This window comes from Silene latifolia, chromosome 11 (assembly GCF_048544455.1).
Source record: "Silene latifolia isolate original U9 population chromosome 11, ASM4854445v1, whole genome shotgun sequence".
Lineage (NCBI taxonomy): Eukaryota > Viridiplantae > Streptophyta > Magnoliopsida > Caryophyllales > Caryophyllaceae > Silene > Silene latifolia.
In genome coordinates this window covers 167,425,114-167,497,202 of record NC_133536.1, presented here as the reverse complement: position 1 = coordinate 167,497,202, position 72,089 = coordinate 167,425,114, and the positions used below count along the sequence as shown (strand labels likewise).

Below are 72,089 nucleotides of genomic sequence, written 5' to 3'. Positions count from 1 at the left end.
CTTTACGAGTATCAAAGTCTGCAGATGTACATTCTTGGTCATTACTCTCTGTGCATTAGTATCACGTGTTATGCTTCACAATATCACATTGAGTCCTTTACAAAGATTATCATAGGCTTTAGAACATGACTCGCAACTACTTTTTTTGCATTAGTATCACATGTTATGCTTTAGAATATCACATTGAACTCTTTACAGTATCAAAGGCTGCAGTACATTACTGGTCATTACTCTCTGTGCATTAGTATCACGTGTTATGCTTCACAATATCAGATTGAGTCCGTTACAATATCATATCTTTGCAAAGTACATGACTTGTAATCGGTTTATGTGCATTTGTATCACATGTTATGCTCCAGAATATCATATGTATTCCTTCAAAGTATCATAGGCTGCAATACGGTTGCGTATTTGTTTTATATTCATCAGTATCACATTTTATGTTGCACAATATCACATGCATTCCTTCACAATATCATAGTTTGTTATGATCTAGTTATATTTGTTATATTTGTATCACATGTTATGCTCCAGAATATCACATGTATTCCGTCACAGTATCATAGGCTGCAATACGGTTGCGTATTTATTTTATATTCATCAGTATCACGTTTTATGTTGCACAATATCACATGCATTCCTTCACAATATCATAGTCACAGTTATAATCTAGTTATATTTGTTATAATTTGTTTACTCAACTTCTCTTCTTTGTAGAAAATACTCTTGTTGTCCCTGTAGTACATGTTCCTTCTCCACAATGCATAGACGTTGATGAGGTGCATGTTGGGAATCGTCTTTCTTTGATGGTGACGCCTGGAGGTTCTGAAGAGTGGGTCAGAAATATTGCAACTGAATTTACACCTAAAATAGGACAAACTTTTGCTACGTTAGACGAGGGTATACAGTTTTATGAGACTTATGCAATAGCATGTGGTTTTGAACCAAGGAAATCTTCAACGAAAAGGTTTCGTAGTAGTGGAGATATTAGGACAAAATTGATTGTGTGTCACCGGGAAGGATTTAGGGATTCTAAGCCGACAAAGATTACCCATTCTTGGTGAGGAGGAGGAGCCAATGGTCAAGGCGTCTAATCCGAAGAAGACTAAGGTTACTAGGATTGGTTGTAAAGCTAGGATTTTCTTTAGATTTGTTATTAAAGAAATTGACCAAGTTCAAGTGCCATTCTTTGTTGTTGATCAGTTTCATGCTGCCCATAACCACCGTCTCTCTCCACTCAAGTATAGAGAATTTCAGAAAAAATGTAGGAACCTTGCTTTGCAACATAAACAAACCATCGTTGATAATTGCAAGGTCAATATTGGCCCAACCTCTACTTTGAGGTCCGTCAAGGAATATGTTGATGGCTATGAAAATATTGGAGCTTCTTTGACTGAGTTTAAGAATTTTGGAAGGGAAATCAAGTGTTTTATAGGTCTTAAGGATGCTCAAATGTTTGTAGACCAGTTGGAACACCTTCAAGAAACCCAGGAAGGTTTTTATTTTGCCTATGATATTGATCAGAATAAGTGTTTGTTTCGTGTATTTTGGGCTGATGCAGCAGCACGTCGTAATTACGCTCTATACGGTGAGGCGGTGACTTTTGACCCAACCTATTCAACTAATAAGTACGACATGATCTTTGCTCCCTTTACTGGTGTTGATCATCACAAGAAGTCCGTCACTTTTGGCGCTTCGCTTATGTCTAGGGAGAATGACCAGAATTTTAAATGGATTTTCACAAAATTTTTAGATTGTATGGGTGGGAAGGAACCCCATTGCTTTTTTACCGATCAATGTCCTGCTATGAAAATTGCAGTCCCTCGCTTTTACAATCGCTGCCCATCGCTATTGCATGTGGCATATTATGAAGAAATTACCTGAAAAGGTAGGCACGACATTGACCAAAGAGACTGACTTCGTCACTCGTCTGAGTTCTGTTGTTTGGGATTCAGAGTTAGAGCCTTTTGACATCGAAGAGAGGTGGTGTTCGTTGATTAGTGAGTTTCAATTGGAAGATAATACATGGTTGCAATATCTGTTTTCCAGACGGCAACGTTGGATTCCGGCGTATTATCGTGATATTCCTCTTGGTTGTCTTTTAAGAACAACGCAACGCTCTGAGAGCGCAAACAGCTTCTTTAAGCGGTTTGAGAATCCTCATGGCACACTTGTTGAGTTTTGGATGCGCTTTCAAAGGGCTATGGATCAGCAACGCTACACCCAAAAATCTCTTGACAGAGATAGTGATCACTCCCTACCTCAAAACAAAACCCTTCTTAGCCTTGAGGTTCATGCATCGACTGTTTATACGCACGTTCTCTTTTATGAATTCCAACAGCAGTGCGTTGATTCTCTAAACTCATGTAGTGCTTGTGATACTTCAAGGGAGGGCAGTACAAGGTTCCTAGAAGTTGAAGATTCTATCTTCAATAAGAGTTACACTGTCGCATTTAATCCTTCAACATTTGATGCAACATGTTCTGCAAATTTGTTTGAGAGGAAGGGCTACATATGTAAACACATCATCTGGATTTTATCAGGTAAAGGGATCAAAAAGATACCTGATAAGTATGTTCTCGATGTAGGTGGACAAAGAACACTAAAAAAATGCCCTTGTATGATGCTCACGGTCAATTGTTGGATGATTTTACTTCGTCGGATGTCACTAAACTTGATTTCGATTGTCTGGTCAGTGAATTCTACTCAACATTAACACTGCTCAAATCTCGCCTGAAAATCACATAAATGAACCGACTTCATTATCAAGACATTTCGACAAAATTTCAAGTCTCGATCTTTGAAAAATTGACTAAACACCAAGAGTTGGAGATGCTCCTTGGGGTTAAGTCTTCATCTGAGGTCCGTATACTACCTCCTGTTCAATCAAAAAACAAGGGTACTGGCAAGAGGTTGATGTCCAAGAAAGATCAGTCTGTTGCAAAGGCACAAAAGCCGAAAAGATTTTGCAATAATTGTAAACAAATGGCACATCATGATAAGCGGAATTGCCCTAATCCAGCTGTTGATACATCACAACACTCGTTTGATCATTAATCCGACGTAAGTAATTTGTCTTACACCTTTTATTATACCAGTTTTACGTTTGCTATACCACAGTTGCTGAAGTGTGACCCTGATAAACAATATCAGAGTCCACGCTAAAAAATATCACATTCCATGGTAAATAATATCAGTACCTTGTTAACCAATATAATCCCAATATTAACAGGTGTCTACTTTGAAACAATATCACAATAATTTAATAACAATATCACTTGTCACTGGCAACATTTATCAATTTTAAATCCTTATCTATTTTCAGAATCAACCAAACAATATCAACACGTGTATTCAAAAATATCACAGTATGTACCCCAACAATATCAAACAACAAAAGGTTTTTTATATCCTTAGCCACTGTTGTTGTTCCTGAGTATTAATATCACAACAACTAAAACATAATATCATTCAACCCTTGAAACAATATCACAGCTATTACAGAAGTTGATAAAAAGAAGTTATACTTTGTCAAACTTCTTACTAACGTTATGTCACTGTTTTTGTCCGTTTGTTTTGCAGATTTCTTCACTTGTTGATAGTGATTAAGGGCTTCTTCATGCTGAGGAAGTTTATTTAACATCATCAACTTTCAGAATCGAATTTTCATTGTTTATACTATTCAATTTTTACTTGTATGTCATTCCAAATGGCAACAATTTTGTATTCATTCCATTTTGGGTATCAACGTTATAAAAACCGCATAATTACTAATGTCGTTTTGTTTCCATTATTAAATACTATCCCACCTCATTTGAAGGTTTATCAGTTGATACAAAAACAATATCATCATAATAGTTAAACAATATCACAACATTACACTTGCTTGTATACGTATTTTATTATATTGTATTATATTGTACAATACTTCTAAGGAATATCACATTTCAAGTGAAACAATATCACCACTACAATTGGATGTTTTTAGGAAACAATATTACAAAAATATGATTGAAATATCACAGTACATACTAGACAATATCAACCCCTGAGTGCAATAATATCACAATTTTCAAACAATGTCAACACGTGTACTAAAAAATATGACAATATGTACCCCAACAATATCAAACAACAAAAGGATTTTTATATCCTTAGCCACTGTTGTTGTTCCTGAGGATTAATATCACAAGAACTAAAACATAATATCATACAACCCTTGAAAGAATATCACAGTTTTCCAGAAGTTGAACAAAAAGAAGTTATACTTTGTCAAACCCTTGAAATATCACAGTACATACTAGACAATATCAACCAGTGAGTGCAATAATATCAACCAGTGAGTGCAATAATATCACAACTTATCCAACTAAACAGGAATTTTCAAACCCTACCCCCTGATTTATTTTAGAGAATAAATACAACAATATCAACATGTTTGCTGAACAATATCACACTGGGTACCAAAACAATATCAAAGAGAAAAAGATTTTAAGAACCTTGACTGCTTTTATTATTACTGAGAACTAATATCACAACAACTTAAGCAAAGTATCACCCAACTCCTGAAACAATATCACAGTTTACTAAGAGTTGATCAAAAAAAAGTTCTATTTCCTACCATTGTACCTACAACAATATCACACAACTCCTGGAACAATATCACATGTCTGTCCTACCAGCAATACATTCCTAGCCCTACTTTTGTCCTCTTCCTCTACCTCTACCTCTCCCTCTTCCTCTATTATTAGGGTTTGCAGTTGTCTTCAGTCGTTTGTACTGGATTGGGGGTTTTTCTGCATCATCTTCACCATCTTGTTTGGATTCAGGTAGCCTGTAAAAACAGAAATGCCATGTTATGGTTCTATGTGAAATTTTTACCTTTGTGTCTGTTTCAAATAAAAGCGGAAACGTAATGCTATGATTGTATATCAGAAATGTACAAGTCGGGTTTTTGGTTTTTACCTTTTGATTGGAGATTTGCGAAGAAAGGGTATTTCTGTGTTAATTGTTGGCATTCTAGTAGCATCCTCCTTGTCTTTTGTTTGAACATTGGGCTTCTCTTTTGGCGGACCTTCTGCCTTTGTTATTTCTTGTTCCACAGTATTGTCCTTCTCAACAACATTATCCTTGGCTTTTATCTTATTGCCCTTGCCTTTTGCATCTTCGTTATTCTTCCTCATTTCCTTCAATCTATTTAAAAGCTCTCCCTTCCCCGCTGTAAATTCTTTAACTTTCCCAATCAGTTATTTGTCCTCATGTTATTTATGTCAGCTAAAAGTAATGCCGCTGCTATTTCTAACCAGTAGTAGCGCCTCTGCACTTTCGACTGCAAATCAGCTTCAAACAACTGCCCCTCATAGCGAATCATGTGCATCATTAAGAAGTTTCCCGATTTAGTATTGTTTGCTTCTTTCTTTTGCCAATTGAAACTCGTGTTGACAACATCAAAATCTATTACGTTATGCGCTCTGTCAACATTTTTCCCTGCTAGGAAATCACTCATGTGATAGGCCTACAATAATTAGTTATACTATTAGGCATTATTTTGTCAAAGAATCATATTCATTTACTCTATACACTCAACCTATCCTAGCCACAATATCAGACAATTGTATGACATGTCACTAGCAAGAATATCAATAAACCATACCACCGAATCATGACCTTGTATATTTGATCTGCTCCCGGTTGTCGTACTCTGTATTGTCTAACACTTCAATCGTCTCGGTTTTGAAATTTACACAAACACAGAAGTAGTGTTCTTGCAACACCATCGGAATAAAAACCAAATCTGCTTCCATGTTACATGGAACTGTGTTTCTTCTTATGAATTTGTCCCATTCTTCGAATATCTTTTCCCTCTTCGCTTCTTTGCCTTTAGTAACATCTACTATTGATTCCTGTAGTGTATATATATGTATATATATAAGTTAAGAAATCATTTACATTTAAGATTTACTACATTCTAATCAAAACGTGAATATGTATAAACAATATCACTTTTTACGTTTGCTATATCACGTTCTGAAGTGTGACCCGATAAACAATATCACAAAGTGCATACTAAAAAATATCACAGTCCATGGTAAATAATATCAGTAAGGATGTGAAGAAATATCAGAACATTATACTTGATTGTAGACAATATCATCCTAATACTAAAAAATATCACTTATTTAAAAGGTGTGTACTTTGATACAATATCACAATCATTTAAAAACAATATCACTTGTCGCTGGCAACATTTATCAATTTTAAATCTCTATCTAATTTCAGCATCAATTAAACAATATCAATTTGTGTATGCAATAATATCACACTATGTACCCCAACAATATCACATTCTAAATAACTGATATTTTTAATCAAAGCGTGAATATTTATAAATCAAAACAGAATGTCAGCTTACCATGTGTCGAATTCCAAAAAACAATAAACTTGTTTCACAGGGTTCTGTGTGCTCAATGTGATTCAGAATTAGTGACCAACATTCAATCACATTGTTGTTGACATGTACTGATTGGAAGCAACGACAATATATCTGTTTTGCAAGGTATTGATCATCATCGAACTTGGCAACAACCTCACCGCTCAAAACATTAACACCAATGTTCAAAAATTGTCGGATGAACTGTGACATTGATAACCAATATCAAAATTAAACAATATCACATATTTAAAAGGTGATCCAGATAAAAAATATCACAAATCCGGACTAAAAAATATCACAGTCCACGCTAAATAATATCGGTGCCCTTCGAACCACTATCGAAGATCATACTTGATTGTAGACAATATCACCCCAATACTAGAAAATATCACTTATTTAAAAGGTGTCTAATTTGAAACAATATCACAATCATTTAAAAAAAATATCACATGTCACTGGCAACATTTATAAATTTAAAAGCCCTACTTATTTTTCAGAATCAATTTAACAATATCATACTGTGTATGTAACAATATCACAGTATGTACCACAACAATATCAAAAAAAAGTGTACAAAATCAGAACAACATCTTTCTTTTATGTGACACTTGATTATATACAATATCATGCTTTTATACCAGTTTCTACTCTAAAACAATATCAAACCCATTAACGTACAATATCACATGACACTAGCAACAATATCACCTTTTGTAATTCTTTTTGTCAAACTTAGATATCATTGCAAATATTATCAGACCATTAATAAAAAAAGTTGCAGAAAAATATATGTTTTAAAGTACCTTTTATTTTTGATATCGGGGTCCTCCAATAGGCAGTAGTCAATCACTTCTTTCCTCGTAGTCAACATGTTTGCACACAGCGACTTGTTTAACTTCATAAATCTTGAGACGAACTCAAATTTAGGATCAGCCACACCACAGTTCAACGTGCATCCAAGGCCATCGGATTTCCCCCTTTTACCGCTACCAACGACCTTTGGCAGAACCATCTTCTCCAAAAGTAGCTAGAAACGTTTAATATTACAAGTATTTAATATATATTTTGTATTTATAATAATAAAAAAAAATTTCAATGTAGAAGTCAGTGTTTAAAAATATAACCTTTTATCTTTGATAGCGGGTCCGAACCTTGTTTTTCCCACCTTTTTCTCTCTTGCTTTGTTTTTTCCCTCTTTGTCTTTTTGCCAAAGAACTTAGTTAACAGTATACCTTTTGTGGCGTAAAGGTCGTAACTCTCTTCCGGACGACTCCTATCTTTATTCAAATCACTCAATACGAGCGTTGCACGCCACCTCTCCCCGTATAACTGTCTCATGTTTGCATCGCTTAGTTCACAATCGAAAGGCTCCCAACAAAGAACATCATGTGAAACATCATGAATAGTCCACAGTCCAGGTTCAACTCTTTCGATTGCCAATGAAACTTCACATTATTCATTTGGTAGTCCTTCACCTTTAGCCCACTTTCAATACCTTTCGTGTTGAGGTAGTCACCATAAAGAGTCGCTTTGTATATGATTAATGTAAACAACTTTTCAATTTCAAGCATATCGAACAAAACCATTATACCATTAGTTCTTTGTTTTCAATATTGTACTTACAGCCATATGAGCCATGTGTACGTGCTCCTCGTCTTGGAATTCATCATACTCTCTGTTGTCCAAATAGAACATTTTTTGCCTCTTCAAATCAACACAGATATGGACGTAGTGCTCTTCGTAGACCAAAGGTATGAACACCTTTAGATGAAAATAATATTAGGAAACAATTTAACAAAAATCTGAATAAAAATATCATCAAGTACATACTAGACAATATCATTCTTAATAATATTTTTTGTCCCTCGAAGTTTTTTTTTGTATGTTGTAAAATAATATCAACCAGTGTATCCAACAATATCAGAGTCTGTACTAAAACAATATCAATGTTAACAGACTTTTAAATCCCTATCGATTGTTGTTATTTTTAAGAAGCTATAAAACAATGTCAACCATTGTACATAATAATATCACACTGTCAAATATTAGGGAAAAAAAAAGTGATTCATTTTCATTTTTTGGGAGACAATATCACAATTAAGAAGTAACAATATCACACAATAGTATGCACAATATCACAGTTCAATTTAAGAATTGTTTTTAAGAACAATATCATTAGTAACTGCTAACAATATCATACATAAAACATAACAATATCACTGATAAGAGTAGAAAGTCTCACCATATCTGAATTCAAATTCAATGACTCCTTAAAAAGAGTGACCACGTGTCCCATGTATCATATCTTGTTTGCTTAAGTTTTGCCAATTCATCAATATTATCTTCATCAAATTTTAAGATTTTTTCTATATCACCCTGTTGTTCATAAGGGCATCTTATTAGTCTCCATAAAACACATTCTACAATACCTAATTTAAAAGATGATAAATGTGTGTGTGTTTCCATACCGAGTGGACAATGCCATAGAAAATTCTTGTCAATTTGTCGTTTCCCTTTTGAGCAATTTGGAACTCATTGAGCAATATTGCCCATGCTTCAATTACCACTGCTTCTATCTTCGTGTTAGGCAACAAGGACTCAATATCTTCCCTTTGTATACAATGGAAAGTTCCAAAGTTGCAGACAATTTCTCTATTCCATTTTGCAAAAATATTAGCATATTAGTTATTTTTTTAAAGTACCAATATGGTGCAAATTAAGTCATGTCTTACATTTAAAAAATTGTTTAAAGAGTGACTTACAAATTGCTGAATGTATGGTCCGTAAGGAAGCAATAATCCATGACGTCCTTCCGATTCTTCAAGACAGGTTCAAATAAATTTGCTTCGAACATCGATTACGATACAAGGATATCATCTTTGACTGGCAAACCACACTGAAAAGTACACCCCAAATTGTGAGGTACCATATCGTTTGGCGGTACTGTCGAGTGCAACAAATATTCAATGATACTTCCTTCCCTTTGCATCTAAACCAAAGATTTGTTCCATTTCCTTTAATTTAGTCACCACATTACTATCCTCATTCATTTTATCAACCACAACAACTGTTTTACCAGGCTCCTTATCAATCACAACATCTTTTTCAACTCCCTTCCCTGAATTGAATCGATTAATGACCTCGTGCAATTGAGTCGTCACTTCTTCAACCTCATTGGCTTTCTCTTTCTCGGCCTCTTTTTCAACACAATGCTGATATATTGTATCATGATGAACGTCTTCATTTGTTTTGTCTTCAACAGGCTGTGTTACTCCAAAATCAACATTTGGAAGAACCTCCTCCAATTGAGTCACAACATTTGTAACCTGTTTGTCCTTCTCCTTCTCTGCTTTTTCCCCTGTAGCAATATCTACCTCCTTATTGATAACCTCATCTTCAACATTCTCGTTATTTTTTCCAGCCTCTCTTTCAATGTCCTCCTGATTTGTTGAACCATTATTACCCACCTCATTGTGTGCCTCTTGGACTGTCTTCATAACTCCCAAACCTTCATTTGTTTCCAAATTAACGTTTTCATTCAACTGAGTCAACACATTTGTCTCTTCATTAATGGTTTCATTATCTGTTTCGGTGCTGGCTCTAGGAGTTGTAACACGATTCATATCCTCTCTAGCTCGTCCTCCTCCAAAAACAATATTGTCTACTATGTCATTCAAATTTGAATACATATCATAATCCTCATCATCTTTTTTCCATCATCAGCAGTATCCAAGTTTGTAATATCAATAATTTCTTCACCTTCTTCCTCGTGATCACTGCTGATTTGAAGATCTTGATCTGTACATCCTCCATATTTTTTGTTCAATTCCGCGTACTGAATTTTTAACATGTCAGTGAGTACATCAAACGAGGGAAGCCCTTCTCTTGCTTTCGCCCTTTCATAAGACCTTGCTACCAACCCATCCATAAAGGCATGATATCCAATATCTTTCATGAAAGGCAAAGTTTGTGTATTGGGAGTATCTTGTTCTTGCTTTCTCGATGTATCACAAGTATCGGTGTTGTCTTCAGACTTCTTTTTCGGTTTCAACATCTTCACTACGAGTCTTTTGTGGCGAGTTTGGGTAGAAGTAGTTCTTTCATCTATTGAATTCTTTGGGTTTCGTTTTGATGAACTTCTTCATGTTATGTACAAATCTTGAAAAGAACAACTCGTTGTCCCTCTTTATACGCAGATAAGCTTCATGAGCACTCTGCCAAATGACATAATAAAAATATTAAACAAGAGTATTAAATATTTAATCACAAAGAATATCATAATTTATTGAAAAAATATCACCATTATTCTTTAATAATATCACAACATTACACTTGCTTGTAGATGTTAGGGAAAAAAAGTGATTCATTTTCATTTTTTGGGAGACAATATCACAATTAAGAAGTAACAATATCAGACAATAGTATGCACAATATCACAGTTGAATTTAAGAATTGTTTTTAAGAACAATATCAATAGTAAATGCTAACAATATCATACATAACACATAACAATATCAATGATAAAAGTAGAAATGTCTCACCATATCGAATTCAAATTCGGTGGCTCCTTAAAACAATATCACGTGTCCCATGTGATATTGTTTTACAATATCACACTTTATGTGTCACAATATCACTCTATTTGTCTTCTTTGTGAATCAATATAATAAGCATTACAATTGGTTGCTATTATGAAAAAATATCACAATTAAGAAGTAACAATATCAGACAATAGTATGCACAATATCGCAGTTGAATTTAAGAAGTTTTTAAGAACAATATCAATACTAAGCGCTAACAATATCATACATAACACATAACAATATCAATGATAAAAGTAGAAATGTCTCACCATATCGAATTCAAATTGGTGGCTCCTTAAAACAATATCACGTGTCCCATGTGATATTGTTTTACAATATCACACTTTATGTGTCACAATATCACTCTATTTGTCTTACTGTGAATCAATATCATAAGCATTACAATTGTTTGCTATTATGAAAAAATATCACAAATAGCCACCATAAATATCACAGTTCGAAATGAACAATATCACAGTTTGATAAAATATCATTATCATTAACAAAATTTAGTCTCCCTGGCAGTTTTTAGATTATGGTAAAACAATATCAACTAGGGTAAACAAAAGTATCACAATGTGTTCAAAACAATATCAAAGTAAGAAGAAAAGGAATAGATGTAACAGTAAGGACAACAAAAAGACATTAGTACTTACATCCATTGCTCTTGCTTTGATTTCTTTATCAGTTTCAACTCCTTTAGGCAGCTTAATCATGATGTAGCCCTCTTTTGCTTCAGGTTCAGCTTCACCATCATCTTTCTCAGAGGTTTGAGTAAGTCTCATTTCCGGTTCTTCTGAAAAATTAATCATCTCTTGTTAGCAACTGAAATTTTATCTTCATCAAAGACTCAAAGAAACATACTGTAACAGCTTGAGTACTTAATCATAAATATACATAGAAATGTTGTATTGTCTCCTGACCTTGATGTGATAAACAGATTGGGTACTCAATTTTCGAAATTGGTGCATTCCCCAATATTCTTTGTTTGTCTCTCATCTTCAACTCTTGATGCCGAGTCGATCATCCCAATGTTGGATTAGCGGTAGAGTGTATTTCATAGCATTGCCCTTAAAATTGAACCTATGGAAGTAGGCTAGCATAATCACTAGTAGGCAACCGGTGATATTCGACTTCTTTTTTCTTTCCATCCCTTAATACTAGCAGTCATCTCTTCAAAGACATAGTCACACCAATCATAGTCTCTAATTTTATTCACATCCCAATGTGAGACTTAACAAGTTTTAAATCTAGGGTTTTATTTGTATTTGGCGCTAGGAAAATGGACATGCTATAGAGAACAAACATTCTCTTAAACTCATCACCAGCCTCAGTACACGCCATCAATCTATCATGCACATCCTTCACATTAATTGGAGCAGAAGTACCTTTCACACCAAACTTCATCCTCCAATCATTTTTCATTTTGGTGTCAATCAGAGTAGTGGCATTCCCCCTTTTTGTGGTGGTTACTTTATCACCTGTCCTAGGTAGTAGAAACATGTCATGGACATCATGCTTTGAAAGCAGAAAATCCAACTTTTTTGTTCTAAACATATTGCTAGAACAGTCATAAGCTTTCAAGACCCGATTCAGGATTCCATGTGGTAGTTGAGTTACCTTTAACATTAACAAACCTCCAAATCCAATATCCCTTACAGCGTTCTGTTGTTCTTCATTTAAGTTCTTAATCAACTCAACCAATTTTTTTGGCCTACACTTAGTCTGAAATTCTGTTCCCTTCTTTTTGTGTAGTTTAGTCTTCTCAACTTCTTGAATTGCGACCTCTTTGTTCGTTTTTTGTTCTACCAGCTCTATAGTATTGTTTTCCTTGTTATTCTTTGTTTTCCTACGTTTATACTGCTTTAATGTTGTTTCTTCAACATTCTGAATTGCTGCTATTGGCCTCTTTTCGCTAATGGTTATGTTAGGTTCATCTGTAACTGCCAGTTCCATTTTCTTGCTAGTAACAATCTGCATTTAAAATTTTATTAGTATCACATTCTGTGCTTAATACTATAAGATCATATAAACAACAGTATCAAGTTACAGTATAGTATCACTACCAATTCTTAACAGTGTCACACCTCATGTCACATGCAAAGATATCCTTTGGTTAAAGAAATGTTTCTCAGTTGACCTAAACTATCAAAATTAAATAGTATCACTACCTACTCTTAATAGTATCACACTTAATAGTATCAACAGAGAATGAGACTTTCCTCATTAACAAGTCCAAATTTACTGGTCAACACTAGATTTCACATTGAACAATAGTATCACTACCTACTCTTAATAGTATCACTACCTACTCTTAATAGTATCAACAGAAAATGAGACATTCCTATTTTTCGCAATTGAAACAAACAAAACAACTAATAATCATCTACAACTATCCAATTTAAATAGTATCACTATCTACTCTTAATAGTATCAACAGAAAACGAGACATTCCTCATTAACAAGTCCTAATTTACTGGTTAACACTAAATTTCACATTGAACAATAGCTAACCCTATTTTTCGCGATTGAAACAAACAAAACAACTAATAATCCTCTACAACTACAATCGATCATAGTTTTTTGTTCAATGCATCCATGTTATCGACGGAATACTGTTTAAACTCATTAACAACTAAGACATTGTATAAATATACAACAACAACTTGAAAGTAAGCATTTAAACTCATTAACAAGTCGAAAATTTGTGCTTAAATGCTATTTTTATCATATAATTGAACTCAATTTGCAGTAATTAAGAACAAAATCAATATGTATAATCAAATTAAAACTGCAAAAGATGAACAAAAATCGCAAAAATGTAATAGAAACTGATTAGAGCGTACCTCGACGATTTTTCAACCTAATTTTGAAATTCAACTGATATTATGCAAAGGATTGACAGACTGAATCTATATTATTGATATCAAGTTGATATCGTCTTTGAATTTTTAGATTTTTGCGGATTTTTAGTGAGATTTTTGAGGGAGTATTTGTTTTGGTGTGATTTTTAGAGAGAGAAACAGTTTTAAAAAAAGTGAACGGTTTTGTTTTGGTTTTAGAAGTTTAAGCGCCATTTTTCTGTCAATATTCAGCGTGATATTCTTTTGCCTTACGCGTGATATTGTGGATGGACTCATGGACTCAAATATTTAGGTGGACTCACCGGATCCCGCCTATATATATATATATATATATATATATATATATATATATATATATATATATATATATATATATATATATATATATATATATATATATATATATAAATGAGATCTAATGGGTCCACCAAAATTTATTGAGTCCATAAGTCCTCTTTAGGGCCATTGAAAAGATGAGATGAAGGGTTGAGATTGAAGAGGAAAAACAAGGGATTAGTGCAAAAAGTAGGGGATAAATGCTAATTAAACACTTTCCCTCACTACCTTCACTAATAAACCACTAATTTTACTATATATCATTTATTTTTCATCCACTTCTCTCTCATATCACACAATTATCATTCCTCTCATCTCTCTAAAAACCAAAAAAATTAAAAAGCCAAAAAATCACTCCTCTCTTCCTCACTCACCCACCATCTACCGTCACCTTCTTCTATCACCCACAACCACCCTCCACCCCCACTTCCACTTCCACTTCACCGCCACCCAACACCACCACCACCACCCAACCACTATCTTTTCTTTTCCTCCACTATTGTGCCGCCGCCACCACCACGACCCACCCTCCACTATCCAACCTCGCCCGTTCCTCCTTCTCCGTCCACTACCTTTCTCACTTGCTACTAGGACATCACCCTCGCACTAACCCTAATAACCGCAGCCCCACCACCATGTCAACCACCCCGACACTCTTCTTCTCCCTCACTCTCCACCCCTTCACCATACAAACTACATAAAAGAAACAAAAACAACCAAAAGCCAGATTTACAACCACGAACACCACCAACAACAACCACCACAACCTCCTCTCGCCTCTACCACCCACCACCAACAACCAGTAAACCACCACCACCACCTAAACAAATAAAAAAACCGAGATCTGTCGGAAAAACTAGATCTGGTGGCGACATGGTGTTTTGTCGGCGGCATGGCGTGGTTAATGTGGTATCGGCCTGTTTGTTAGGAGTTGTTATTGCAGTCGTGCGGTAGGGTGGCGTGGTGGTGGTGGCGTTGAGGTGGAGGTGGTTGTCTATTTTGTATTTTGTTTTTTTTTAAAACCCCTATTTTGTTTTGTGTATGTTGAAAACGAGTTTTCTGTGTTTCTGATTTTGATTGTTTTGTTTTTTCTATGTTGTAGATCTGACCTCAACGATTTCAGGTTAAATTTACAAAATTTCGGTACAAAAAAACAAGATTTGAGTTATCGGTGTGTCGTTTTTTCAGATACGAGTTTTGCAAATCTCGTATTATTTTACAGTTACACTCGTTTTAGATATGGGTTTTTTTGTGTCCTTTTTAGATTTTTTTTTTTGGGGTTTTTGAGTTCTTTTTCGAGGTCTTTTTTTTTTAGATTTACACTTGTATTTTTTTTGTTAGTCTCGTCTTGTTATATATTGTTTTTTTTAAGATTTACACTTGTATTTTCTCAGATTTACACTCGTATTTCCTCAGATTTACACTCGTATTTCCTCAGATTTACACTCATATTTCTTTACATTTACACTCATTTTTCAGATTTACACTCGTATTTTATTAAAGTTAATCTCGTTTTTCATTACATTTACATTTATCAAATATCTCATTTCTTTACATTTACACGCATTTTTCAGATTTACACTCATATTTATTTACAGTTACACTCGTATTTATTTACATTTACACACATATATTTATTCACATTTACACTCGTAAAAATTATATAAATTTGCACTCATATTTCTTTAAATTTACACTCATATTTCTTTAGAGTTACACTCGTATTTCTTTATAGTTACACTCGTCAAATATCTCATTTTTTTTTGTTTTTTTTTTCAGATCTACTATAGATCTTTTTGTGGATATGAGTTGGTGGTGGAGGACGACGGTGGTGGTGTATGTTGGTAGTCGGACTAAAGGTTTACTCGTAAATGACCAAAGTTACACTCGTAAAGGACCAAAATTACACTTGTAATGCTTCAAATTTACACTCTTAAACCTTCAGATTTACACTCGTAGACCTTTAAATTTATACTTAAAATACTACATTTACACTCGTAAACCATCAAATTTACAGTCGTGACATTTTTAAGTCTATATAAATTCAAATTTTTATATAGAAATTGCCTAAAAAAATTAAATTTACACTCCTAAATCATCAAAGTTACATTCGTAAAATGTTAAATTATATAAATTCAAAATTTTCGTCACAAAAAAAATCAAATTTACACTCTTAAAATATTACATTTACACTCGTAAAATGTTAAAATTATATAAATTCAAAATTTCCGCCACAAAAAATCAAATTTACACTCTTAAAATATTACATTTACACTCATAAAACATCAAATTTACACTCATAAAATTTTAAAATTATATAAATTCAAAATTTCCGTTACAAAAAGTCAAATTTACACTCTTAAAATATTACATTTACACTCGTAAAACATCAAAGCTACACTCGTAAAATGTTAAAATTATATTTCCATCACAAAAAATTCAAATTTACACTCTTAAAATATTACATTTGCACTCGTAAAACATAAAATTTACATTCGTAAAATGTTAAAATTACATAAATTCAAAATTTCCATTACAAAAAATCAAATTTACACTCTTAAAAAATTACATTCACACTCGTAAAACATCATAGCTACACTCGCAAAATGTTAAAATTATATAAATTCAATTTTTCCGTCACAAAAAATTCAAATTTAGACTTTTAAAATATTACATTTACACTGGTAAAATGTTAGAGTTACACTTGTAAAACTCATACAACATTACATTTACACTCATGAAATCTGAAACTCAAAACTGATTAATTAGGGGCTAGAGAGAGAAAGAAAATTTAATTAGTGTATAGAAATTTGATTAGTGATAATTTTTTTTTTTCGTTATTTTCAATTTCAACCATCCACATTTTTTTCCATTTCTTTTTAATAGCCCTTAATCAATTTCATCTCAACCATCCATTGAGTCCATCCAATGGCCCTTAGAGGAACTTAGGGACTCAATGGCATATGGTGGACTCATTAGAACTCCTAATAATATAAGAATTAAGTACTTACAAGCTTCTTCTTAGGCCCTGTTCTTTTGGATTTGAAATTGTCCGAATCGAATCAATTGAATGAACTTAATGGAGGAATGAATCGAATCGAACTTAATGGAACCGAATGAACTTAATCGAATCGAATCGATTCAATCGAATCGAATCGAATCAATCGAATCGAAATAATAATAAAAAGATTATATTAATAATAATAATAATAATAATAATAATAAATATTATAATAAAAATAATACCAATAATAATAATATATATATATATATATATATATATATATATATATATATATATATATATATATATGTAACATCAGTATAAATCACCTAATAATATAAGAATTAAGTACTTACAAGCTTCTTCTTAGGCCCTGTTCTTTTGAACTGAAATTGTCTCAATGAATCAATGAACTTAATGGAGTGAATCGAATCGAATCGAACTTAATGGAATGAATCGAATCGAATCGAATCGTCTGAATCGAATCGAATCGAATCGAATCGAATCGAATCGAATCTGAAATAACAATGATGATGGCACCATTGTGGGGGATACTTTGGAAGTGGGGATAGTCTTGGATTTGATTATGGCGGATGGCCCCCGTTTTGGACTACACCTTAATGTCTCCAAGACGGAGGTCTTTTGGCCTGTTAAGGATCCTCAGAGTCGGCTCCCTGGGGTTTTCCCCCCCTCCATTTCTCGGCCCGCGAGGGGTGTTACAATTTTGGGTGGACCTGTCAGTACTTGCCCTGGTTTTAGCAGTGAGGTTGTGGCGAGGAGAGTAACTAAGACCATTGATCTAATGGACTTGGTTGCGAGGATTGAGGACCCGCAGTGTGAGTTGCTTCTACTTCGAGCTTGTACTGGTATTTCTAAGCTCTATTTCTCCCTTCGTACTTGCTCCCCTAGTGTTTTTGGGTCCGTTCATCTTCCCTTTGATCTTGCTCTTCGTTCCGACTTGAACGTATCGTCACCGTGTCCGCCCGGGTTTTGGGGATTAGCGGTGGCGCCTTGCTACTTTCCCTTTTCATCTTGGTGGTCTTGGTGTCTATGCGGCGGGGGATGTTTTACATTATGCTTTTGTTGCGTCCCGTTTGCAGTCTGCTGATTTGCAGGCTAAGCTCCTCGGACCCTCTGGTATTGTAGCTGCTGGCCCTGCTTTTGATGATGCCGCGAGAGGGTTTAATCCGACTACAGGCTCTGGTATCTTAGGTAACCCTAGTGAAATTGCTGCCCCCAAACTTATGAAGAAATTGGCAGACATTTATTTCGCGACGGTTGCTGCTGCCTCAGGGTCTGTTTTCTCTTTGACACCTCGCTTGACTTGCTTTGTGGCGTCTCGGCGGGGTTCCCACTCCTCGATTGGTTGCGTGCGGTTCTATCTCAGGGTTGGGTCAGACTATGAATGGGAGGACGTACCGTAGTGTGCTTGGGTATCGTCTGGGTGTTCCGTTATTCACGGTCTCTAGGCCCTGTCCAGCTTGCTCTCGGGATTTTGCTGATGATGTTTTTGGGGACCACGTTGTTTCTTGTACTGGTACTGTGGGCGTTAAACATCGGTATAACCTCGTCCGTGACACTCTTTTCGACATCTGCTATAGATCTGGTATTTCTGCGGGAAAGGAGGTTGATGTTGGATTTGTTGACGGGCATAGGGGTTCTCTTCGTCCTGCGGATTTGCTGCTTTATTCTTGGGACAGGGGCGTGATGTGTGCGTTGACTTGACCGGGTCTTCTCCTTTGACTCAGACTGGGATGACGAATTTTGTACCTGGCCGGGTTGTTGCTGATGCTGCTCAGCGGAAGTGTGCTAAGTATGAGGATTTGTGCCCGGCAGCGGGTTATGGTTTCCTTCGATTCTCTTTCTCATCACTTGGGGAGTTGGGTTCGGATGCTGTTGCCTTGCTCAAACGGATCCAGAAATTCTCGGTATCTCAGGATGCGGGGGCTCGGGTGGCCGCTTACATTTTTACTAAACTTAGCTTTGCTGTTGCTAAGGGTGTGGGAGCCCAGCTTGTTTCTCGGCTCCCCACCAATTTCATGTAAACTGTTGTTTTCATTTAATGAAAGCTACGCGCATAAGAATAATAATAATAATAATAATAATAATAATAATAATAATAATAATAATAATAATAATAATAATAATAATAATAATAATAATAATAATAATAATAATAATAATAATAATAATAATAATAATAATAATAATAATAAAAATATTTAAGTTAATAATAATAATAATAATAATAATAATAATAATATTTAAGTTAATAATAATAATAATAATAATAATAATAAAAATAATACCAATAATAATAATAAATATTATTATAATATTATTCATTAATAATAATAATATATTAATATAATCTAATAATAATCTAATAAGATATATAAAAAATAAAAAATAAAATATTAATATAATAATAAATATAGTAATAATAATAATAATAATATATTAGTAATATAAATGATAACATTATTAATAATAATATAATATATTAATAATAATAACTAATAAATAAATAATAATAATAATAAAATAATAATAATAATAGGTCTAATATAATAACTTAATAACATAATAATATTAAATAAAATAATAATAATAATAATAATAAATATGTGATTAATAATATTAATAATAATGAGTATATTAATAAAATAATAAATATTAAATAATAACTTATTAATATAATAATATTAAATATAATAATAATAAATATGTTATGAATAATATTAATAATAATAAATATATTAATAAAATAATAAATATAATATAATAATAATAATAATAATAATAATAATAATAATAATAATAATAATAATAATAATAATAATAATAATAATAAATGTATTAACTGCAGAAATGCTACCAAGCTGCTCAATACAAGTGTTCCTGACTTTAATGTTAGCCGTGCAACAAAAGCTTACAACCGTGGACCAACTGAATGTTAGAGGTCTTCATCTGGTAAACAGATGCTACCTTTGTAAGTCTGATGCAGAGAGTGCAGATCATTTGGTCTTCAAATGTCATTATACAAAAGAGTTACTGGGCCATATCATGAAGTGGTTGAGCATATCAACTTCTTTCACTGATTTGTCCTCTCTCCTTGTGTATGTTGCTGATATGAATCAGAGAAAGGCTTGGAGATACAGTCTGAATAGTTGCAGTATTGGTGCGCTGGTTTACTCTATCTGGTAGGAACGAAATGCTCGAGCTTTTGAAGGAAAAGAGCTGCCAATAACAACCCTGATTCGCAGGATTCAGTTCACTGTTAGTGCAGTATTTCTAAACTCTGCTCCTGAAACCATATATGATGAAGTCTTGGCTGCTCTAAACTCAGCTCAATGTTAATACACAATGTATAGTAAAAAGTTGTATAGGAGATCTAGCTATACTAGCCAAATTATATAGGGGATATAGCTTTGTAAGAAATCTCATGTAATCCTTCTTTTTGGAATATATGAGACATACCATTCTTGCAAAAAAAAATAATAATAAATGTATTAAATATAAATATAATAATATAAACAATACGAATTAATTATTAATAAATATAATAGTAATATAATAAATAAATAAATAATAATAAAAATAATAATAATAATAATAATAATAATAATAATAATGGTTGGTTAGGAGAGGGATTCTCTCTGCGAAAAAAAGGCGATCTGACGGCGATGCTCTTTGCCTGATCTTTCCTTCTTTCTCCGACCATGGGTCGTCGTAAGAAGCTACATATTGTTGTCCAGAACCCGCGAAGGGGTAGATCGGCGGAGGAGGAAGCTCTTTCAACTCCACAAGGTAACTCAAATTCTGTGAATGTCCTGATTAATAAAGCACTTGATAAATCTATTCGTAGTTCTCGTAGCCTGGTGACTAGGAGTGGAAAGGTTGTGTCTAAAAAGGGTTCTGCTGGGAGTTCTAAGGAGGTAGTTGTGCCGACTGTTGTAGTTACACCGGTAGCGGGGGATACGACGACTGGTGGTCCTGGACCTAATGAAGGGGGTAGTAAGGTAACAACGACTGTTACGGATGTTCCGAGGCCATCTGCGTCTCAAACAGTTCCTATGACGGACACGGGGAAGAAGACGACCTGGGTAGATAGGGTTAACAAATCTGCTGTAGGAATGGAATTGAGTGGGTCTTTTGACCCGACTCCTACTAGGGTGGTTATTGAAGAGAAAGATATTGAGAGTGAATTGCTCTTCTGGAAGCATACTTTGGTTGGTCAATTTTTGGGAGGAAAACCTATTGTTGCTTAGGTTAAAGTGTTTGTGGATAAACAATGGAATCATGTGGTTAAACCTGCTGTCTTGTACTATAAGAAGGGGTGGTTCTATTTTAGATTTTCAAAAGTTGAGGATATGAACGCCATTCTAAGGGGAACTGCTTGGAGTCTGAATGGGCATTCACTCCTGTTGAAGCAATGGTCCCCACAGTTTTCTACCCAGTTGGATAATATTACTAAGGTGCCAGTCTGGGTGCTCTTACACAACTTGGATCCTCATCTTTGGTCTGCTTCTGCTTTGAGTAAGATTGCAAGCAAAATTGGTACTCCTCTCTATGCTGACCCTGTCACCACAAACAAGGAGAGGTTATCTTTTGCTCGTCTAATGGTTGAGGTTGATCTTGCTGAACCCTTACCTAGCTATGTGGTTATTGACTCTCCTTTCCTGGGCCAAATCACTCAGGATGTGGAGTATGAATGGCTCCCGTTTTATTGCACCCATTGCAAGAAACTGGGACATGAACGTAAGTCTTGTAAACTTTTGAAGCCTAAGGCTCTTGCAAAGGAGGCAAAGAATCATACTAATAGGACAGATCTTATTGATAAACCTATTGAGAGTACTCAGGCCACTGAAACTGTTATGCAGGCCTCTGAGGATTCTACTGGTGTTGTGGAGGACAAGACCCTTGGGAATGAGGTAGGGATCACTGACACAGGTGGGGGTATTCAGCCTGGTCCAGTGATCACTTCACCTGCTCCCTTGGTGACTAGTGGTAGGGCTTCCTTGGATCAACATGAGACTGGTGGTAGTCTAGCTCATGCTCTGCCCAATAGCTCTAGGACCACTAGTCACGTTCTGGATCTTAATATTCAGGGGGAATATGGGCAGCAGTCCCAGATTCCAATACCTGTCTCATTAAACCAGTTTGGTCTTCTGGATTGTGATGATGTAGGGGATGCTTCAACTCCTAGTCAAGTTATGGGATATCATAAGTTGAAACCAGGGGTTCTGAATGTTCAGCTCTCAAAGGGTCCAACTTGGGCTGAACAGGTGGTTAGTGAGGAAGAGGATCCACCCCCAATTATTTCTCCATGAAGATTGGGATGTGGAATATTAGGGGTATGAATAAGCTGATAAAGCAACTAGAGGTTATTTCTTTGTTTAATAAATGTGCGTTAGATATTTTATGTGTTGTGGAAACTCGAGTGAAGGTTAATAAATGTGCTCCTATTCAAAGAAAGAATTTCAAGCAGTTTCTCATTCAGGATAACTACTCTTCCCACTACAATGGGAGGATTTGGGTGCTCTGGAGGAATTCTGCTTTCTCAATTCAATGTCTTAATAGTAGCAGTCAGTGGATTCACTTACTGGTTAGTCATGGGAGGGTGCAACTGGAGGTAACTTTTGTTTATGGGTTTAATAATCCTGCTCAAAGACTGCCTCTCTGGGATTTTATGGCTAGTAATGTTCATTGTTCTAGACCTTGGCTGGTCATTGGGGATATCAATTGTGTTCGTAATAGCGAGGAAAGGGTCAGTTCTGATCCCCCTCAGATTCTGGCTATGGAAGAGTTTAACCAGGCCATTGCAGATTCTGGTTTGGAAGAAATTCGAACTCAGGGGGTGTAGGTTTACCTGGACTAATAAGCAGGAACAGGCAGATACTAAATGGATGAGGTTGGATAGAGCCTTAGCTAATGCCCTCTTTTTTAGGGAGTATCCTGACTCCTTAGTTGATGTTTTAACTGCGAGGATCTCTGACCACTCTCCCCTTGTTCTCTCTCTGGGCCTTTCAGAGCCTCCAAGGAGACATTCTTTCAAATATCTTAATTGTTGGAGTGAGGACATGGGTTTTCAGGCCTTGGTTCAAAGGGAATGGGGGACTTCTATCAAGGGATGTGGTATGTATTAGCTGGTTTAGTATCTTCGTAGGTTGAAAGGGAAATTTAGATCTCTGCACAAAAGCCAGTATGTTGGGGTTTCTGAAAAAGTCAAATTATTACAGCAGCAGCTCCATCAATGCCAAGAGAAGTTACAGCATGCTCCTACTAACTCTGACCTCTGCCTTGAGGAAGAGGAGCTCAGGCAGCAGTACTGTAAGTTCAGGAAGGTTGAACTAAGTATTGGTTATCAAAGAGCAAAAGCTTTTGAGGTTAAAATGGGGGATGCCAGCACTGCCTATTTTTTCTCTAAGATTGCTGGGAGAAGGAATCAATCTAATATTAGTAAATTTCTTGATACTCGGGGAGCTGCTCACACTGATCAGCAAGGGATTGCTACTGCTTTCTTGGATTATTATATTGGCCTGCTTGGGACTGATGTTGCAGTACAGGAGTTTGATGATACTATTATGAGGAATGGACATTGTCTGAATACTGATGATAGCCTTTCGTTGGTTGCCCCTGTTACCACTGCAGAGATTGAAGCTGCTTTGTTTTCAATAAATCCAAATAAGAGCCCAGGCCCTGATGGCTATTCATCTGGGTTTTTCAGGGATGCCTGGCCAGTCATTCAGGGTAGTTTCACCTCTTCTATTCAGGATTTTTTCACTACTGGCAAGCTGTTAAAGGAGATTAATTCAACTCTTATATCTCTTATCCCAAAGGGTAACTCTCCCTCTACTGTTCTGGATTATAGGCCAATTTCATGTTGTTCTACCATTTACAAGACTGTAAGCAAGATTTTGACTAATAGGCTTCAAAAAGTAATGCCTCTCATTGTTGGGGCAGAACAAGCTGCTTTTGTCACTAACAGATCCATATTTGACAACACGATGTTAGCAACTGAGTTGGTGAGGGGTTACAGTAGGAAGCTTAAATCTCTTAGGTGTGTGGTAAAAGTGGACATTTGGAAAGCTTTTGACACTGTTAGTTGGCATTTTCTGAAGACTATTCTCCCTCTGTATGGTTTACCTCCCCAATTTTGCAATTGGATCATTACTTTGGTTACAAGCTCCAGGTTTTCTCTAAGAATTAATGGGTGTGCTGAAGGTTTCTTTGAGGGTAAAGAGAGGACTAAGACAAGGTGATCCCATATCACCTCTTCTTTTTGTCCTTTGTATGGAGGTGCTTACCAGAATGTTTCAGACTTTGAAAGATGCTCCTCAATTTAGCTATCATCCCAAGTGTGTTAAACTTCATTTGACTCACCTTATTTTTGCGGATGACCTGCTTGTATTTGTCAGAGGTGACCTCCCATCAGTGGTTGCAGTTAAGAACTGCTTAAGCCTTTTTTCTAGGTACTATGGTCTTACTCCTAATGTAAGTAAGACTAATATCTACTTTGCTGGAATCAGGAGTGATGTTCAAGCCATGATCCTATCTGAAACTGGGTTTGTTGTAGGGTCATTCCCGTTCAAATATCTTGGTACCCCCCTTCATTCCTCCCGGTTGACTGCTGATCTTTTCCTACCTCTTATGGCAAAGATCAAGGGCAGGCTGGGAGATTGGGCTAGTCTTCAGTTGTCATATGCTGGGAGAATTCAACTCATCAATACTGCTATCTTTGGGGTTGAAGCTTTTTGGTGTGCCTGTTTATTGCTGCCCAGAGGAGTAGTTAGGAATTTGGAGAAAACTTGTAGGCAATTTTTCTGGGGTACTGAATCCAAGAGAAGAATGATATTTTATAGTTGGGATAAAGTGTGTAGGAGTAGAGATCAAGGCGGGTTTGATATAAGGGAGATACTGAGTTGGAATAAAACGCTAATGCTGAAGGTTTTCTGGTCTTTCTCTTATCATTGTACTTCCATTTGGATGAACTGGTCCAAGGAGTTCGTTTTCAAGCGTCTTTCCTGTTGGGAGCTTGCTGCTTCCTTCTGTGTCTCACCCATTTGGCAAAAGATTTTGTATATCAGAGATGAATTTCTTGACAAGGTGGGGTCTAGGGGGAAGGTTCAGGCTTTATTTCAGGACTGGAATGCTGCTGGGAGGCTGCCTTTGAAGGATATTTATCAGATTTTTCGTGGCTCCCATAATGTGCTTAAATGGCTAACACCTCTCACTGATAGCATTGTTATACCTAAACATGTTGTGGTGGCCACCCTTGTATCTCAGCAGGCTCTTGCCACGGTTGATAATATCTGCAAGAGGGGTATTTTGTTTGCCAATAGGTGTGTGTTGTGTTGTTCTGCTGCTGAATCTTCTCAGCATCTTTTTTTCCAATGCCCTTTCTCTAAGCACCTGATGCAGCAGGTCTTAGCTTGGATGGGTGTTACTAGAGGCGTTCTTAGTCTCAAACATGAGCTTTATAAAATTGCTCTATGTCGTGGGACCAGATGGCGAAGGAAGGCTGCCTGCTGCTCCCTTGCTGCAGTAGTTTATTATATTTGGCAGGAGAGAAATAGGAGGGTCTTTGATGGTGGATGTCTAAGGGCTGACCAGCTTATGCGTAAACTCATATGATGTTTGTGTTAGAATGTATGCTTGGAGCAAGGGGGTTGACAACTCTCCCATGCTATCCATGCTCCTCGGTTAAGCTATTGTTTATTACGTCGTTCTGGTTTTCTTTGTGTATTTGGCTTAGTTGGTCTTTGTTTGTAAGATCCGATTTTTCTCTTTTCTAATGAGAATTTCTGACTTCTTGCAAAAAAAAAAAAAAAAAAAAAAAAAAAAAAAAAAAAAAAAAATAATAATAATAATAATAATAATAATAATAATAATAACAATAGTAAATACATTAATATAAAAATAAAAATAATAATGATATCAATAAGAATAATAGTAATGTTGAAATAAACTAAACTGAACTGAACTAAAATGATCTTAACTAAACTGAACTGAACTGAACTAAACTGAACTGAATTGAGCTGAACTGAACGGAACTGAATGGAGCTGAACTGAATTGAACTTATTAGAACTGAAATTAAGTCCAAAAGAACAAAGCCTTAATCAATCTATAACCACCTCTGGAGCAATGAAAGACGCTCTCTTTCTTTGAAATGTTCTCTAGATTCTGCTTACTAATAGTCTTCATAAAATGTTTTGTATCGAGTAAAGTAAGCATATTTCTTTACTTATTAAGTGATTACTAATACAGTGATCCCAATGAGTCGCAGATAAATTACCTTAAACTTGTGAAACTGCCCATAAGCGATAATGTTATACTAATCTTGCTGGCTGACATACCTATACTTCTTCGTTGGTGGTTTCTTGTTCATCTCCCCGGTCTTCTTGTTGAACAAGTGGTTCCGAGCAACCTTTAACTTGCATGCTCTGAAGGATTCCCCTATCCTTTGTTGTAGGTAACCATCAAGTTCTTGGGAGACAGTGTAAGCTGCCACTATGCCAAATAAGAGATCCAATAATAGTCAAATAATGCAAATTACCATTTTTAAATAGAAACACGGGTCCGTAATTGGAACGACGGTTGTTAAATATATACCACGGTTGTACAAATAACACGCGACCGTTATATAACATCAAGAACTGTTATAAAATCTTTTAAGAAACCGTTGTTAAATCTTAAGAACGGTTTCGAATCCGTTGTCGTAGTTTACTATTGACAACACCTTATCGTTCCAAAACCGTTGTTAAATATTATATATGATAACGGTTCATTTCGTTATCTTATTTAATTGAATGTCAAAATTTAACAACGGCTTTATTGCGTGCAAAACCGTTGTTATATTCATCTGTTGATAACGGTATGTAACCATTATCTATTTATATTGATGAAATTTTGTCAACGGTTCTGCTTAAATAAACCGTTGTAAAAGTTTTGAACTAGACAACGGTTATCGTTCGTTATCTTATATTTTTGGCGGTTTGAATGGGAGGGAAAATATGTCAACGGTTATTTATCTAAATAAAACCGTTGTCAAATAATTGTTTGCAACGGGTTGTTTTTAACCGTTATGGTTTTTATTTTATTTTTTTAAAAAAATGATTTTAGCCTGTTCTAGCAGCTGCTGAAATGCTTTTTTTTTTCAGCAGCGTTTGTAGCAACTGCTGAAATGCTATTTTTTCAGTTGTTGCTGAAAAATAGCACTCCAGCAGCTATGCAGTGCAAAAATTCAATCATGTATCAAAATATTACACCCCGCAATCAATTAAACCCAATTTAAAAACAGTACAAACAGGATGATCAACAGCCAAAACACAACTGCTATTGAGAAAACAAAAGAAACCAATACACAATGGATCTATATATACACACTCATACATAAAGTATGAGAAAACTATTGAGACCTCGCTAATGAAACAACATAACTGGCCCACATAATTCTCATCTGGTTGATGTCCTCTGGCGAATATTCCGAGGCTTTGTTGAGTATTTATGGAAACTACAATTCAAAATATACATAATCAAAATAGATATAATACATGGAAGTATACAGAATTGAACTCAATTTACGTCTGAAATAGTTTTTAAATCACACTAACCCATATTGGAATGGTAGATAGTGTTCTGTTGATAACCTCCCACATGGACTGGCAAACGTAAAAGCCGTATTGTTTGTCGTCTGTTGCTTTAGGAGACTATTATATAAATCACACACAAATCAGCTGAATTAGATAATCAACCTCTCGCATAAACATTAATTAAATGATACGAGTAATTATTAAGAATACACTTACTAGTGGCGTGATAAAATTGGGAACAACGTCGCTTTCATATTTCCCAAGTGAACATAATATTTTTTTTGCTTCAAAAACACTAAATCATAAATATACACACATGCCATTATTTGCATATATATGTCTCAAGTCATACAATAACAAATGACATTATTAAAGGTTGTAAACTTACTCAATTATCATCCTTACACAACTGTCAGAGGGTTTGCCTTCGCGAGAGTCAATCCAGTACACTGTTTTTATTCCACTTGGATTGCCAGTAGCACCCAATGCTTCCTATTCAATTTGGGACATTGAACTGTTAGTTCATTTACACGCATTTAAGCATGTTAATAATAAATTTATAGAATCGTGATTCATTACAATAATCACGTACTATACATACATATTCTCATTGTAGGGGGCAAGCCATAGTTTTTTGGATGACATCAACCGACGAGCGATACTATTGATTTGTTCTTCGTATGAAATTATGTGCACAGAGAACGCCTTAGGAATCAAGAATCCGTAGGCCTGAAATGGGAACTTCTACTCAGCGATCTGATTATTCAGGTACCTATTACACCACATGGAATGAAAAATGTTATTGTAATTGATAATTTTAACAAACATCATTATTCGTAAATGGAAATGACTAAATAGTTTTATTAATAAAGCTTACTTCATCCAAGTCAAAATGTGATCAGCATCTAAATTGTCAAGGTCGACAAATTCCATCAGTTGCTTCGGGTCCAGTACGGCTATATCAGCTACGCCCATAATTTCCTGTTCAAGGTTAATCATGACTACATCCTCTCTAGGTGACTTCTTTAAAGCTAGGTTGTGCAAAGCCATCCGTGAAGCTTTTTTCATTTTTTTCTTATATTCACACGATTCATAATAAGAATCATAAGCAGGCTTGACTGCAACAACTTCCGTTGACGTAGTAGTAATTCCTTTAGTTGCTGCCATGGCTTTGCTTAACTTCCGCAAATGAAAAGATTAAAGTACTTACGATGTGTTAGTATTCATACCCTAATATATTTAAAGAACAAGTAATAATTAACGTCTGCGTATAGGTACCTCGGGGATGACTACATTGATGAGGTTGTTAGGCCATTGCACATAAGAGCTTAGGGCTTCTTTCAAATAAGTGATCTCCTCATTAGGAAATGGTACTTTTACTTCCCCATACTCCTATTTATATAATTGGGACACTTCCACTTTACTGCAATTGTGATGAAGGGTTATACCATGGACCTTCACTTGTTGAAGCCGGTTGTAAGCGAATATGTATCCCCTGGCAACAGCAACTTTCTGTTTCCTCTGTAAATAGATCATATGACAAGCCACCTTGCAATTGCCCTTTATGACAACTTTAATCAATTAGTACACATACATTCAATACCTTTAATAAATTTCATAAGTAAAAAACGTGTACTGAGATGAATAATTATAAACTAGCAGCTATTACCTTTTTCGGTGTAGAGAAGAATGTCTGATCATCAACTACCTGAATCTTTTCCTATGTCACGGGTTTCCTGGCATCCTCTTCCTCTTCAACTGCCTGATATCGATCCTCGGCTCATTACTACAGATACAGGCTATAACAACGGTTAAAAACCGTTGTTATATAAAAAAGCGGACGTTGTTAAAGCGTCCGTTGTAAAAGGTTTTAAAAACGGTTGGTTTTCTTAAGGAACTCGTTGTTAAAACTATTAACAACGGTTTTAAGTATAAAAACCTGTTGTGAAAAATGTGACTTAATTTTGGGGGGAAAGTTATAACAACGGGTTGTAATATACGAAACCGTTGTTATAACTAAAGACAACGGGTTGTTTATAAATAACCGTTGTTGTTTCTTCTTAAAAAAAAAAATTAAATTAAATATTACTAGATGCATGCATAATTACGGCCCGTTATAATTCCAATGAATACATTATTACTGCCATCCCTGTGCATATGAACGGACAATATGGAATGAGAAGGGTTAGTAATAAGATTAGAAGCAGCAGAGAGAGATATGATGATGATTATGACACAACTTCCTAACATATATATTAATTAAAAAACAACTCAAACCACACATTGCTTAGTATGAATACATGCATTATCTCAACTAACATCCCATTATCTCACTATACATCTCCAAACCCTAACTGCTAAAACAAACTCCAAATAAACCCTACTTAATCTTTCAAACAAACTCCAAACTCCAACAAAATGAATGATATCATCCTTAAGACTCTTACTATGATCGAGAACAACAACAGTTTCATCCGCCGGTTGCTCCACATTGAGGAAAGTTTTAGGAGCTACCTTGCGGATGCTCGATCCATACTGAAGGACGCCAAAGAAGATGGCTTGACAGAGCAGCAACAGTTGCAGCTATATGTCGATATAGCAACTGCTGAACGGAACCTCCAAATAGCCAAGGAGGAGAGGACGGATATCATAGAGGAGAATAAGACCCTCTATGAAAATATAAGAATTGCATATTTATTAATGTAATTTTTTTAAAATTTATGTATTTATTATATATATATATATATATATATATATATATATATATATATATATATATATATATATATATATATATATATATATATATATATATATATATATATATTATGTTTATCATGCATTCCTCTCTATCATCTTGCTTCTTCTTTGTTTTAGTTTATTTAATTTGTTTTAGTAGCTAATTAAGCGAATAATACTTAAAGAAATAACATAATGGTCGATAAAAACACATACACATGCAAATGAAATAATTAGAAAAAGAAAATAATGATAATGAAAGACAATGAAACCAACAGTGACGGCGAGATTTACCTGATAATTAGAGAAAGTAAGAGACGATGAAATCAACAGTGACGGTGAGAAGATAAAGCGACGATGAGAAAGAGACGATGAGAAAGAGAGAAAGAGACGATGAGAAAGTGTGTTTTTTGTGTTTGTGTTTGTGTATATATGCAGACTTGTGTTTTGTGGCTGTAGCAGACTTGTTTTTCTGTGGTTTATAGTATGGAAGGTATTGACAACGGGTATTAAACAAAAACCGTTGTTAAAATTTTTTAACAACGGTTGTAAAACAACAACCGTTGTCAAATAAGTTTTAACAACGGGTTTCAAAAGTAACCGTTGTGATTAATTTTCACTAACTTTGCGTCAATTTTGCGCCAAATTATTAACAACGGTTGTGCACGTGTGACCCGTTGTTAAAACTTATAACAACGGTTATATAACCATACCCGTTGTAATTAATTTTAGTAAAATTTGCGCCATCCATTCTACAACGTCTATTGTGATTTTCGTGAATAATCGTTGTTAATGGGGCGTTGTAGTTGCCTGGATTTGTAGTAGTGGCTCTCACCTGAGTCTCCTTTGCCATTTCCTTCTCCCTTGTCATGTCCTTCTCAGCTTCCTTCTGTACATTAACACTTGTCCATATAACACGTACTGATTTTCCAAATCATATAACACATTGTATATATATATAAGACATAAATATTATTACATCTTTTTCCTCCTCCTCATCCTCCTCCTTCTCCTTCTCCTCCTTTTCCTCCTCACCTGCTTCCTTTATGACTTCTTGAACCATATCCAACTCTTTTTCTGATGGCTTTTCCCCAGTTTCCAACATTCTCATCATCAACCTGACTATTTTATGTAGCTGTGTAGTAGAAATTAATGTCAGCATATATAGTTATAAATTACGTTGGTTCAAATACAGTATTTATAGATTACCTTGTTGGAACCATCACCACTTCGAGTAGTTTTCCCAAAATACTTACTGATACCAACATGCGTCGATACCCCTCTCACATGACCTGGATGCTCTGCTTTGCCGATTGCCCTAACAAGAATGTCATCATGTCCTTCAGGCTTCCATTTTCCTTCCTGTACCTCCTTCTCACATATCCTCTATATACACATAAAACCATTAAGCAACACACATATATATAACTCCGACTACTAGTGGTAAGAGTGACATATTTATTCAAAGTTACAATTTTCTCTTTGCTGTCGTTGTCATATTTAGTTTTCGTCTTTCCATTCTTAGGAGTGTGACCTTCCATCCAAGCGTCGTGACGACTGAATTTTCCAAGCTTTGCCTACAATTCATTCATCTCATTGATATCCTCTCAAAATATGTATGATTACGATGAACATATATAACATCCGACTAAAACACCTAATAATATAATACGATAAGAATTATGTACTTACAAGTTTCTTCTTAATCAATCTATAACCACCTCGGGAGCCGTAAAAGACGGTCTTTTTCTTTGAAATGTTTGCCTTGTTCCTCTCACTCATAGCCTTCATCAAATAAATTGTATCAAGAAACGTAAACATGACCAAACACTAAACTAAGTATACTTCTTTACTTATTATTATTAAGTTACCTTAAACTTGCCAGACTGCCTATAAGCGATATAGCTATCCCAATGGTCTTGACTGACATACGGATACTTCTTTGCTGGTGAGTTCTTGTTCATCTCCCCGGTTTCCTTGTTGAAGAAGTGCTTCTCAGCAATCTTTAACTTCCAAGAACTGAGGGCTTCCCCTGTCTTTGTTTTTAGGTACTTATCATACTTTTAAAGGACAACGTAAGCTAACTGCATATATGATGAGCATAGTTGGTACAAGTGTTTCGGCTAATACACATATGAACTTATGAAGTAGTAACTTAATTTCAGCAAAAACATTTATTATTGTATATACATACCTTTATTCTGTTTATTAGCATGGTATTCCGTATTTTACTCAGTTCACTTATATGCGGCGTACCGAGAGGCACATATTGTCTTACACAACAACCAATCCAACTCGCAATACCCGGCATACTCACCATATGGCAGCCCCGTATCTTTATCCCATTGTAAAGGATTAGGTATCTTTGAATTTATTGCTTCTAGGAAAACCTTGTGCATGGCGCATTCGACCCACAGTGTGTTGCAAATTATTCTCATCACCTGAGTCGTCGCCTGACGCATTTCCATCATTTATTTTCCGCTTTTGGACCATATCTAAAGCAGAAATTAATAAACAAGTAATAACAATGCATAGTTATAAAAACAAACAAATCTACCGAGAGGAGGGTTTATTACTTCTTTAAAGAGGAGAATCCGGATTGATCTGGTGACGACAATGGCGATGATGACGATGACTGCGATGGCGATGGGGTAGGCTGCTGGTTGATGGGAAGCTCAATGTTTGAGAATATTATGTGAGGGAGGGGAAGCTCAGAGTATATATGTGTGAATAATACAACACTTGCAAGACCTTGTTTATTGGAAAGTAATAAACACGGTATAAGAAAAAACGTTATATTTTGTTTCCAAACAGACTACGGTTTTGTTTGAAACCGTAATTGATTCGTACTATCTACAACGGGTTAGAAATAACCGTTGTCTGTAATATTTTCATGTTGTTTGATTTTCCCGCCAAGATATAAAGCAATTTTTTTTATATACATAACAACGGCCTGAACCGTTATAACTGTATACGTCCTTAACAACGGTTTGGGTATAACCGTTTTATTTTATATTTCATTGTGTTTGATTTTACCTCAAAGAAATAAAGCATCATTTGGTATATGCCAGCTAATTACAATATGTTTCTTAGAAAAACTTGTTTATTTCCATTTATTTAAAGATTACAAGTTTACATATAAAGAGTACAAACTACCACCATACATAATAAACTAGGTAAATAACAATTAGAAGAACAAATTTGACGGTTAACTTAAGCCATGCCTCCTTATTTTTGAGTTCAACGATATCCATGGTTAACTTCTTGCATTCTTCTTTTGTCTTCAATATTTCACTGTCATTTCCTCGCTTTGATTCTTCAAATTGATATAGTATACTTCTCACTTGAGTAATCTCGATATCCATGCTCTTTTTCTCATTCACTAACTTGTTTATAACCTTCCTCTGCCACTCAATTATTGGTTCATCAACCCACTTGAAGTAATTGCATCCACTTATTTTAGTCTCGGGATTATAGAATTTGCAAGTAAGAAACTTTCTTCCCGGATTTTGCAAAGTCCAAGAAGTCCGCAATGCTGTTGGAACTGAGCAATTACATGTCCATGTTGAAATAGAGGAAGAAGAAGAGCTACCACTTGACATAATTTGAGTAATAAGAGAGAGAGAGAGAGAGAGAGAGAGAGAGAGGGGAATAAAGAAATAAAGAAAGAAGGTTATTTAAAATAATGTTATTCAGCAATTGCATAATTTAACACGGTTCTTATAAGAACTGTTGTAATTATCTTATTAATATCTTCCAATTTCCATTTACTTTTAGAGGTGTTTGTGATCTAACACGGTTTTTATGCAATACCGTTGTCATTTTTAGAGGTGTTTATATTCAAGTTGCATGTAATAAAGAGTAGAACTATATATTAAAAAGAGCATATATTAAAAAGAGCATATATTAAAACGAGCATATTATACAATGGCCAAAAAAAAAACAGTACACTAAGGGAAAATAAGAAACACAATAAAAAATAAAAACCACAAAAATAAACAGCTAACTAATTAGTAAATTAATTAAACACCCTAACAGGAGTTTGAGGAGGAGGTGGGTAATGAGGATAAACTTGATTATAAATCAAGCTTACTACATCGGCATCACGACGGTGATCAAAATGAGGCACTTCTTCATTTTCCCATGATTTCGGTACATTAATAAACCTGTACGGTATGAACCTTCTCATCAAATGAGCGTCCTCAGCGGTGGTAACCCATAAGTAAGGCCCTGCGTGTACATAACGATCCTTAGGGTCACTGTCATAATATTCACTTTTGTCCTTTGATGGTGGCTTGGATTTCTGGTCGTGGGTTTCTTGGATATACTCTGATCGTGTTTTGAGGGGATGGTCTTGACGATTTTTGCCAAGCAAAATAACTCGCTTCCCAGTAGCATCGCGTATGACTGAGAGATTGTGAATTATGCACGTAATCGGGTTGATATAGCGGGTTACCGATTGTTGAGAAGGTGCGACTGCAGATGATGAAGACGACGACATTCTTTTAATTATTATATGTATGTTTATGTAGATTATTTAAAAAGTGAACACTACAACAAATCCCTTGCGTTCCCCACGCTTTATGGTCGACGCTTTTAAAGGCGTCGACCCATTTTCCCCCTCATAGACCATTTTAGTAATTTAATAATAATTTTTAATAAAAGAACCGCTAAAACTAAAAAAAAAAAAATTCATTCTCGCGCTTCTGCCTGCACATTCACCTGCAGCTTCCCCGTTTTCCCCCAAAAATATGAACCGCCTAAATAATCCCTAATCCATCTCCACAATTTCTCCCCCAAATTTTCAGTTCAAAGACTAATTCAATTGCAGACGTACTATTCTCCCCCAATTCTCGTAATCAATTAATTAGATTCAGGTACTATTCGGTTGTCGTATATTCATCATCTCTCGCAATTGCTTATCATACTGAATCGCGATTCTCATTGATGATCATCGTCATCAGCTAAATAGGTATGTAATTAATCAATTTGTTATTGCTTTCAATTATTTTTAGTGAATAACTTAATTTTTTATAATGAGTAATTTTATTGTTATATCTTGATACTAAATTAGGGAGATTTTTTTTTCTTCTTTTTGCCCCAAATTATGTCCCGTTTTGATGATTGTTGATGATTTGGATATTATCATGAATTTGTTTTGAGAACTCTAATGCGGAGGATCGAAAGGCTGTAGTAATGACATGCTGAAGGATTTGGGTAATGCGCAACTCCCGTATTTTAGAGGAATCTGCCCCACCCTTCAGAGGTTATGATTGGACTGGCGAAAATGATCTGAAAGAATTTTAACCCATCAAGTATGCCTAGACTGGGTCACCTAGTTTGTAGTACAAGCCGGAAATCGGGTAGATAAAAGTAAATATGGAGGTTGTCATCTATGGGAACGATGATATGAGGCTTGGGTTGGTGGTGAGGGATGACGAAGGGCGAATAACTAGTGTGGCATCCCAAAGAGTTGCTATAAGATGGTCCTTGGTATAACGGAATTCGTGGCTGTCATGTTCGGGTTTGAAATCATAAGTACACTCGGGTTTGTATTCTCGTGTAAGGAGGGAAGGAAATTGTGTTGCTCACTATGCCGCAAGGTCGAGGATAGGGATTGAACTTTGCTTTGTATCGGATTTTCCGCAAGCCCATTTTGCCCATTGCGGATCTTAACTAATACTTTGTTTTGCTTTTTTATCAGATTTTCAGCAAGTTTATCTTTCTTCTCAAGAAAAAAAAAGACCACTAAAACAAGATTAGCATTTTTTTGAATAAAGAGATTAGCATTTTAGGGGAAAGATTACCATTTTTAATCCTACTTAAACAATGTAGTAACAAAAAAAAGAGGGTGGGCCATGATAGCTAGTTAGCCAGAACACGTGCAAATCTTGGGGAGGTCATCAAAGGGTAAAATAGGCAGGTTGTGTATAAACTCCAGTGGATTATCCATACTTATCGTGGCATTATGCCAACCCTTGTTTTATTATCTTCCATTTACAAAGCACACCCCCAATTCATGCTAATAATGGAAGACTTTATTTAGCTGTCTACTGATATGTTTTGTGTTTCTTTCCAAAATTATAGTACATGAGATGGTTGTTAATTGTAGTTTAAGTTTTAATTTCTCATAAGAAGATAGTAGTCTACTTCTCTGTCGTAAACCGGTGATGTGAATAAGTTGTTGGGTGTATAAAAATTATAATGCTGTCAATTGTATCTCGTGGTTGAAATAATAGCTGAAGTTAAAACCCTTACGCTGTATATTTAACTGAAAAAGAGCCTTAAAGCAACGAAAAGGTTTACGTTAATATAATTTTCTTGCGATTTCAAAGTGAGTTTGATTAAATTCTTGCTTTCGTTGTTTTCTTATTAGAATTTGTGCCACTGAAACAGAATAGTTATGAATATTTTATAGCATGTCTTAATATCATCTTTATTAGATTACATTTGTGTGTAATATTGACCGAAAACTAGACTGAAAGTAAGAGAACGGATAGAAATTAAGGTTCCATTGTTGATGTTCTTTTACTGAAAGTTCTTTAATTAAAGCGTATCTTGGAATAGTTGTGTAGAGGGACAACTTAATTAGAAGATGAAGATTGCTAGACAGTGGCTTTTACCAATTGGATTGAATTGCTTCTTTTGCTTTGAATTTTTTCAGAATTGCATCTTCTCTGTATAATGAAATTTCTAAGGGTAGTGAGGAAATAAGAGTTGGGTTTGTTCTCAATTCCAGCGACAATTTCAAGCCAAGTGTTTTTGCGGTTCTTTTTTGCGCCTTTATTTTAAGTAAAGTCGGCGATAGGAGTAGTGTAACGGCAACAAAAATTCATTTCGTTGCTCTAAAATTAACATTTGGGCGACAACTATCAATATTTGTTACACAAAAACATATTTGGGCGACAAAAAGATAATTCGTCGCACAAAGGGTATGCTTTAGCAACAAAAAATGGTTTGTCGCCCATGTTAATATTATTGTGCGACGAGTCTAATATTTGTTGCCCAAATTAGTTCGTGTTATTGCCCAAACCAATTTTTCTTGTAGTGTATATTGCTGATCTCTAGTAAACTGGCAAATCCCTTGCAATGTCAAGGCTTTATGGTCGACAAAGCGTCAGTCCATTTTTCCTCCAAATATCCATTTTAATGATATAATATTCATTTTTATTGAAAAAACCGCTTAACGCTCTAAAAAAAATGGGAAATTCTATATGGTACCCCTAAATTTTTTCAATTTCTACACAGTACCCTCCTCTGTTCAAAATCATCAGTTATGCCCCTTAAGTCTCTTACTTATTCTATGTTGTAACCCAAGAGTACTTTCTGTTAAGTTTTCCGTTTAAACTAACTTCTATCCATTTTATCTTGTTCATCCAACAATCTTCATCTTCTTTACGCATCAATATCCATCTTCTTCTTCCATACCTCTACTTATGTGCCCAGTTTTCCATAATCCTGAAAAAATGGTATGCTAAGGAAATCAAAAATTTATGAACGCTTCTATTTTATTTGGTGTTTTTATGCTTTGGTATTGCAAATTTTGGCTCAAGTATGTAAACTGACCTTCACTATCTACGGGAATGCTAGAGAAATGAAAATGGAATTTTAGAACTTAAATACCTAATAATAATGTGATTTGAAAATTTGAAAATTTGGAGCTGAGGGAAGGAGCATAGCAGCGTAGGAATAGGACCACTAAACTTTTTCCTCTAAGCCTAAGTATCATCAGTTCCATCAATTTTTCAGTACTTGGGCATTTTGCCTGAGAGCTCAGAAAGTATGGTCTATATTCACAAAAATTTAGGTGACACAAGCTGGAAGCAAGAAAAAAATTGTTGTCACAGGGCATTCAAGGTATGCATACATGGTAACTATTTGCTTTACCCGTGAAGCGTGCAGCTATAGCTATGAAAGGATGATTCAATACTCTGATCAGCATTGAGTTTTGTAAAAAAATTCACCCGTTAATACTCTGATCAGCATTGAGTTTTGTAAAAAAATTCAATACTAGTTTTTGTCGGATTATTCTGATTGATTTAGAAAATACAAGGAATACTTTCAACTTTACCCTGTATTCTACATTTGTACCTACCACATGTATTATCAGGTCTGTGACTGTGTATTAAATTACCGTAATACATCATTCAGAGAAAAAGATTGGATGTTGGCAAGTTTCTCCAGCCTTTTGACATAGAATGCATCTACTCACAATGACTACTACTCTTTTAATTTAGCACCATTCATATACATTGAAATAATGTCTATTTTATTTAATACAGAAATATGCCGAATGCGGAAAAGAGGCACGTGCATCACAAAATCATGTTCACACCACTGGGTCAACAAGCTATGCTAATATACGGGCAGAGTTGGTAAATATTCTATCCTTTATCGATGATTATATTACTATCTTTGCATTTATTCTTAATGGGTTAGAATTTAATATAAGCTTAGGTAGAAGCTTAGTACTTATGTGGTGATGTTGTGGTGATGATTAACAGGAAGAAAAGAACAAAAGAGAACCAACTGAATTGGAGGTTTTCAAGCAAACTCATAAGAGGAAAGATGGGTCTTATGTGAAAGATACACTGACGGAAGAATTTGTGGTACGCGTATATAAAAAAAATGTTTGTCGTACTCTAAATTTTCTTGTAAATTGTCACATACTAAGCGTTTTTTTATGTGTGCAGTTGGATGCTGATGCTTATATTCAATCTGAAGCTTTCAGCAAACTAATGTATGGGGACGATATCCCTAAACGCCCTTTAGGCTATGGTTTCGGTGTGAAAGGAAGTGATGTATATGGGGTGCACGGTATCTTAAGGAACGAGGGTTTTAAATCGGGAGGTAGTAGTACTATAGCACTCCAAAATATGGAAAAGATGCAAAATATGGAAGAGGCAGTACTAAGTTTGACTAGGGACAAAAAGGAGCTGCAAACCAAGTTGAATGAGACCAATATCATTTTGTTTAAAATCTTGGAAGGTATGAGTTCTGGAATGTCGCTGCCCGAGATAGCTGAGCTTGCAAAATCAACCTTGAATTCACAGGTATTTTTATGTTTATGTTGTCTTTAAATTTACGTTTATTAGTACGAACATCAATACATCATCAAAAAAACCCCTATAAACATCCCTTTTCCAGCATGTGTTACTTTTATTGGTTTGCAAGAGGTGGTATAATGTGTTAGGTAAATTGAGGAGGTTAAAGTGGTGGCACTGATACTCTATGGTTCAGTGGTAGTGTGGGGCGGTGAAGTAATGCGGTTGTAGAATTTAGTTTGGTATAAAGTGACTTGATTCAATTAAGTTTGAGCTTTACCAGCTCAGAATAGTCATAGTCCCATTACTTGCACCTATAGAGATGGTTTAAAGCCGTAATGTATCTCCAATGTATTGTTAATGGTGTTTGCTGTGGAAAACCGGTTATGTTTGCATATATTGATGTATTTTTGTTAGTTTGGGAAGGATAGGGAGTATACTTTATAGTTATACTTTTATGGTTTCTTAAGCAATATTGTGATTTTAGCTTTTAGTTATTGGTATCACTTGCTTTACTATTTGACAACTTTAAAAATTCCTGCTGCCCATCCTGTGAACGACTTTAAGAGACCTAAACAACTTCAAGAGACCTATCCGATAAGCTAACTAAAACAGGTTTGGATAACTATTTGACATCGTGCAGCATGTCAACATTTCATGTCATATGGTCTGAAGCACTAGTATCCACAATCCAGCTAGATGTACCCATATAGTTGCTCTGAATAGTCTTGGGAGGGATGGATTTCACCTACAAAACTAGTAGAGGCAATAGAGTGCATTTGTTTATCGGAAAAAATTTGACAACCTGCTTGTGTACTATGCCATCAGTCACTTGAGTAACTATAGTATCCCTGTCATGGAGGCGTTAGCATTATGTTGTTCTTTGACCGAGAAATACTTGAACCGCCCCATATTCCACCGCACAGCTCTTTGGTTTATCCTCGGAAAACGTAGTAGTAAAATGTCCACCACCAACATCATCATAATCCAGAATATGGACGTTGTTAGCATGCCTTCTATAAACATTATCCCCGTTGGAAAATGTCTCACTACCTCGACCCTTGGCAGTTCTCTTTCGGTTCACATTCTTAAAATGATCGCAATTTTCCAGCTCATGACCTTTCTTTCCGCAGAAAGATCAAGGTTTCAGTTTAGGAATTAGGATAACCAGCAATAACATGGCCAGAGGCTGTACAGTAAGTACATGTTTTAGAGGAATTATCATCTGTAGGTGTCAACTTAGCCTTTTTCCAATCAGACATCAAAGATGAAGGCTGTTGAGAAGTGGGAATTAGCATAGGCAGTAGCCTCAGCAGAACATCCACAACAGAACATCCACAGCATCAAGAATTTGCTTTTGCCTCTGGTTTTTTATTTTTTTTTTATTTTTTTTTTGTATCACTTGCTTTACTATTTAATGTTATTTGGTTTCCTTGCATATCATGTAGATATCAAACTCAACAAATGGCGGCGCTACATGAGATGAAAGGAGCAAATCTCGAGTTCACTTTTGGGAGTAGATTAGTCGCACCTTGGCTGTGATTTAATATTTTGGGCGCATTTTATTATTTTTTGCATGAAAACAGTCATAACGATATTTTTTCTAATTTGTATTGTTCGGATGAAATAATTACAGTACTTTAATTAATTAGAATTTTGTATGCATGCATTTTTAATTATTTGATAATGCAATTTTATGGTATAAAATTTTGTTTTGTATATATACTACTAGTCAAATTAATGTTGTCTATACAATCTTTAATTCAATTGCGATGAAAACAGTAGTGGTAGTGAATTTTTTTAGTGGCAGGGAAAAGCGTCGGGAAATATCTGAATTTCTACGCAAAAAAGCGTAGAGAAACCCTGATGCTAAAAAGCGTCGATGCTCGTGACACAAAAAAGCGTCGTCATGGCTGACACTAAAAAGCGTCATAAATTCCTAACGGCCCAAAAAACCACGCTTCTAAAAGCGTCGGGAAAAAAATTGCCGACGCTTTTAAGCGTCGAGAAAAGCCTAAAAATGCGTCGAGAACGCAAGGGATTTGTTGTAGTGGAAGTAGAAAAGTTAGTAATAATAAAGTGATTCTTATTGTTACTGCAAATGTGATGCTATTTATAGTATAATAAAGCTATAATTAATTAGATTAAATTCATCCATACGTTACATTCAAACTTGTATTAATTGTGCATCCATGCATGAGGTGAATAATGGTCAAACAACCAATAATAATAGGGCATGCATTGGTAAAACCACAAGCTTTTCAGTTTTCACAGTGGATCTGTATTTACAACGATTATAAGAAAAATCGTTGTTTATTGGTGTAATATGACAACGGATTTACAAAAATCGTTGTTGATATTTGAAATATGATAACGGCTTAACAAAGAACCGTTATCTTTTTGTATTATATATACGGTCAAACAATCAATACTGCAACTTTGAATTAGAAAAAGTAAAAATTACAGGGCATGAATTAGTCAAACCACAAACACTAGAAAATCACAGATAATTAAACAATATTTTTTTTAAAACGTATTCTGTCCAACCGTTGTTGATATGTGTAATATGATAACGGCTTAACAAAGAACCGTTATCATTTTATATTATATATATGGTCAAACACGCAATACTGCAACTTTGAATCAGAAAAAATAAAAATTACAAGGCATGCATTAGTCTTGTTAAGTAATAACCGTTGTGTTTTTACTAATTGGACAACGGTTTTTTGATAACCCTTGTAACCTAATATGTTTAACACGGTAGAGTTGACCGATTCTTATTTATCTTGTACCGTTTCCACTTTCCAATTCTTAACTTTTTAAGTTTCCAATTCTTATCTTATTATTATACCGGTTCCAATTCTTACTATCTTATTATATCGTTTCCAATACAACCCAAACTCATTATAAGTAGAATTATAATTTTCACAATCTTAACTTGTACCGTTTGCACTTTCTAATTCTTAACTTGTTAAGTCCTCCATTAATTTTCCACATCGATTATGTCGTCAAGTTCATCAACTTATAGTGGTTCATATTATTCATCCGCTGATGATGATGAAGCATCATATGAACCTCCTGTAAGACCCCCAAGTAGATTTATGTACGCTAAACCCTTTACGTGCATTATTCACAATCTCCCGTATACAGAGGACGGGCATGGAAAAGCTATACTCTCGTATCGCCTTGACGGGTTAATAGGTTTGATTCGGTTAGCCGGATTGAATTTGGTTCAAAATATCTAACCAGACAATGATGCGCATCATGGCTTCGGGCGGTGCGCCCTCATCGAGTTTGGCAGGGGTAAGGAGCGGGAATGCTTTCGTCAGGCTTGCAAACTTGAGCAGACATTCTATAACAATGACTCTTAGAGACTCTGGTTTGATCGGGATGAACAGCGGGTAGGCCCATATTTATGGGCTGCGAATGAATCTAACCGTCTCCTACTACTTCCGATTCTGCACCGCCAAGGTCGCATTACCGAGCAGGGGACAGTGCCGTTGCAATAGGAAAAGGACTGTGTGGATTGGGCTGAAGGTAAAAGAGACATATATGGTGATATTGTCTCTAAATTCCAGAGGATAGGGTAACAAAAAACATACTCCCTCCATTCAACTCCACACTACACATTTGCTCTTTCATGTCTGTCAACGCTTGTTTTACGCGATTTTTTTTCTTTATCTTGATATTTTAATGTACTTAAAAACCTAAGTCATTATAATAAAAGTTTGATAATTTTCTGGTGATATTGTCTCTAAATTCTAGAGGATGGGGTAACAAAAAACGTAACAAAAAACATAAATAATTAAACTTTAATTCAAACCACCACCATAATCCAAATACAACTTACAATGCCAGATAATAACTAAAGACTTAATTATAAGAATTTGATGAAGTATTAGGATACTCATTATGAATTTCGGTATAGAGCATGTCGTAGATCGGCCCTTCATTATAACCGGGAAGCACAGGTGGAATGGCCTCTCTCTCCCATGACATAGGCACGGTGGCAAGAATGTGATGCTTCCTATAATGTTTCAGCAGATGATGATCAAGATGGGTCGCAACCCATAGATAAGGGCCTTGTTGTTTATCATCCGAATTGAAGTCCTCTTTTCCCGCATCTTCCCCCGCAATCTAGCCCCTAATTTTCTTACCTGACGAAAACTATCATGGCAATTGGCTTCGTCAAACACGATAAAAGCGAAGCCTACAAAACCTTGCTTGTTTGTAGACACATGGTACACTTTTTTAACCGCGGGAAAACCGGGGTTATGAAGCGTTTGCGTCAACCACCCAAAATTAGGGTTTAAACCCTTTCCATTCACACCGTAATGAACCGGAAGATTATGCAGAATACAAGTAAAAGGCTGTGCGTAATGAGAATGTGATTGTAGCTCTGATACACCTGCCATATTTTTTTTAGAGAGAAATTTAGAAAGAAATTAGAGAGTAAATGTTCGATAATTTAGAATTTGACCTAAAACATTATGAAGACATATTTATAGCATTATTTTGGTCCAATTGAATATTATTGGTCAAATTGAATATTTATTAAAGTTGAGTTTTGAATGCAGTAATCAAATTAAAAAATCTAATCAAATACTGACAACGGTTGAATTGAAAAACCTTTATCTCATAATAGACAATAATAAAGGTTACAAAAAATCCGTAGCTATAACATAGCAACGGGAAACAAACACCGTTGCTGGTGTTAATTTAGTAACGGTTTTCGAAATGCCGATATCTTAAACTGGTAAGGGTTTTCTAACAATCGTTGATAAGAGTGATTCTATAACGAGTTTTTGGAAACCGTTAAATGTTTTTGACAACGGTTTGTTAATCAGCCGTTGTCAAATTATAATAACAACGGTTTTCGAGGAAAACCGTAATTCCTATTATAATATTTGGAAAACGATAATCTAAGTGTCGTTATTAAATGCATTAAACCGTTGTGATACACTCCTTATTGATTGCCAGATTTGGCGTAGTGTGCCTGCATATATGGTGAGCATATTTGGTTAGTTTCGGCTAATAGCACATATCGAATACTAAGATAATTTCATATAAAGCATTTATTATTGTATATACATACCTTTATTCTCCCCCATAGCTTTTTCTTTAGTCTTTACTCAACTGATTGATACACAGCAGACCGAGAGGCACATACTCCCTTACACAACAACCAATCCAACTCGCGAAATTTGCAGCAAAGGCACCATCTGGCAGCCCTGTTAATTTATCCCATTGAAGTTTATTAGCTATCCCTCTATCTATTACTTCTAGGGAAACCCTATCGCGCCTTCACCCAGTATCCGATTCCAAATTATTCTCATCTCTTGAATCTTCTTCGCCTGACTTTTTCCCGTCTTTTCTTTCTGCTTTCCACCCATATCTAAACTAGAAATTAAAAAAACTACTAACTTTAAGCATTAAGTCGACATACAAGGAGTACCATCTCAAAGAAATGATCACAAAGTATAGCTAAAAATATAGGTGTTGTTTAACACAAAATATACTTAAAATAATAGGTGTTGTTTAACACACAATAAACCTAAGATAATTAGGGAATAATATCACAACTAAAAAAGAAAATAAAGACAGTAAGTTAATGAGACGAAGGAGCAGGGTTTATTATTACTTCTTCAAAGAGGAGAAGTCGGGCCCGGTATGGCGATGACGGAGGGGAAGGCAGAGGCAATGGGGATGGTGACGGCAACGAAGAATACTAGTGGTTCTAGGGAAATTCAGTGTTCGAGGGTTTTAAGTGACCGATGAGAAGGTTTGCATGTGTGTTGGTTGAAGAATTATTTAATTGAAACTAGTAAACACGGGTTAAGCCAAATCGCCTTCTTTATTTTGCAATATGACAACGGTTGATTAAAAACCCGTAATTGTTTTCATTATAATATAACGGTTGGTGTGTAACCGTTGTCTTTTATCTTTAATTGTGTCAAGTTTTTCCCGCTAAAAAATATAAGCATCTTCCATATTTGGTACTCCCTCCATTCAATTCCACGTTACAAGTTTCTCTTTTGTACACTATTCACAAGTGAACATTCAATGTCGATTTTCTCTCGATATATAAGTGGAAATATATTCATATGAGATCTTATTTGATTCCTCTTTAGGAGTACATTAAGAATATCTAACCTTTATAATTTTTGTAAATACGTAGCTAAAGATATTTACCGTGTAAAACACACGTTGAAAAACGTAAAAAAGCAAACTTGTAATGTGGAATTGAATGGAGGGAGTATTAAGTTAGTACAAAGCGTCTTGCTTGTGACAGATATTACTCCTCTCACAATAAGGCAACTGGGATAGCAAGTGGGGGAAAATGGAAATTCAAGACTAAATTATACACAACCCAATGTAGTTGATGCATATATTAAAAACTTCTTTCCTTAATTAGTTTCCTAAATACAACCCAATGATCAATTAATAAACATACATTAATCAAATGACCCAAAATACACTACGTCATGGACAATATCTCTTCCCATTAATGATGGTGTAGTAGTCTATTTCAACACTAGTCGTTTCCTCTAAATCCAACATCACCTTCGATGACCTAAACCACTATTGAAGCCTAGCTTTTGTTGCTTCACTCACGGTAGATACATACCAATCGCATTTGGGTAATATATACCCCCATCATCAAATCCTCAGAAGAACCAACTTCGAAAGCCGATGAATTGTCATATGCACCTTCAAGAATTATATGTTTAGTGGGGAACTTAATGAAATGGAAAGGACATTGTTCCTTTAACCTTTCTCGTAACGCATCCATTTTCTTCACACTTTTAATATAGCTCGGTTGACGATGCAATTCCCTTAATCTTTTATTTTCTGCTTCTTCTGACAACTTACGATCCCTCTGCACCCATGGACTCGCAATATTTGTACCTTGGTTAATGACAATAATTTTGGAAGAAAATTAAAATTATAGAATCACCCACCAATAATGCAACGTTGATTCAAACCAACCAATAATGCAACGTTGATTAAATAAAAAATAAATGAACAGTCCGTGCATTGGTCAAATCAAGAATAATGATAAATATTCACCACGGCTTAAAAAATCATGTACTTAATTGTTTTAAATATATTGAGTCGTATGGTCAAATCTTACATGTATTTATTTTTTTAATATATCGAGTCGTATGGTCAAACAATTAATAAACGGTCCACGTTGAAGTTAGAACGTCACAATTGATAGTGGTTGTAGGTGAACCGTTTTAGATGAACCGATTTACAACGGTTGTAGGTGAACCATTGTTAATGAACAAGTTTACAACAGTTGTAGGTGAACCGTTATTAATGAGTATTATGTAGCAGTAATCTTGATCTTAATTACTGACTGATCTATGGAGTTCAAAAAATGGAAACAAATCAAACAAGCATAACTCAACGCTTTCAAAATGATCATTTCATTTAATTTTAAACCAAATGCATTACAACATTTATCAGACATCAAAAGATGTATAATAAGCCCGAACAACCCCGGTTAAGAGTAAAAAGCAATTCTCAACCGTCCACCAATAACGCCACTCTGGTATACCGCTAACTTCTGTGTCATTGGCTTTATATTTCGCAATAACAGATTGAATATATGCAAGGACACGACTTGTATGGGGAGATGAGGTTGGAAGAGTAGAACTCAACATATCTCTCGTTGCAACCAAGTTGAGAGTAATAGGCCGACGAGGGTATGTAGATGATGATGATGATGTTGCTTGGTTGACAAGCCGGACTGCTTCACGCCTCTTAATCCAATATTTTCGTTGATGTTCATGGGATTCTTTGATTAATAGGTGTTGATCGGCGGGAAGCTCGGCGAGAACCTTCCCATCATCTGCAATAGTTTATGTAAGTCATTCTTCGTTGTTGATAAAATTAGGGTTCATTGTCACGTTGTTTCAAATTTGTGTAATGGGGATGAAATATTGTGATTTGATTAATGGATTTTAGTAAAGGACGCTTTAGCATTTATAGTCACATTTATAATTTTTTTCAAAACCGCTGGTAATTGATTTCTAAACATTAATTACCTAATTAATGTAAAAGTTGACTTATTAACAAATATTTTAAACTTACGTAACATGCAATAAATAATTAGAAAATAAAATACTCTACCACGCATACATTCAAGAAAAACATATTGTCAATATAGTGTCGATATGTAATTCCTCTGCGATTGAGATAAATATTGGGAATTGAATATGTGAGTTATTAGGAGACACTTGTTCCGCCTCCTATGAACGAGGCACAGTGTCAATATAGTGCTGATATGTTTTAATAGATTAATGTCACAATCCATAAATATTGCGCTTGTAACACATCATCCGTATAATATTTTTTCTTCCCAGCATCATGATCCTCGTATCTTGCTTGGAGTTTTCTCGTTTGACGAAAAGATTCCAGCTTCTTCCCAAAACCTTCAAACTCGATCATTGCGTAACCAAGAAAACCATGAACTTTTGTCCAAGCTGGGTTGACCTTTTTAACGTTCGTATAACCACCTTGACAAAGAATATCTCTCATCCAAGTAAAACTTTTGGAAAATGCCTTACCATTGTCATCATATTTGATCGGAAGGTTGTGTATAATACAGGTAATAGGATGGACATAGCGCGTATTTGATTGTGATTCGGCGGGTGTTGAAGACGATGACGACATGGTGATAAAAGTGTAATATTTTTAATTAAATTATAGGCTATGATTAATTGAACTTCGAATTGGTGAATATGGTTAATTTATCACATTGATATTTATAGGAAAATATGTATGCATGTGTGAATATAATAATGGACGGATAATAATAATGGTCAAACAAAATAATGCATGCAACGGTAATTACTTATCATACATGCATTGATTGAATATTAAACATTGAAAAAAATATTCAACGGTTATTTTTAACCCGTAAATGATAAATAACAACGGGTACAGAGGAACCGTTCTTTCATAATAGAAAATGATAACGGTTACAAGAAACCCGTAGCTATAACATAACAACGGGTACCAAAAACCGTTGTTGGTGTTAATTTAGTAACGGTTTTCGAAACCCCAATTTCTTAAACTCATAACGGTTGTCTAACAACTGTTGATAAGGATGATTCTATAACGAGTTTTTGGAAACCGTTAAACGTTTTTTTAACGGTTTGTTAAACAACCGTTGTCACATGATAATAACAACGGTTTTCGACGGAAACCATTATTCTTAATAGCGCGGTCTAGGTTTCCGCCAATATTTTGAAAATGGTAATCTAAGTGTCGTTATTATATGCATTAAATCATTGTGATACGCTCGTTATTGATGGTCAGATTTGGCGTAGTGCATGGTGACTTATGGTGACAACAAAAAAGTGAAATGGTTGGTATTGGAAAAGTTGGTAAGTCAAAGTCACTATATGTCGACAAAGTGTTGCTTATCAAAGGTTTGAAACACAATCTCTTAAGCATTTTACAACTTTGTGATCGTGGTAATATTGTTGAATTTCATGCTAGTGAATGTAGAATACTTGATGGAAAAACTAGAGAACTTATTTTTGAAGAAAAACATGTTAAAGATGTTTAGTTGACTAATCTATGTTCATTGTCCGTTCAAACCCTATTATCAGGGGCGGAGCCATGATTCCATAAATGCGGTAGCAAATCTATAAAACCAAAATTAGTATAAAAATTTTATTAAAATGTAGTACTACAATGTTGTATAAAAATTACACATACAAACTCACAATCATCAATTTAATCACCTTTAATTAATGGTTTAACATTTTATAATTCATTGACTTGTATTTTTTTATACTTCAAGAATAATTTTGAATTTTGCTTTGAATTTTTTAAAATGTGACTATTAAAAGCAATTTTTTTTAACATGTGACATTTTTTCAATTTTCAAAAAAATATTTAATGTCATCCTTTTTTTAACTGTTATGACGTATGCCCTCACGTTGGAAAAAACCGTAAAAAGAACACAAATTATCGAATAAGATGGTCTCACGCCGTGCTATCAATAATAAAAGAGTGATCTTATACAAACGGATTGTCTTATAGTGTGAGATCGTCTCTTATTGTGTGAAACCGTCTCACATAATTATTACTAGTAATAAACAAATAAACATAATTGTTAGCTAAAAGTAATCCTTAAAACCCAAAGATAATGAACATCTAAAGTTTGGAAGGGTACTAAACACATAGTCCGTATATTTTAATTAAAGAAGCATTAAATAGGTAAACAACGGGAATTTTTTTTTGAAAAAGCAGAAGCAATATGACTACATTAGGATTTAAACCTCCGTCCACATGCATATATATGCCTTACCATCTTCACTTGCCACTGCTACAAACCCCCCTTGCTTAAAGTAATCCTTAAAACCCAAAGAAAATGTGTTAGATTGAGACGGTCGGATAATAATGTATGAAATAATAATTTTGTGTATGAAAGAAATTAGTGCTTGGATAATTGTAGAGTCGCAAGTGACTGCTCTCCTTAGAAAGTATTTCGCCCCTTACTTGCCTTAGGGAGACCGCGAAATCAATCGTAGGATAAAACTACAAAGTCCCTTTGATTTTTAGGCTAAAACAAAGAAGAACTTTAATGTTTTTGTTTGATTTGTAGAGAGTAGAAGTCTGAAATTTTGTTGTATCTTTTTCTTTCACAAACTCCTTATATTTATAAGGGGCAATATACATGATACGGATTATCTATGAAAAGGCACGTACCTATTCAAGACCGATAACTTTTGGTGCGGAAAATATTCATTGAATTAAATAAATGCTCACATTTCGAATTGCCACTGTTTGACATTTTCGAAAGATGCATGCATGGTTTGTCGGACAATTTTGTTCACTGACCAATTTAACCATTTGGTCATTAATTGGTGCATTGACCAATTCTATAACCATTTATTTCTTTTTCCGCTTCTTCCGTACATCCCGTTAACTCAATAGTTGTTTATATATGAACGTGTACTCCACACTCCCGATTTATATTGTAACGTTACGAGTTTCCGTATGATTCTACCACGATATCCAATTATACTTAAACGGCACGATGACACTTAAATCACCAACATTCCTCCCCCATTTAAGTGTAATCTTTGATTCGTTTTAATACCTACCAATCATCAAATTTGCGCATAAATGAAAATGTCACGAAGATTGAATTTTCACATAGTAAAATGCACGTTCCATATACTCTAGTAAAAAGGGTGTCTCTAAGGATTGAACCCTTGAACATTTTGAATACATGAAGGCAAAATACACACAAATTCCATTTAAACAATAAAGTTATATACTGATACTTATTACAAGCCTAGTATCCTAATCCTCTCATGAGCGTATAAAAGCTTGAGTCCAACAAAGCTTCCGAAGTCGGCTATACTCCACGTCTCACATAAGTGAATTCTTTTATCATGTACCTGCAAGTAAATTTTTTCAAAAAATTCATTAAGAAGACAACACTTCATCCTTAACTCACAGCAGGTCTAAGTACATAACTTTCGGGATAAACTTTGATGTACTTCAATCTTAAGTAAAGGGCTTTCCACATTGAATTCTACCTCTATCATTGTAATATAGGGGAATTGGGTGTCCCAATACCTAAGGTTTAATGGACTTTAAACCCATCCCTATTATCGAATTTTCCACTAAATGCTTTGCCAAGCTTTTAGTTAAGTGATCCGCAAGATTTTGATCAGTTTTTACGAAGTCTACCGAGATAACTCCATGAGTAATTAATTCTCGTACCGCGCTATGTCTTAATCCGAGATGTCTTGATTTCCCATTATATATTTGACTATAAGCTTTATCCAAAGTTGGCTTGCTATCACAATGGATCGATATTGATGATATCGGTTTAGGCCATAAAGGAATTTCACACACCAAATTCCTAAGCCATTCTGCCTCTTTTCCGGCTGCTGCCAAAGCTACAAATTCCGACTCCATAGTGGATGTCATGATGCATGTTTGCTTCTTAGAAGCCCAAGAAATGGCACCTCCCTCAAGCAAAAATACCCAACCACTAGTTGAAGAATTATCTTCAGGATTTGTGATCCAACTAGCATCCGAGTACCCTTCTAGAACCGAAGGATTCCCACTAAAGGTTAATGCAAAATCTTTAGTATTCTTAAGAAACTTTAAGACATGCATTACCACACTCCAATGATGACTACTTGGATTGCTTGTGTATCTACTCAACCTTCCAACTGCATATGCAATATCCGGTCGAGTACTTGTCATAGCATACATTAAGCATCCTATGACTTGAGAATACTTTAATTGTGAAATTGTTAATCCCGTATTAGGCATTAACCTTATATTTGCTTCCATTGGTGAATGAGCAATGCTGCTATTCTCACAATTAAACTTCTTAAGCACTTTCTCAATGTAGTGAGATTGTGACGAGGATATTCCAAGATTAGTTCTTTTAATCTTTATTCCGAGAATCACATCCGCTATGCCCATATCCTTCATAGCAAAACTTGATGATAAAAATGCTTTAGTAAGGTCAACTTGCTTTTGATCCGTTCCAAAGATTTAACATATCATCAACATATAAACAAATGATGACACCATTACCGGAGCTATCAAATTTGCTATATACACATTTATCCGATTGATTAAGTTTGTATCCATTAGATAACACAACTTCATCAAATTTATGATGCCATTGCTTTGGTACTTGCTTAAGTCCGTACAGGGATTTCACCAACTTGCAAACCTTATGCTCTTGCCCGGGCATAATGAAACCTTCCGGTTGCTTCATGTAAATTTCTTCTTCCAATTCACCATGTAAAAACGCTGTTTTCACATCCATTTGATGTATCACCAAATTATGTATTGAAGCAATTGCTATTAATAGTCTTACTGTAGAAATTCTAGCAACCGACGCATAAGTATCGAAATAGTCTATTCCTTCCTTTTGTCTAAAGCCTTGAATGACTAATCGAGCTTTAAACTTGCCGATTGAACCATCAACATTCATCTTTTTCTTAAAAATCCATCTAGAACCTAAAGGTTTACACCCTTTTGGTAAATCCGAAAGAACCCATGTGTTATTTCCCATTATGGAATCCATTTCATCATTGATGGCTTCCTTCCAAAATGCAACATCTTGAGAGGCCAACGCCTCTTTAAATGTTCTAGGATCTTCATCTATGTTATAACAATAAGCATATTGAAGTCCTAACTCGTTCCGTGACCCTTCAACTAAATAAGTTTGGAACTCGGGTCCGAAATCGTTCGGTATTCTTCCTCTCTTGCTTTTTCGAGAAGCAACAGGCTGATTTTTACGCGACAGGTTGACCACTTGGTCTGTTTCATCAAGATTTTCCTACTGATCATTTTCATTCAAGTTATTACTAACATTTGGCATTAAATCTTTAGGCCTTTTCATCGATGTAAATTGATCTTCATCAAAAATAGCATCCCTTGATTCAATCACGGAATGAATCCCAATTGAGCTATTTGGTTCTATTACATAGAATCTATAAGATTTTGAATGCATATCATAACCAATGAATATACAATCTATTCCTTTTTCTCCCAAAGTTTTCCTTTTAGGATCGGGTAGTCTTACTATTGCTCGACATCCCCAAACTCTAAGGTAACTTAGATTTGGCTTCTTTTTGTACCGAAGTTCATATGGGGTTATGTCATTCCGCTTGTTAGGCACTCTATTCAATAAATAACATGCCGTTAACATTGCTTCACCCCAAAAACCTTCACTCAAACCCGAGTAAGATAGCATGGAAATCATCATCTCTTTTAGAGATCGATTTTTCCTTTCCGCTACACCATTTAATTGTGGTGTATAGGGAGGAGTAACTTCATGAATAATTCCACAATTTGCAAAGTATTTAGGATCAAAATACTCACCACCTCGATCGGTTCGAAGTCTTTTAATCTTACAAGATTGTTGCAATTCCACTTCATTTTTATACACCACAAACATATCAAGAGCCTCATCTTTAGAATGCAATAAATAAATATAACAAAATTGAGAATAATCATCAATGAAAGTTCCCATATATTTTTTATTTCCCAAAGATGGAGTAGAATGTAAATCACATAAATCACTATGAATTAAATCCAACATGTTTGATGTGCTTACAATGTTCTTGAAAGGTTGTCTAGTAATTTTAGTAAGTATACATGTATCATATTTACGGGTTTGTAAATCAAATGGTCGAATCAAATCTTGCTTAGACATAAGAAGAAGTCTTTTGTAATGAACATGTCCAAGTCTTGCATGCCATAAATTAGATGGTGATGTAAAGGAAGAAGAAGAAGAAACCACATAAATACAATCATCCATTTTATTTATATTTAACATAAACATACCATTACAATAATATCCGAAACCTATAAATATTCCAGATTTAGATAATACATACTTATCCGACTCTATAACTTGCTTATAGCCGGATTTATTCAATAATCCTCCCGATACTAAGTTTTTCCTTATATCGGGTACATATAATACATCTTTTAATACTAGAGATTTTTTGGAACTAAAAACTAAAGTAATATTTCCACGGCCTTGTATTTGTGCGGTTGATTCGTTGCCCATGTGAAGAATGGAACCGTCTTTTACCGGTACAAAATCTTTGAACCAAGAACGATTTTTGCAAACATGTCTTGTTGCTCCCGAATCAATCCACCAAATGATTTCATCATCCTGCACATAATTTGCTTCATCAAAATATGTAACATAATTCTCATTATAATTAACTTTAATACAATTAGAGATATCACCTTTACTAGTAGAAGCACCATGGTCCTTAGACCCTTTTCCGGTGCCCTTTCCCGAAGTTCCCATCTGCTTCTTTCTTACATGGCAATCCGCCTTAAAGTGACCAGTTTTACCGCATATCCAACAACCACTTTTCGGTTTCTTGTTTGGATCATCATTAGTATCATTATAAGGACGTTTCTTGCCTTTCCCTTTGTCTTTCCATTTTTTGGAACTTTCCCCTTGTTCGACCATATTAATGGAGGAACCATTAGGATCTCCTTTTCCGGCAGATTTTTCATTTTTTTCAGCCCTAAGGCCTTCCTCGACTTGGAGACTTCGTCCAAGTTCACCCAAAGTCATGACTTCCTTTTTGTGTTTCAATTCATGTTTAAAATTTTTCCATGTCGGTGGCAATTTCTCAATAATACTAGACACTGACATATTCTCATTCATAGGCATATCATATTGAGAAAATCGATTAATTATATGAATTAATTCATTAAATTGTTCCGACACGGAACGGGAATCAGTCATCTTATAATTCATAAAACGACTTACCAAAAACTTGCTACTTGTGGCATCTTCATCCATATACCTTTTTTCCATCTGATCCCAAAGTAGAGTAGAAGATTCAACATGTTGATACATATCAAAAAGAGCGTTTGACATCCCATTTAATATATGTCCTCGACATATATAATCGTCATTTTCCCATTTTGCCTTCCTACGGAGTGCATCGATAGCCTGATCATCTTCCGGTTCCGGAGGACACGAAGTAGTGATTACATATGCTACTTTTAGATGGGAAAGTTTGAAGTGCATCTTTTTCTGCCATCTACGAAAATCAATTCCTTCAAATTTCTCTAGTATTTCAAACTTGCTTTTTCCCTTCATATCATCCATGGCATACACACACTATTTTCACAAATACTTTCTAAGAATGTTAGATTGAGACGGTCGGATAATAATTTATGAAATAATAATTTTGTGTATGAAATAAATTAGTGCATGGATAATTGTAGAGTCGCAAGTGACTTCTCTCCTTAGAAAGTATATCGCCCCTTACTTGCCTTAGGGAGACCGCGAAATCAATCGTAGGATAAAACTACAAAGTCCCTTAGATTTTTAGGCTAAACCAAAGAAGAACTTTAATGTTTTTGTTTGATTTGTAGAGAGTAGAAGTCTGAAATTTTGTTGTATCTTTTTCTTTCACAAACTCCTTATATTTATAAGGGGCAATATACATGATACGGATTATCTATGAAAAGGCACGTACCTATTCAAGACCGATAACTTTTGGTGCGGAAAATATTCATTGAATTAAATAAATGCTCACATTTCGAATTGCCACTGTTTGACATTTTCGAAAGATGCATGCATGGTTTGTTCACTGACCAATTTAACCATTTGTTCATCAATTGGTGCATTGACCAATTCTATAAACATTTATTTCTTTTTCCGCTTTTTCCGTACATCCAGTTAACTCAATAATTGTTTATATATGAACGTGTACTCCACACTCCCGATTCATATTATAACGTTACGAGTTTCCGTATGATTCTACCACGATATCCAATTATACTTAAACGGCACGATGACACTTAAATCACCAACATAATGAACATCTAATGTTTGGAAGTGTACTAAACACATAGTCCGTATATTTTAATTAAAGAAGCATTAAATGGGTAAACAATGGGAATTTTTTTTTTTGAAAAAGCAAAAGAAGTATGACTACATTAAGATTTGAACCCCCATCAACATGTATATATACGCCTTACCATCTTTACCTGCCACTGCTACAAGTCCCCCTTGCTGCTATAATGACAGGTTTTATTGTATATATAATTCATTAGTGTTTAAATCAGGGGTATAGCAAAATGCTATATTCATAAACGATTTTCTTAAGTTTGGGATAGCGGTTGCTACCCCTTGCGTACTACATTATTCGCACCGCCCCTACCTATCATGGTTGAGTGTCCAAAAGAACAACCCTTGGCTTTGGCATAAATGACTAGGTCTATTTAATGCTAGAACACTAAATACTCTCAAGAAACTTGATCTAGTAGATGGCATTCCAAACATAAAATTTGAATTTAAATCACTATGTGATGATTTGTTAAAGGGAAACAAGTAAAATGCTCCTTTAAATCCAAAAAAGTTAATAGCACTTTAGGTCCTCTTGAGCTTATTCACATTGAATTATGTGAACCCATGTGCATTGTAAGTAGAGGTGGAAGTCGCTATATTTGTGTAATTGTGGATGATTTTACAAGATATGTTTGGCTAATATTTCTAAGTTCAAAAGACCAAGCATTTGATGAATTTTTAATTTGGTGAAAAAGGTCCAAAATAAATTTTCTTTGAAACTAGTCTCTTTGAAATCCGACCATGGAACTGAATTTGAAAAATCATCATTTGAGGCTTATTGTAATGAGAATGATGTTAGCTATAAATTTTCGGCCACTAGAACTCCTAAAAAAAAAGGGGTTGTGGAACGAATGAATCGAACTCTTGAAAATATGGCTAGGATTGTGCTTATTAATTCTAAAGTGCCAAGGAACTTTTGGGTCGAAGGCGTCATTCTTGTTACATCTACAATCGAGTCATGATTAGAAAAATCATTAAAAAACTGCCATATGAGTTACTACGAGGAAGAAAACCTAACATCTCTCATTTAAAATGCTTTGGTAGTAAATGCTTTGTTCATAATAATGGTAAAGACAACCTAGGCAAATTTGATGCTCGTAGTGATGAACCCGTTTTAGTTGGTTACTCGGATCATAGTAAAGCTTATAAAGTTTACAACAAAAGAACTATGAAAATGGAAGAAAGTGTTCTGTAATATTTGATGAATGTAGTATTTTTTCTTCAAATGTGCAGGTTGATGACTATGAAGAGGATAATGATTTCGAGATTAGGATGATACGTCATGAGATGGATCAAGTAGACGAAGAGGCTGAACAACAGTTGGAGCCACTGTTGCATGATGAAGATGGCCAAAATTCAGGGGGAACTAATCCTCCCTCATCCCAAGACGATGCTAGTTCATCCAGGGGGAATGAGAATACAAGTAAGCAACCTACTCAAATAGAAACTAATAAATAAGCAAGTGAGCAACTTTCTCAAACAGAAATTTCCCCCACTCACCTGTGCCACCAGAACCAAACGAAGCTTCAAGCCCTCTTATTCCTAAAAAAATGGAAACATCAATGTTACCACCCTCTTTCCAACCTAACCACTTACCGAAGTTCTGGAATCAAAATCATATCATCGCTCTAAAAATTTTTGTGCCTTCAACGTATTCCTTTCTTAAATGGAACCAACTCATCTCACTATTCAGTTATAAATTAACGCAAGTGAACAGTGTCTGTTGCACTTATGGGTCAATCTCGGGAAACTGAAGGTTGCATACTAGTCGATTTAAGATTTGGTTTATCTACATCAGAATAATGTTTGTGTATATGTCAATAGAATAAAAATGAGATATAATAACTAGATAATGAGATTAATTCAATAATAAAAAACTCTAGGACAACAGTATCGCCATTAACATAGATTGATCAAGATAGACTATTGAAAGGAACAACATATTCAATTATGTACTTAGGTGAGACTAATCTTCTCATTTTAACTCTCAAAACTAAAATCAATACTTGTTATTCTCTCTCGAGATATAATAAGCCTTCCTATAGTGAAATAATTCTTATTCTCATGGGACTTATGATACATATAGGAGCTTTAGGGACCAAAATTAAAATGTCTCAACTATCATTCACACCATTCTCATATGAAAGGGAAATAATAAGCCTTCCGATTGTGAAATAATAGCTATTCTCATGGGACTTATGACACATATAGGAGCTTTAGGGACCGAAATTTAAATGTCTCAACTATCATTCGCACCATTCTCATATGAAAGGTTTAATTTTGACTCGACTTAGGCTCTCTAAGTGGAAATTCAACTTTGATTGCTATTTCAACTAAGTATAATTAATTATGTATAAATAACAGTATATATGCTAACTATGCTAACTCAAAAGGACTAAACTCAACTCTCATTGTAGTATTATTCAAGAGCTACATATATAGATTATGACCAATAAATTAATAATTTAACACAACCCCATCAAACCTAAGTAAAACCATTAAATAATGTTTAGAAAATTATAATGCTGACCAATCCATATTAAGACTCTATCGAGCCCTAGACTATAAAAGACTGCCCACGACCCATAATTATGACTACAATATCAATTTTAATAATAGAAGAAACCATAAATAAATAAATAAATAAATAAATAAAACAAATGTAAGAGATAAATAACAGAGATTAATATAGTCTTTAATTACGGTACGAGCAAGGTTGAGTAGATTGAGCTTGTGGTCAAATAAATAGCATATAATAAGCTAGAATATGTTAAAGATAATTGAATGTAATGAGAAATGAATAGAATTCAATATAGAACAAATTATTTCATTGCTTCTTGTCAATCTCTATGTGTTTTCTCAAAACCAGATCAGATCACCTCCCTTAGATAGGCGATCATTTGATCTTTCAAATTTAATCATACATGTACAATAGAACCAATAACTAATGTAAATACATTACATATTCCTACGGTTTGTGCTTTTAGTGCATGATATTTCATCAAATGACGAATGTTTTATGAATTAAAGATCTAATTTTAGATGTTTCATGTTGTAATTATCAGAATACCTGTTCACACATCTAAATGTTAGCATGCATTTTTTTCATAAAAATCCTTCAATGTAACATCATCAAACTGAACGCTTCAAGACTTGTTCAATGCCCCAAATTTTAGGAATATGCTTCTTTATTTCATCATTTGTAAAATGACGGTCTTGTCAACATTATTAAATACATGGATTTCATTTTATTTCGGACGGCTTTGTGTTTATTTAGTGGACTTGGAGAGCTTGAAGTCCTTTTTTAGTTTCTCGTATATTATTCATCGTCTTGCTTACCTATTTAGCTAATATCAACATCAAAATAGGTCCACCTACAAATAATTATATAAATTGTGATAAGATGTTCTAGGAAGGAATTTTATTACAAGTGGTGTTAGTCCAGTGGTAGCCGAGTTAAACCTTGAAGCTTGCGGAAATGCAGGAGCTAAGAGGTCCCGGGTTTGACTACCAGCTGGGGCGATGATCCCTTGGCCACTACAGCCCCCGAAGGGGGTGGCTTACATGGTCCATGTGGTGGTGCGGAAATGCATGGGCCCGAGGGGGATTCAATCCCCTCATTATCAAAAAACAAAATATTACTAAAATGAAATATAATGCTGAAAATATAAGAAAAACTATGGAAAATATGTATATAAAATATAGTAAATTATACACTTAACAGTCACAATGGCTCTCAACGATACATTTTTGGTTACAGCAATCCAGGAGGAATTGGAGCAACTCGAGAGAAATAAGGTATGTCACCTTGTCCCTAGACCCACTCAACGCACTGTAATTGGTACGAAGTGGGTCTTTTGTAATAAGTTTGATAATGTTAAAGAAATCGTAAGGAACAAAGCTAGACTAGTGGTGCAAGGTTTTACCAAATAAGAGGGAATCAATTATGAGGAAACCTTTGCACCGGTATCTAGGCAGGAAGCCATACGAATGTTTAGAGCTTTTGCATCTCATATTGGCATAAAACATTTTCAAATGGATGTTAAAACCCCTTTCTTAAATGGATATCTTGAAGAAGAAGTTTTTTATTATAAATAATGAATTCCCCAACCACGTTTTCAAACTTGATAAATCACTTTACGGTTTAAAACAGGCTCCCAGAGCTTGGTATGTTAGGCTTTCAAAGTTTCTATTGAAAAATGGTTTTTTACGTGGTTCGCTTGATAAAACATTGTTTATCAAGTCACAGTGCGAGGAACTATTGCTTGTGCAAATGTATGTTGATGACCTTATTTTTGGTACAACGAATGAAGTTCTTTATAAATACGTTTCGGATCTAATGAAATGTGAGTTTGAAATGAGCATGAGTGGAGAACTAAGATTTTTGCTTGGGCTTGATTTCTTAAAATCAAGCAAAGTGATAATGGAACCATGATCCATCAACAAAATTATTTTAAGGAAATGTTAAATAAGTTTGGGTAGACTAGTGCTAGATCTTATGCTATACCAATGGTTTCTAACATCAAACCTGACAAATATGAAAATGGTAAGAGTGTTAGTGAAACCGTGTATCGAGGTATCATCGGCTCATTGGTCTATGTAACCACTAATTGACCCAACATACAATTTAGTGTGTGCTTGAGTGCCCGTTTCCAATCAAATCCTAAGGAAAGACATTTCAAAGCCGTCAAAAGGATTTTTAGGTATTTGATTGGAACACAAGTTCTATGTCTTTTGTATCCATCTCACTATGAACTTGATCTTCTAGGATTTTTCGATGTGGATTTCTTAGGTAGCTCGTTGGATAGAAAAACACTTTGGGTATTGATACATTCGTGGGACCGTGTCTCATTTCACGGGTTTCAAAGAATAAGAATACCATTGCTCTATCCACGACGGAAGTGAGTATGTGAGTGCGGCTTTTTCTTGTGCACAAATACTTTGGGTACGACAACAATTGCATGAATATGGTATTATCTTCGACACCACTCATTTTTTTGCGAAAACATATCGACATAAGACACATTTTTTACGTGATCAAGTTGAGAAAGGTAATATTTGTCTTAACTTTTGTAGAACGGAAAATCAAATAGCCGACATTTTTATCAAACCGCTTGAAAGAGAATAGTTCGTAAAACTTTAGTTGGAAATTGGTTTATTGGGTGACATGTGTAATACCCGTCCTTTTAGGGACCCATTGACTGACGTTGACCGACCTTAGTGACATGTCTTGGCCTTCGGGAAACCTTACGAGCGGTGTCTTGTGACATGGTAAGCTTTGGGTGTGTGGTACTCGATCTAGTCGAGGCCACTCGATCGAGTAGCTTGGAGGCTCGATCTAGTAGGGGCCACTCAATCGAGTAAGTTAGTTACTCGATCGAGTAGCGTGTTTACAACGAGGAGTTATATATCGTGTTTCGTATAACCGGAAATCATTTCCGCCTCTCTTCTCTAAACCTAAATGTCGCCTCTTCTTCTTCCCTTCACCCTAGTTCCTTCCTTTGAGGTCCTTGAAGATGCTTATGCCATGGGGATAAGTTGATTGAGTCGGGTAGCGGTCTTGACGCCGGATAGCTATATATGTGTAAGTATGTCATCGTCATCATCATTGTCGTTGCTGTTTTTGGTTAGGGTTATAGTGGTTGTGATATATAACTATACTATTTGTATAGGTGTGTTGCGTGGTTGTTTGACATCTTGTGGTCGGAGGTGGATTCGCTGAGGTGCGCTAAAGGTAGGTTCGCCTACTCAGTACTGTTGGTTGTTTATAGTGTCTTTTGATGTGGTTTGATTGTTGTTGTTGATATGGCTAATTGGTTGAGGTAATTGACAGGGCTGTCGTATACCTATAAAAAATAACTAACTAAACTAACTATATAGCTAGGGAAGTCAGGTCGATCTCCTCAGGGAGGCAAGATATCTGTAAAGAGTCTGTTTATTTGGTCACAAATGGGGGGTTTGTAATTTGATTTCTAAATTAATTAAGGCTTTATAGGAAGAGAAATAAAGAAAGAACAATACAGACAGAAAATGAGAATAAACTATCAATAGAGAGGGGACATGTCAGGATTTCAGTTCACTACGGTAGTCCAGTGACTTAACTGTAAACTACTTAGATAAATTACTGCGAGACGGATATGGAAAGGTCCTTCCGGTCCACTTTCTACCCTAGATTCCCACTAACTTAACTTCCGTCCTCGTCAGGGTAGTCTACTGTTCATAGCAGGCCTATTTAGTCCAATCTTCCGATCCAGGATTAAATTTAACCAGATTAAAAAGGTGACTCAGAAGCGTGCACTCAACTAAGTCGGTAAATACAGTTATATTGCTATGGGGACAGAGTCTCACAAATAATTCATCTAACCTATTCACTATATCGTCACATTTCTACCGTAGATTCCCTAATCCTAACATGAAACAAATTAGCTATTCATGCTATTAATATTGTCAAAACTAATAACAATGAAATAACTAAAATTAAACATAATGAAATAATAATGAAATTGCATAAACAAAGATTAGGGCAGAAATTAAAAAGGAACAAAACAGGTAATTAAAGCAAATGATTGAAAGATTAAGATTAAAAGAGAGTAGAGATTACAATCACAAGAATATGGCGTACAGAACAACTAAATCCAAGCGAGAAAATCCGAAAGAAAAAGTTACAGTAGAGAAGAAAAGCAACGTAGTCCTTTTGCAGGGAAAGATGAAAAATAGATAATCCGATAATAATTAGATGCCTAATGACCTAATTAATGTACGTTTAAAAAGAAAAATACTAAGTCCAATAACTAAAAACAAGTTCACGGACTAATTAAAGCCCATGAAAGACAAAACCACTAGATCGAGCAGTCTGAAACAGCTCGATCGAGTACTTCTCCAGGAAATCTAGTCGATCGAGTAGATATAATGCTCGATCGAGTAACCTCTAATTCCAGCACTATTTGATCGAGTAAAATACTACTCGATCGACCATCCTCAGCCATAGAAACCACTCGATCGACCAATAAAACAGCTCGATCGAGTATTCTTCCTCCGAAATAGCTCAAACTCGTAACCGACTGTTTCGTAGAACGTTCCTTCACGTATCCCAATGCAAGATCTCACTCTGAAAAATCCCGTCTCCTCAAAATGCAAGCAAAGATGGACGAAAATGGTTCGATTCCACTACTTTTACATTCATTCCTGCAAAATAGACAAGACGAACCAAAGTAGCCAGTTCAGGGCAAAATGCAATATAAACAGTACAAAAGTACTTGGAAATACGTGCTAAAATAGGCTAAAAAGACTATAGAAAATGCACGTATCAAATATCCCCAAACCGAACCTTTAATCGTCCCCTAGTAAACTAAAATGCAACTAATGGAACGGAAATGAAAACTCAGAGCTAACTTAACTTGTCTACTTGAACCAATTTAATGCAACAAAAATTAACAGTTATAGCTAAGCAGTCAATCCGCAAACGAGTTATAAGCTGTTCAGAAATATAGCCAACCTATCGACCTTGCAAGACCATCAAAATTGGACTCTCACGTGGTCACTCTTCTCTCATGAAGCAAAGGGTAAATATTATATGTAAAAGAGAGAAAGAGAAACAGTCACTCACCTAACTGCGACCTATATAACATGCATGCGACAAAAATGAAAGACGATTCAAGTACTAATGCACACACTCCAACCGATAATGTCCGTCACAGCCGAGGGCTTACAAATAATATGGGAATAGTGAGGGTCAGGTGACAAAAGGCAAAACAAGTTATGGTAATGTGGAGGTAAAAGCGTCAAGATAGTTCCTAACAGGACCATATAACGCCGTCCGAATCTCAACCGACTGAAAAATAAAGTACAAGTGCCCTTCATTTGGCACATAACTCACTATTCATTTACACTATCTCCTCAAAAATATGGAATAAAACGGAGGAGTGAGACCGTCACAATATAAAAGTGAACACAGACGATCTAAAAATCAAACCAGCTCAAATTTTTCAACATTTCATTCTTCTGGTTTCTTCACTGTACAGCGTGATTTTTTTTTTCTTTTATTCACGTTTTTTTTTTCAATACTCCTTTTTTTTCTCTTCTCCTTCTCCCTTCCTTAATTCTCCACCAACTCCGATCAAATTAACACATGGGCCAAACTGCAGACGGAAAAATATACCACAAAAGACAAACTAAACTAGCTTGACTAGGCAGGCTCAGTTAGGGATGTAGCTAATGAGTCAAAAAGGCAAGTTTTGACTTAAGTGGAGCTAAATGGGTGAAAAGTATAAGAAAAGGGGAAAATTTGAAAGCACCTCCCTGCATGTGACACCAACCACAAACCCGAATGTGTGCATTTGAACAAGAAATCGAATGTCATAAAAGTGCAAAAATGATGAACATGCTATGCAAGGAGTACTACTCTCAATTCCTAATGAACTGGTCATGAATGTCACCAGTTATGGGCTCTAAAACTCAGAAATTATAAGTAGCTTGTCGATTTATCAGGTCAAGTCTAAACAGTCAGCTATATTTGAACAAAAACTCGTAGACTATACGTATGACAAAGCTAGCAACTGTCAATAAAAGTGCAAGGCTCAAGTAAAATGACAAGTTATAGTGCGATATCATCATGGAAATCAACAGTTCCGACTCAACCTATATGCAAAAGTAAATGTGAATATTTTTGGATTTTTGAAATTTTCTAATATTTTTGGTTTTTTGATTTTTAATGAAATAAATAAATAATGCAAGCTGAAAATATAAACGTGAATGCAAAACAAATGCAAAATGCAGACTCAAAAGGATGCAATACCCTCCCCAAAACAAAACGGACAACGCCCTCGTTGTCCTCCAGCATACACCAGCAGATATATACAGGGGAACGGGAATATACAACCTAAAAAAGAAAAATAAAACAAAAATAAAAAGGAGACAAAAATAAAAGAGTGAGATGGGACATACAAAACACGAACATCCCCAAACCAGCCAGAAAACTGGGGAATTGAGTAGACCAGCAGCTACTCGTCAGGCTCGTCGTCACGCACGTCCTCCACCGTGTAGTCCGGATCCACCTCCTGCTCTCTCCTCATCCTCTGCTCAGCTCGATCTCTCTCCGCCGCCGCCGCCAAGTCCTCGTCCTCCTCCTCCTCCTCCTCACTAGTAGACTCCGGATACCCCTCAACTGGGAACCGGTATAAGGAAGGTTGTGGCCAACCCTCTGGGATGGGACGGTGTCGCCTCATGTGGTCCTCGTATAGAGGGAACAAAGTCAAAGCTAAGTCTCGCGCCATACGAGTCTGTCTCTCTGCAATCTCAAGTAACAAACCGTCACGGCGCCCTTGGTCCATGACCGAGGATGCCTCAAAGGGTGGTGGAGGTACGAAATTAGCCGATAGGACCGGCTGTGTCTGTGTCTGGTCGGCGGGTGCGGGAGTAGGAGTAGGAGTAGGGGTCGAGATAGGAGTGGTCGTGGAAGGCTGGCCACTCGCAGAAGGTGTGAACCCCTCTCCGGTCTCAAGTCTACGCCGCTTCTTAGCTGCGGGTAAAGTAGTAGGAGGTCGAAGCGGGAGGTGGTACTCAGGTAAAGGTGGTGGTCGGACGCCCCGTGAAACAGTGGTCAAAGGGGCGAGACGAGGCAGGGTGTCACAAGGAAGGTCTACGGATAGGGAACCATCTATCTTCCATGTCCGGTAATCTATAGTCGGCCAAATCTGAGAGTGCATGGCAGCTAGGCTCAGATACCTATCTCCGTCTATATAAGCTAAGTCACGAGGTAAGACGGTGAGGAGAGAACGGGCAAGAAAGGTGGCTATGCCACCGCAGACGATAGTGCCCACGACCTTCTCTCCCTGCGACTGGAAGTACTTGGCGGTCAAATAAGCGATGTTGAGGGTAAAGGGACCCTCGTCGTCGATGTTCAGGTAACCGCCTAAGATAGAGAGCTCGTTGTTGTTGATGTTATTTGGCTCCTTTCGGCCGGGGGGAAGGTGGACCTGGGCGAGCTTTCGCCCGTGAAAAATAGTCTGTGCCAAAGCCCGCCGAAGCAGACTGATGACCTTCCTAGGGGCAGAAGTGTCACCCCTGAAGGAAAGGCCGAGTCGGGTACCAAACTCCTCAAGTGTCATAGAAAAGGTACGGTCATACAACCGGAAGGACACAGAAAGAATAGTGGGGGCAGCATCGTGTGCCCCGGAGGAGAAGGTAAAGGAGCTGAAGAACTCAAGGCTCAGCTCCCTAAAGGTATGGCCACTCATAGTAATAAGTCCGGCCATCCCCGTGCCCCGCAGAAGCTCACAGACCGGCTCATAAAAGCCAAGCCTCTCTAGTGACGTATGGCATTGGAAACACGTAGGGAGAAAGTCACAGTCAACTAAGTTATAAAATCTATCACGATGAACACCATTAACAAAAGTTACCTGGGGGATCCTAGGGTGTGAGTCGAGGGTGTCATCCACCCGAATAGTAACCGTGACAGCAGACACGCAAGAAGCAGGTGTAGCACGACCACGACCGCGACCCCGGCCTCTAGAACCTAAGGTAGAAGACCGTCCAGTGACGGTACGAGGAACTAGGGCCGCTCTGAAAGCAGCTGCGGCTGCAGGTGAGTCCGCCACATAAGTGCTCACCGTGGCTAAAGTAGAAGCTGTAGCTGAAACAGTATATGCATCAGAGACCGCCACTAAGGAAGAAAGACTAGCAGTAATGCTAGCAGTAGTAGTGGCTGTGACTGAGGTGGTGGCTGGAACGGTGCTAACAGAAGCAAAAACAGTACCGGCAGCGGTAACAAGGAAAACAGAGGTACTGGCTGCGGTACTAGCAGGTACGGAGGCGGTGGTGCCAGCAGGGACCACCGTCTCAGGCAAGGACGGACTGACAGTCGAGCTAGTGGAAGGCACAGAGCTAGAATCCATCCTAATCAAATAGGGCAGGGGAAACTGATAAGAAAAAAGCATGAAAACAGCAGAGAATTTCCCTAAACAGTAAAAAATTTTGACTGGCAGCCCTAATTCCCACAATTTTCCTCAAAAAATTCGAATAACACGGATGGTTAGTGATAGGGTATAGGGTAACCGACAACAAGTGCAACCAATTAAGCATCAATTGAGGGAAATTAAGCATAAACAACAGTATAAACCCAATATCAGTCGAAAATTTCGACTAAGATGAACCCTAATCACAAATTTCCCCAAAAAATTCGAATTAAACATGTGAGCATCAATGAGGTAAGGGAATTAAGCATCAAGTCAGACAAATTAAGCATAAGAACGCAATAATAGTCGAAAAAATTCGACCCAAGATGAAAAGCGAACCCTAATTCCTAATTCACTTCATAACAAAACAAAATTAATGAAATTAAAATGCAAAGAAGTATAGAAATTACTTACATGATGATGAGGAACCTACAAATTGAGCAAGTAATCGACTAAACAAGCAAGAATGGCGATTTTTTGATCGAAAAATCAAAAACCCTAAAACCCCTAATTGACCGTGTAAAACAGCGAAAATCAAAGGGAAAGTAGAGGGCAATGGACGATTAATTAGCAAGGAACAAAATGTAGGTGGTGGATTTGGTAAATGGGCAAGAAAAATGGAGATATTGGGGATTTTTGGTCGCAAATAAGGTGAAGTGAGGACGAAATAATGAAAGAGGAAAGGAAGTAATAAGAAAAAGAAGGAAGTTAAAAAGTCTCCCTGCGTATCCTTTGCAACTTTACTCGATCGAGTGGTTTAAAACTACTCGATCGAGAGCTTCTTGTATGCATCCCCTCAATCGAGTAAAAATTTACTCGATCGAGTACTCCCCTTTTTAGCTATTGTCGATCGAGCAATATGAAACCATTCGATCGATCAAATTTCACTCGATCGAGTACACAAAGTACTCGATCGAGCTCTTTTCCTCGTGTAAGCCTTTGAATTTGCGTATAATCTCCCCAAACCTGCATAAAAACACTCACAAAAATATCCCAAAATACCAAATATGAATAGTAACAGTCTATAGTCTTCTAATCTACGCTAAAAATGTCTAAATTCTAATTGTCCTAATTAAATGCAATAAACAAATTCAACGGAAAAATAAAAATTGTTTATACAATTTGTTACACGGGGCATTTCCCCGCTCACTTCTCAAAGCAATTCAGTATTCCCTCGGAGGGCTTCTGACTGGAGGTCGTTACCTCAGCAACATTAACCATCCTCTTCAATTTCGATGAGCTTGTATTTGAATCGTTAGGAGGAGAATAGTTGACGTCCACATACGCGCGAACTTTTCTCGTCCTTACTCCTTTCTCACCAGCTTTAACATCATCACTCCCACTTTGACTAACATTAATTGTATAATAACCATTGACAACTCCCGCCTGATTTTCATCTGTACCTGCAGCAAGGAAAACAGACGAACTTTCCTCCTTTCTTCTCTCAAACTAAGGCGGAGGGGCCACGATTGCAGCACAATATTCCAAATTTTCATTTGGAGTGTTGATAGGAGGGTCAGTAAAAGAGAGGCCATTGCAAGGCTGAGCTTGCATGGGAGCCCTTCGGGACTTAGACTGATGGAATATCAATACTTTGTCCCCAACCTGAAAAGTCAATGTCTTGCTCCCGACGTCTATCACTGCACGAGCAGTGAATAAAAATGGTCTCCCTAAAATAATAGAGGTATGGGTATCCTCGGGGATGTCAAGCACAACGAAGTCAACGGGAATAAAGAACCTCCCGATCTTAACAGGTATGTCTTCTATGACACCTAATGGCCGTGAGATACTACGGTCGGCCATCTGAACAATCATATTTGTGCAATTAAACTTGGTCAAACCAAGTCTCTTAGCCAGAGACAGCGGTAAGACACTCACGCTAGCGTCATGATCGCATAACGCATTATCAATCAAGTGGGTACCAATATGACACGGAATCGAAAAACTACCCGGGTCTGACTGTTTGGGAGGTAACTTATTCTTAACTAGGGCCGTCCCTACCTCATGGTCATTAATGTGCCTCTTACGCGATAAAATTTCTTTCATAAATTTAAGATAAGAGGGTACCTGTGTCAGCAGTTCGGCGAATGGCATAGTGACTTTCAAGCTTTTCAGGAGTTCGGCAAATTTGCCGAATTGTTGATTAGCCTTAGCACTCTGCAAACGCCTCGGGAAAGGCACCGTGATGGGTATCTCGAGCCCCTTATTCCTCTCTTCCAATGTATCAGCCGGATCAAGCTCTAAATCTTTCGATCGAGACTTCTTTCCTCTCGAACGAGGTCTTTCAGGCGATGTTTCACTCGATTGAGCACTAGCAGGCTCTCGATCAAGGTCTTCTTTATCAACATTACTCTATCAAGCAAAAATATCACTCGATCAAGTAGAATCTTCAACAAAATCACTCGATCGAGCTGTTTGATTTACTCGATCGAGTTGTTCTTTTTCCTGTTCACTCGATCGAGCAGAAATTCCACTCGATCGAGTCCTTTCTTCAGCATTTCTACTCGATCGTCCAACTAAAACCAGTCGATCGAGTATCTTCTTTGTCGTCAGCTCTTTTTCTTCAACAGAACACTGTTCATCAGCAGTAATTACCTTCGTCGGGTCTGATTTTAACAATTTCGGTCCCTCATATGAACGACCGCTCCTCAAATTAATTAAACTCACCGTCTCGTGTGGATTCTTATCAGCTTGTGACGGTAAATGACCCTGCTTCCTCGTGCATTGGTTCGCGGCTAATTGGGCAACTTGGGTTTCAAGTGACTTAATATAAGCTTCTTTTTGTTAGTCACTTAGCTGCCACTGCTTCGTCAAAGACTGCAACATTGTCTTCAATTCAGCTAACTCGCTCACCCCACCTGAGGATGATGCACCGTGATTAGGTGTAGGAAAAGAAGCTGGCTTTTGAAAGCCTTGTTGAGCCTTGTGAGGAGGGACATACGGCTGCTGCTGCTGCGGTGGAGGAGTAGGATTGAGCACATTTTGACTTGTCCACCTCAAATTGGGATGGACTGCCCCTTGGTTATTATAATAGGAACTCCCTCCTTGCCTGTATTGTTGAAAAGCAAGGACCTGTTCCTTCTCTGTAAGACAGTCAACAGCAGTGTGACTGTCATTGGTCCCACACCTCTCACATGTGACGGTTTCTCCTCTAGTAAGCAAATGAACCATCTGAGGCTCCCCAGCAGAATGCAACTCCAACTTATCAAACCTAGCATTCATAGCTTCCAGCTGAGCCACAACTTGCTTATCGACTGCATGGACCGTTCTAATACCATCCCTCGGGTTCCCATACTCAGCACAGTGGGTCGCCATCTCTTCAATAATAGCCCATCCCTTATCATCATCGGTATTCTTTTGAAATCTTTCGTTAGATGAAGCATCAAGAATGGCTTTGTGATCATCGTATAGCCCATTGTAGAACTGATTGGACAGAAACCATAGGTCAAAACCATGGTGAGGAAGAGACCTCACCAACCTCTTGAACCGACACCAAGCTTCATAGAAAGTTTCATCAGGTGCCTGCTTGAAGCTAGTGATCTTGGCCCTCAGCTGATTAGTGCGCTGCGGAGGGAAATATCTCTTATAAAAAGCAAGAGCAAGGGTCTCCCAGTCTGTGATCCCTGCGGCCGTGTGGTCCAAATCGGTCAGCCACTCCCTGGCTGAGTCAGTTAAAGAAAAAGGAAACAGCACCTCCTTAATCTTGACTTGAGTTACCCCCTTTGTGGCGGGGATAGTAGAACAGTAGTCCATAAAGACCTCCATATGCTTTCTCAGGTCTTCACCTGCCACTCCTCTAAAGAAATTTCTCTCCACCAGATTGATATAGGACGGACGGATGTCAAATGTATTTCCATCCTCATTCTGGAGATTCAAACCCTTTGGAATAGACGATGCTTTAGGCTCTGAGTGACTGGCAATGTTCGGCATCTTTACTGGTTGGTTTACAGAACTGAAAGTATCTTCTTCAAAAGACGGATTTTCTGTAAATAGGAAATGCTGAAGCTCTGGTTCGAAAGTACTCAAGTCTTCCTTTCGTGATTCTCTTTGCAAACGTAGTCTATGCCTGAACAGTCTCCCAGGCTAAGAATCAGCTGAAACTAACTCCAACCTGTCTGACTTGGTATACACAACACTGAAAGAAAATGAATAAGAACTGCCTTTAGGAATAAAAATTCCCTGAGACGGATAAAATAAATGAAACAAAAACAGATAGGGCAATTGCCTCCCCGACAACGGTGCCAAAATTTGACAGGGCTGTCGTATACCTATCAAAAATAACTAACTAAACTAACTATATAGCTAGGGAAGTCAGGTCGATCTCCTCAGGGAGGCATGAAATATGTAAAGAGTCTGTTTATTTGGTCACAAATGGGGGGTTTGTAATTTGATTTCTAAACTAATTAAGGCTTTAAAGGAAGAGAAATAAAGAAAGAGCAATAAAGACCGAAAATGAGAATAAACTATCAATAGAGAGGGGACATGTCAGGATTTCGGTTCACTACGGTAGTCCAGTGACTTAACTGTAAACAACTTAGATAAATTACTGTGAGACGGATATGGAAAGGTCCTTCCGGTCCACTTTCTACCCTAGATTCCCACTAACTTAACTTCCATCCTCGTCAGGGTAGTCTACTGTTCATAGCAGGCCTATTTAGTCCAATCTTCCGATCCAGGATTAAATTTAACCAGATTAAAAAGGTGACTCAGAAGCGTGCACTCAACTAAGTCGGTAAATACAGTTATATTGCTATGGGGACAGAGTCTCACAAATAATTCATCTAACCTATTCACTGTATCGTCACATTTCTACCGTAGATTCCCTAATCCTAACATGAAACAAATTAGCTATTCATGCTATTAATATTGTCAAAACTAATAACAATGAAATAACTAACATTAAACATAATGAAATTGCATAAACAAAGATTAGGGCAGAAATTAAAAAGGAACAAAATAGGTAATTAAAGCAAATGATTGAAAGATTAAGATTAAAAGAGAGTAGAGATTACAATCGCAAGAATATGGCGTACAGAACAACTAAATCCAAGTGAGAAAATCCGAAAGAAAAAGTTACAGTAGAGAAGAAAAGCAACGCAGTCTTTTTGCAGTGAAAGATGAAAAATAGATAATCCGATAATT

At 36.1% G+C, this 72,089-nt stretch overlaps 4 protein-coding genes and 1 non-coding gene across 5 annotated transcripts; 4 read left to right on the top strand and 1 right to left on the bottom strand.

The window, feature by feature from the left end:
* Window positions 1–1,077: 1,077 nt before the first annotated feature.
* On the top strand, window positions 1,078–3,609 carry LOC141614325 (protein FAR1-RELATED SEQUENCE 5-like). Its single transcript, XM_074433082.1, has 3 exons — window positions 1,078–1,680; window positions 1,820–2,584; window positions 3,583–3,609. Exons 1-3 carry the CDS (start codon window positions 1,078–1,080, stop codon window positions 3,607–3,609), a joined length of 1,395 nt encoding a protein of 464 aa, XP_074289183.1.
* Window positions 3,610–22,549: 18,940 nt separating this feature from the next.
* LOC141614324 (uncharacterized) lies at window positions 22,550–24,485 on the top strand. Its single transcript, XM_074433081.1, has 2 exons — window positions 22,550–23,082; window positions 23,390–24,485. The coding sequence occupies exons 1-2, from the start codon at window positions 22,550–22,552 to the stop codon at window positions 24,483–24,485; spliced, it is 1,629 nt and encodes a 542-aa protein (XP_074289182.1).
* Window positions 24,486–24,534: 49 nt separating this feature from the next.
* LOC141614323 (uncharacterized) lies at window positions 24,535–25,857 on the top strand. Its single transcript, XM_074433080.1, has one exon. It carries the CDS (start codon window positions 24,535–24,537, stop codon window positions 25,855–25,857), a length of 1,323 nt encoding a protein of 440 aa, XP_074289181.1.
* A 25,057-nt stretch (window positions 25,858–50,914) lies between these two features.
* LOC141614322 (secreted RxLR effector protein 161-like) lies at window positions 50,915–52,073 on the bottom strand. The gene is made up of 2 exons (XM_074433078.1): window positions 51,492–52,073; window positions 50,915–51,028 (listed from the first exon to the last, which is right to left on the bottom strand). The coding sequence occupies exons 1-2, from the start codon at window positions 52,071–52,073 to the stop codon at window positions 50,915–50,917; spliced, it is 696 nt and encodes a 231-aa protein (XP_074289179.1).
* Window positions 52,074–70,395: 18,322 nt separating this feature from the next.
* LOC141615906 (small nucleolar RNA R71) lies at window positions 70,396–70,501 on the top strand. The gene has a single exon (XR_012530292.1). It is a non-coding gene; the product is annotated as a small nucleolar RNA R71 (small nucleolar RNA).
* The last annotated feature ends 1,588 nt before the right edge of the window (window positions 70,502–72,089 follow it).

Excerpts from the sequence above, each read along its gene's own strand:
- LOC141614325 (XM_074433082.1), top strand. The coding sequence starts at position 1,078 with ATGGTCAAGGCGTCTAATCCGAAGAAGACTAAGGTTACTAGGATTGGT. Across the intron at positions 1,681-1,819 it reads TTGATCATCACAAGAAGTCC|TCCCTCGCTTTTACAATCGC; the intron begins GTCACTTTTGGC and ends TGAAAATTGCAG. Across the intron at positions 2,585-3,582 it reads CTGATAAGTATGTTCTCGAT|ATTTCTTCACTTGTTGATAG; the intron begins GTAGGTGGACAA and ends TTTGTTTTGCAG.
- LOC141614324 (XM_074433081.1), top strand. The coding sequence starts at position 22,550 with ATGAAGATTGGGATGTGGAATATTAGGGGTATGAATAAGCTGATAAAG. Across the intron at positions 23,083-23,389 it reads GAAATTCGAACTCAGGGGGT|GTTGAAAGGGAAATTTAGAT; the intron begins GTAGGTTTACCT and ends GTATCTTCGTAG.
- LOC141614323 (XM_074433080.1), top strand. The coding sequence starts at position 24,535 with ATGTTTCAGACTTTGAAAGATGCTCCTCAATTTAGCTATCATCCCAAG.
- LOC141614322 (XM_074433078.1), bottom strand. The coding sequence starts at position 52,073 with ATGGGCATAGCGGATGTGATTCTCGGAATAAAGATTAAAAGAACTAAT. Across the intron at positions 51,029-51,491 it reads CAGAATGGCTTAGGAATTTG|GTACATGATAAAAGAATTCA; the intron begins GTGTGTGAAATT and ends ATTTACTTGCAG.